This window comes from Castanea sativa, chromosome 9 (genome assembly GCF_040712315.1).
Source record: "Castanea sativa cultivar Marrone di Chiusa Pesio chromosome 9, ASM4071231v1".
Lineage (NCBI taxonomy): Eukaryota > Viridiplantae > Streptophyta > Magnoliopsida > Fagales > Fagaceae > Castanea > Castanea sativa.
This window is the reverse complement of record NC_134021.1, coordinates 12,052,971-12,114,143: the sequence shown is the minus strand read 5'-3', so window position 1 is coordinate 12,114,143 and position 61,173 is coordinate 12,052,971. Positions and strand designations below refer to the sequence as shown.

The 61,173-nt window shown below is 34.9% G+C and overlaps 6 protein-coding genes across 10 annotated transcripts in view; 5 read left to right on the top strand and 1 right to left on the bottom strand.

The window, feature by feature from the left end:
* LOC142611025 (transcription factor E2FA) overlaps positions 1 to 1,206 on the top strand; it is a 5,804-nt gene extending 4,598 nt beyond the window's left edge. Inside the window, exons 12-14 of the mRNA XM_075783030.1 lie at positions 1 to 149; positions 291 to 357; positions 464 to 1,206. The exon at positions 1 to 149 is cut by the window's left edge and continues 86 nt beyond it. Coding sequence (XP_075639145.1) covers positions 1 to 149; positions 291 to 357; positions 464 to 600 — 353 coding nt within the window. The 3' untranslated portion in view covers positions 601 to 1,206. The remainder of the gene's footprint in view (positions 150 to 290; positions 358 to 463) is intronic.
* A 5,269-nt stretch (positions 1,207 to 6,475) lies between these two features.
* LOC142610861 (uncharacterized) lies at positions 6,476 to 12,184 on the top strand. Its single transcript, XM_075782823.1, has 7 exons — positions 6,476 to 6,630; positions 6,762 to 6,793; positions 7,383 to 7,424; positions 7,943 to 8,029; positions 11,368 to 11,456; positions 11,599 to 11,649; positions 11,788 to 12,184. The coding sequence occupies exons 1-7, from the start codon at positions 6,557 to 6,559 to the stop codon at positions 11,821 to 11,823; spliced, it is 411 nt and encodes a 136-aa protein (XP_075638938.1). The 5' UTR covers positions 6,476 to 6,556; the 3' UTR covers positions 11,824 to 12,184.
* A 3,485-nt stretch (positions 12,185 to 15,669) lies between these two features.
* On the bottom strand, positions 15,670 to 18,822 carry LOC142610449 (putative HVA22-like protein g). Of its 2 annotated transcripts, none has more exons than XM_075782259.1 (7): positions 18,702 to 18,822; positions 18,292 to 18,359; positions 18,061 to 18,159; positions 17,259 to 17,315; positions 17,085 to 17,148; positions 16,783 to 16,995; positions 15,670 to 16,101 (listed from the first exon to the last, which is right to left on the bottom strand). In XM_075782259.1, the coding sequence occupies exons 2-7, from the start codon at positions 18,321 to 18,323 to the stop codon at positions 15,820 to 15,822; spliced, it is 747 nt and encodes a 248-aa protein (XP_075638374.1). In that variant the 5' UTR covers positions 18,324 to 18,359; positions 18,702 to 18,822; the 3' UTR covers positions 15,670 to 15,819. The 2 variants fall into 2 exon arrangements, with proteins under 2 accessions (XP_075638374.1, XP_075638375.1); XM_075782260.1 differs by lacking the exon at positions 18,702 to 18,822 and adding an exon at positions 18,496 to 18,590.
* Positions 18,823 to 29,067: 10,245 nt separating this feature from the next.
* Positions 29,068 to 36,723, top strand: LOC142609440 (uncharacterized). 4 transcript variants are annotated; one of them, XM_075781027.1, is made up of 13 exons: positions 29,068 to 29,167; positions 29,315 to 29,416; positions 29,515 to 29,588; positions 29,681 to 29,752; positions 29,853 to 29,881; positions 31,030 to 31,080; positions 31,489 to 31,539; positions 33,114 to 33,173; positions 33,281 to 33,363; positions 33,716 to 33,863; positions 34,350 to 34,400; positions 35,212 to 35,316; positions 36,334 to 36,723. In XM_075781027.1, exons 2-13 carry the CDS (start codon positions 29,349 to 29,351, stop codon positions 36,475 to 36,477), a joined length of 936 nt encoding a protein of 311 aa, XP_075637142.1. In that variant the 5' UTR covers positions 29,068 to 29,167; positions 29,315 to 29,348; the 3' UTR covers positions 36,478 to 36,723. The 4 variants fall into 4 exon arrangements, 3 of the variants coding, with proteins under 3 accessions (XP_075637142.1, XP_075637140.1, XP_075637141.1); XR_012839599.1 differs by lacking the exon at positions 29,068 to 29,167 and having other exon boundaries at positions 29,211 to 29,416; positions 35,219 to 35,316; XM_075781025.1 differs by lacking the exon at positions 29,068 to 29,167 and having other exon boundaries at positions 29,212 to 29,416.
* A 4,413-nt stretch (positions 36,724 to 41,136) lies between these two features.
* LOC142609964 (uncharacterized) lies at positions 41,137 to 49,998 on the top strand. The gene is made up of 13 exons (XM_075781688.1): positions 41,137 to 41,448; positions 41,547 to 41,620; positions 41,727 to 41,798; positions 41,911 to 41,939; positions 43,933 to 43,983; positions 44,388 to 44,438; positions 45,393 to 45,452; positions 45,562 to 45,644; positions 46,254 to 46,401; positions 46,750 to 46,800; positions 47,855 to 47,959; positions 48,841 to 48,985; positions 49,871 to 49,998. Exons 1-12 carry the CDS (start codon positions 41,381 to 41,383, stop codon positions 48,982 to 48,984), a joined length of 936 nt encoding a protein of 311 aa, XP_075637803.1. The 5' UTR covers positions 41,137 to 41,380; the 3' UTR covers position 48,985; positions 49,871 to 49,998.
* Positions 49,871 to 52,878, top strand: LOC142609965 (uncharacterized). The gene is made up of 2 exons (XM_075781689.1): positions 49,871 to 50,001; positions 52,038 to 52,878. Exon 2 carries the CDS (start codon positions 52,047 to 52,049, stop codon positions 52,581 to 52,583), a length of 537 nt encoding a protein of 178 aa, XP_075637804.1. The 5' UTR covers positions 49,871 to 50,001; positions 52,038 to 52,046; the 3' UTR covers positions 52,584 to 52,878.
* Positions 52,879 to 61,173: the final 8,295 nt, after the last annotated feature.

The following is a 61,173-nucleotide window of genomic DNA, read 5'->3' as shown; positions in this document are numbered from 1 at the left end:
ACCCAGCCACTGACGAAGTGGTCAATGCCAATAGCACCATGAAGGATGTTATGCCTCAGGCACAACACAGTCATCAAATGTGCTCTGATCTTAATGCTTCACAGGAGTTTGCTGGGGGCATGATGAAAATTGTTCCCTCAGATGTTGATGTAAGTGTATATATTCTGACTAATTTGTTCCTATAACTAATTTTTACCAAGATATCAAAGATTTCTGAAGAGAGAGTTAACTAAGGTAAGGTATATGAATGATTTGGTTGATAGTTAATTTGTTACTTGTTATTATTGCAGAATGATGCAGATTACTGGCTTCTGTCAGATGCTGAAGTTAGCATAACAGATATGTGGAAAACAGACGGTATATACCAATTTAACGCTTGTTTTTGTCTTTTTTTTTTTCTTGGGTTTTTGAACATAATTTTACATCTAACTGGATGTTCAATATCTTTTGATTCCAACTACAGCGGGTATTGAATGGAGTGGGATGGATATGCTTCACCCTGACTTTGGGATACCTGATGTTAGTACTCCAAGGTCACAAACTCCATTATCTGGAATGGCTGAAGTGCCATCTACAGCTTTTGACTCTACCCGAAGATGAATGGATATTGGTTTTGCTAATGAGCTAAATTGAAAAATGATGTCTGTATGCCAGTAGCCTTTATGTCTTTAAATCATTGCTGAAAGATGCCAAAAGGTTGCCCGGTGAATGAATGCTACGGAAGCTTTTGGATGAAGCTAATGGATGGCAAGCTGGGGGTAATTCTTATACTGTACAGTTTAGGGACTCCTGTGGCATGAATAAAATGCGTACGTCTTGGACTTAGAAAAAAAGGACACTCTTCGAATTAAGGTGGTGGATCTTTAGCATGGACGGTAGAATGGTTATATTTAGTATGGGTGGGTTGGACAAAGTTAGGGCAAATGCAAGAAACAAAGATAGAGTTTACAAGCATAATCTCATTATATGCGTATTTATTTTTTGTATGCAGCACCTTGGTGTCTTTTGCAAAGTTGAGGCAACTCTGTAAATGTTGCGAGTGTAAAAACATGCAGCAAGGCTTGTATACCAGATGTTGTAGGGCAGCAACTAGATCTCCTGCCCCAGATTGATAATTGTATGGTCCTAATCTGTGGTATAAACTATTGTTGTAAGCATTTGACATGCTGCCATCATGATGATAGAGTTGTCTTGTTTTATTCCTCATGCATTTTTGTTTTGCGGGGTGGGAGTAAGTAATTATTTCCTATGTCACTTCCTCCAGTTTATCTTGTCATTTAGATTTGATTTTCAAATATTGACACTGAATCTTACTTAGAAATTTTGATTTTGATAGTATTTTTTTGGATTAGACTTCAGCTATGGTATTCTTTCCATTTTGAGTTTCTGCTCTCCTTTTTTTTATGTTCTCCCTCTATTTTTCAGGTTGGTGGTTCCTACTTGGGTGAGAAATACTTGTATATACTATAAGCTACATTTTATTTTTCTGGTGGATCTATTAGCTGCATATGATAGAGCTAAAAGCCATGGGCTCTGGAGCCTAGTGGCATGTGCGGTTCTTCCCATTGGTAGAGAACTTAGTTTCAAACGTGTGTTTCACTTGCTAAAAAAAAAAAAAAGAAATAGAAGAAAAGAAAAAAGCAAACAACTTGCTTCTGAAATGCAATCAAGCTTTAAAATATTGCGTAAGGAGACTGAATAGTGGACGAACTTTTTTGGGGAGGAGTGATTTGATTCCTTAATATTTTTGTTGGAAATATTAAGAGGTGTTAATAGTTGAGCTAGAGCATCCACAGCAGTGGAGCTAAAAAATTAGCTTTTTAGCTTCACAAAAAGTTACTTTATCTATTTTACTTATACATATTTACATACATGTTGCAGCAGTGGATCTATTTTAGTTTTCAACACAATAAAATAATATAAACATTACAATAAAATAATATATCTCACAACTCAAAAAACATTTACAGCACCAACCACAACCACCTTTACCATCAGCCATAGTCACAACCACCACCACCACCAGTTCACAGCAGCAAAAAAAAAAAAAACCAACCGAAATCTCCAATCTTTTTCCTCAACCCAGACTAAACAAAATCACCAATTATAAAAAATCATCAACTCTCATATTCTTTCGGTGAGGAGGACAATGTCGGCGTGGGTCTGATCGGCGAAAGAGAAGTGGGTCTGAGGCGGAGGTCTGATCGGCGGATCGGCGGTGAGTCGGCGTTGGGTGAGCATTGAGATGGTGGACTGGACAGAGGTGTGGGTTTGATCGGCAGATTGGTCTGATCGACGGAAAACCAAAGTAATGGATCGGTGACTTGGGGCTTGGGTCGACTTGGGCAGGTGACGTTGAGGCCGGCGGAGGCGTGGGTCTGAGACTTTGAGATAGAGAGGTGAGAGTGACTGAGAGAGAGAGAGGAAGAGGCATGGAGTGACTGAGAGAGGGAGATCAGAGAACATTTTTATTATTTTAATCGGGCTGGGAGTAAAATAATATTTTTTTTGTTTAGCTCTCATGAACAGTGCACATCTATCTATAGATGTGCACTGTTCATTAGAGCTAGAAAAAAAAAAAAAAAAATAGCTCTACTGCTGGAGCATGCTTTTTTGGTGTTTGAAGAGCTAAAAAATACCAATATATCAATATACTACTACTGCTGTGAGTGCTCTAAGATGTTACTTGTATAATGGCCAAAAGCCACAAAACTACTTACCATTATTTCTTCAATGGCAAATCGACCTGTAAGTTGAGTACTCTGATGTCAATTGCATCTATTGTTGGTGGCAGCCAGCTATATCATGGTTAAAATAGGCACTTATTATACATCCACATCTTAGGCTAATGTGCGTGCAACTTTTGTGGCTGATGAGAGACTTGAGAGTGAATGACCATATAATGCTTAAAATCCCTTGTCTCAAATGTAGGTTCGGACAAAGGATGGTTGCGCATGCTCAAGAACCACAAAACTAAAAAAGTATAAATGAGACCGCCAAAAGAAAAAGGGCCACAAAATCAAAAGCAGCAATATATAATAAAAAAGTTTCTAGTTTGGAGGAATCTCTTCCACACTAGTGATTGCAAGTTTGCAAAACCTCAGCCATTGGTTGGCTGGGATTTGGTTCTGCTAATTTACTAATGAGAAATCGTTTTCACGAAATATGGGCACTTTTTTGAGACATGCACAAACAAATTCGTTCACCCAATGAGTTGAAAAGTTGGAGCGGGGATTGGGTATTCAAACATTTTGGAGCAAGTAGTGTAATACTACAAACACAGCTTCTTCTTTTTTTTTTTTTTTTTGGTATGAATCATCATTGGCATTGCTTTATTATTTGTTATTCATAACATATAATTTTTGCATTAGTAAAATATTTTGTAAAAATTATTGTGACAACAAACTTATTATTTTGGATTTACTTATAGGATCCAAATGTTTGTCATGTTTATTTATTTCTATTTCAATTTTCAGAGTGATACTAACATCATGATAATGGCTTAAATTATCCTATTTGACAGTTGTTGAGGTCCAAAATATTACAAGTATTGAAATCCAAAGTAAATGGGCCCCCAAAGATAAGAAAGACCCAATCTGTGGGCCAAGGCCCATTTAAATAGCTAAAAAGAAGCCCAAGCTCATGAATGGGTAAGTCCCAAGCCTCATAAAAGGGAGGAAAAGTAAAGGAAGCTCAGTCCAGTTTTTGTAAGAAAAGCTCTCCAAGGAGCCTAAGAAGAGATTGGACCAGGATGCCTTGGAATTGCCAGAACTAGGGAGGGAATCCTTGGGAAGTGCAGGAAAAATTAGTTGGGATTTGGACAGCTCAAGGAAGCATGCTCATGAACACAAAGAACGAAGAAAGACATGTCCCATCAGCTACCCATGACTCAAAAGAAAAGCTTTGGAAAACAGTTAATGACTTAGGAATCAGCACTTGATAAAAGGAGCCTGGTATCTCGGGAAGAACAGGAGAGTGAACAATGAAGGAAGATGGTTGGGGATCTTTTAGCCCGACAGGGAAGAATTTATCTATTTGAAGAAAAAAGATAAAGGGTGAGGCAGCCAAAAAGGGGTTTTTGAAAAAGTCTCTCTAGAAGTATTGGAAAAAAAAAAAAAAAAAGTTAGCCCCTATGACCCCTCAAAAGAGGAAGGTCAATTGGGGACTTTTTGGAGGGAGTCTCAAAAGAAAAATATAATAAGAAAATAAGGAAAGGACCAGCCACCAATGTTGCGTTAATAACATTAGTTCTGGTACTCAGGGCAACAAATGGAAGGAATCAATTGCACACCAAAAACCTTAGGAAGGTACTATAAAAGGGGATCAAGTCATCAGCAAAACCAGCTCAACAACAATTAATTAGAACAAAAATTAGTATTAGAGGGAGTCATTAAACCTAAATAAATAGAGAAAAGAGGGAAACACTATGAGGGATCCTGCGATAAGTGCTTGAGGATGCACTTGGATTCAAGGGGATTCTAACCTTAGAAGTCTCGGAAGCCTACAAAGAACTATCTAAGTTTATGACTTTTGAACTTATTTGAACCTTATGACATACCCTAGTGAGAAATAGGGTCCAATGTACTCAAAACTTAATGCAATGACATATCACTTTATTTTCTGAATTCCCTAACGTCCTTACTTGTTTTTTTTATTTTATTATTTCTTTACTGTTCCTTAGCCATTTATTTTTACAATATGTATATATTTGCACGTATGAATATGTATGTGTTGTAGGGTCCATGTTTTTGTGCACAGCTTGGTTTGTAAGCAGTCCAATATAGCTGCGGTGAACCAAGTCTAATCTGCCAAACAACAGATATAAATTTTTTTCGAGGCCCAGGATCCTTGTCATCACTTGGGTTTGGGTATTGTCGAAAACAATAACCCACAACAGTTTACTAAATTTGAGGGTAATTCTTATATTTTTCATTATGATATTAATTTTTTTGTCATAAATAAAAGTGAATATATATAAAAAATATAAAAAATAAATCTTTTATGGAAAAAAAAAATTGCGGTCCAAATAATAAAAATAAAAAATAATGAAGAAGGTCACAGCATTAGGCGGTGCTAAAATGTTATATAATGCAATTGGAATTGGCTCTGTATCAATGGAATCTCATCATTCATACATAACGAATTAGTGTGGTATATCCATATCATAACATATGAACAATAAGAACTAGCATTCTTATTGAGACTAAAACTCATAGGGAAGAAAATAGATTTATGAATGGAATCAAATATGCAGTATTTACAGGCAAAAGTATTTGGTTATTGGGTAAAAATCAATATACTTCTAATGTCGAATCGAGATCAACTAGGACAAAAATAAAGCATTGGGTCGAACGCTTCTTTTGTGTCAAGGTAACAACTATGAATAGTCATCGACTCCCGGGAAAGGGTAGATATGGTTCATTCTTTGTTTCATTTTTGTTTTGAAATAATAGTGTATTTCTGTGGAGTTTTTTTTTCTTCTTCTTCTTCTTATGAATAGAGTATATTTAGCCATCATTCACAAGAAATTGCATGTCTGGGTTTCTTTGGAAGAAATGATATATTGACAATATTTTTACAACAAATTTTAAGTGGCAGGTTATTACTGATTGTTATTATTGAGGAAAAAAGTAATCTTAGGCTTCGTTTGAGAGTTCATAAGGGAAGTGAATGGAATGATCATAAAGGAATGGAAATGAATGAAATAGAGTGGAGTGGATTAGTAAGGGAAAAGAATGGAATAGAATGGAATTAAGTAACCTTGATTGGATGTTTTAAAATAAAGGAATAGAAATGAATGAAAATGAATGGAATATAAGTAATCTTGTTTGGGAGTAACATGAAGGGAATGTAATAGAATCATTTTATGACAATAGTACTATTAGACCCCTATTTTAAATAAAGAGTTGAATATATAGAGGTATTTTGGGAGTTTTAGTAAAAAATTCATTAAATTTAATTCTATTTCCTCCCAATCCTTTCAATTTCGGAGGAATGAAAATTTAAGGTTTTAAGGGAATAGAGAGGAATGAGTGTTCCCTCCTACCCATTCAATTCCCTCCCACTTAAACTCCCAAATAAGAGAATGGACTTTCCATTTCCTCCATTAAAACTTCCAAACAAGGGAAGGGAAGAATATTTTAAAATTATTCTTTTTATTCCATTTCATTCCATTCCCTCCTCCCAAACGAGGCCTTAGTGTTAGGTTCAAATTTGAACCAATAACAACCAGTCAGTTATGATTTGTTGTGAAAATATTGTGATTATATATATATATATATTAATGATTAAACTTGATTAGACTTGTTTCAGGTGAAAAAAAAAGGGTGTGGCGGTGGGGGGTAAATAAGTAAATAGTGCCTCATTTTTCAGGGAGGGAAAAAAAGAAAAGAGTATAACGTCTTTCTACGCGTGAAATCAAGTAAAACGGTGCGCTTCACAATATATATAATAATAATAAAAAAGAGTGGAAAAAAAAAAAAAAAAAAAAAACAGAGAGAGAACTGATTCAAACCTAGCTGAAGAGAATCGCGGGCGGCACCGTGTGTGTGAAAATATGGGTCCTCGAAAGTGTGAAGTCTGCAATGAAGCCCTTTCAAAGTACAAGTGTCCCTCCTGTCTTGTTCCTTAGTAAGTCTAACTCACAATCAAACCCTCTCTCTCTCTCTCTCTCTAACAAGATTGAAAAAAAACAAAAAAACAAAAAATAGAGTTTTAATGTCATATTGATATCTTATATCTTTTCTTTGTTCCAATTGCAGTTGTTCCCTTCCCTGTTTCAAGAAACACAAAGGTATGCCAATGCCCACTTTTATATTTACTACTTTAGGCACAAACTCAAAGAAAGAAATAAAGAATAGTATAGAATGGATTTTGCTCAATTAAAATTCTCAATTATGTATGCATCTCTTTAGTTTTGACTCCTTTCTGTTAGAACAAAACAAACCCATTTGATAGTTTTGGATTGGATTATTGGTGTTGCCTTTTTGGGATGTCCAAATAAACAGTTAACTCTATGATAGCATTTTTTAACCCGTGCTGTCCGCTACATGATGATTGCTCTTTCTTGTCAAGCCAAAATGTCAATAGTGTAGGAGTGATTTGATTGTAGGTCCCTTATTCAATGACAATAGGCTTTACCCGTTGAGCTGACTGGAACCTATTTTGATACAATGCCCCCACACGCCAATTGTTTGAAGAAATGCTAAATTTATAATGACTTGACACTATACTAACTCGTGTTATCTTATTCTAAAATTATTCTTTAAATTCCTTTTCCTCCTCCTAAACGAGCTGCAAGACTAAACAACCGCTAATTAACAAGGAATATTGCGAATTGTTTTGGTAATGAGAACTAATGTGGGCTTACATGAACGATGCAGAAATCCCTTGTGCTAAGCCAGTATCTTCTGAGGAAAAACCAAGTAAGAATTATACTACTTTAGTTTCATGTTAATTGCTAATGCTTTAGAACTGTTTTAATATGGTACATATCCTTTTGTCTTTGGTTCCTTTAAATTTGATACAGTTTTATAATTTCCTGATGATGGCTATTAGATATAATCATAAGTAAGTGGAAATTATACAGACATGTTGCTGGGAGGCTTTTCACTCCTAATAAAGGAGAGAACGCTATGCCAACGAGCTACAGGGCTCTTGGTTCCTTCGTTGTTAACTTGTTATCCTTTCATGATGTACTACCATGTATTTATCTTTGATTTTTATTTTTCATTAAATCCAAATGCCTTGTTATGAACCTGAAGTTCAAAAAGTTCAGTCAATCTTATACTCACCTTGCATTACAGGGATTTAGGCTTACCTCTAGTGAGCCAAATAACAGGGGATCTCTGTAGGATCAATAACTCAACATCTAGCTGCATCAGATTAACTTTTTTTATTTAAATTTTTTATAACTAACTTTGTTTTTTTTCATGTTCTGCAGCTCCTGTTCCCGAATCACTTGTAGAGAGACCATTGATTGTTGAAAAACCTGGGGATGTGCTGCAAAAGTTGCAACTAGAGGCTATAGGTATGGGTTTTCAAATAGCTTAGGGGAATAAGTATAACCAAAGAATATTCTTTTATACAAATACTTGAGGTGTGCTACTTGGGATAAGTGTTGCATTCTATTGCATACTTATTGTATGCCAGGTTTTGAATCTTATCATGTAGATTACCCCAAGGTAGCGCTTTACGCCTCAAGAAGCCAAGGTCACTAGTTGGAATCTCCCCTTCTCCCTCCCCTTGGGGTCTAAACTTCTTTAAAATATATATACACGTTAGCATGTAGATTTTAACAGACAATATAGAGAACTTGAAATATGACAAATTACGATGGGCAAGCCTAGTTGCTGTACAGATTGTGAGAAGGGCATTGAAGTTGTAATGGTAAATTTGGGGTTAGTGGTCTTATAATTTTGTAAGAGAATCTTGTGGTCGGGCCTTTGGAATAGCAAAAATGAAGGTTGTAACTATTTCAGCATGTATTAAGTTTGAAATTGATGATTGTAGTTGGTTCATTTTCTCTGCATACTGTATGGTTCTGGAGACTAGAGAGGTTGCTTTAAAAACTTGTTCCGTGATGGTTTTTTTTTTTTGCTGAGAATAAGGATGCGTATGTGCTTCATATCTAGGTATTTCAAGTAGACTTGATTCTAGAATCTCAAGTTTGTGAGATAGGTTCAAGTGTTCGACATTGGGAGTTGGAATCAGTTGTGCCCCTTTTTAGTTTATTACAATCAAATTAGGATAGACAGAACTTGCTGGAGGTTAAAGATGAATGGTTTGTCTGGTGTCTGCATAGGTATTGTGTTTGGTTTTTGCTGTATGAAGGAACCTATGTAGGAGAGGATAGAATTTTCTGAAGGTTAACGAGGAATGATATATAATGTTTGCATTTGTATGACATACGTTGGATGGCTCTTTCTTTAGGTATTGTGTTCCGTATTTGTACTAACGCACCTACGAAAACTATGTGTTTGTGGTCTGAGTGAAGTTAGTGATAGGGCAGTTGAACATCATTTGTTTAACTGCTTAGTTGCAAGAGATTTTTTGGTCAGTAGTGTTCTCTCTTTGGGTTCCAGTGGATAATGCCTAAGATAGTTTTGAAGGTTTTAGTGTGTTGTAAATGAATGTTTGATCGGGCATCGAATTAGTATGATTATGGAAACCCTTTCTTGTCTAGTTGGATGATTTGGTGAGAAGGGGAAAACCAGGCTCTGTATGTGGTTGAGTTATCTCAAAATAATCTTAAAATACAAATACAAGTACAAATACAAATAAGAAACCATTCTAATTCCAAAAATCAAGATCTAAGATAAACATCTATGAGAATATATATGAGTGCAGCAAGAAAATACACTAGGCATCTGGTTATGAAATCTCCTAACATGTCTATTCCCTATGCATTAAAACCCACCTAAAATTCCTGCAACAATACAATAAAAAATCTATCTTTCTTTGGTTATGTTTGCGCCCCCCCCCCCCCCCCCCCCCAAAACCCCAACTTATTAAAAAAGGAAAAAAAAATCTAAGTAACCTACTATGACTGTGCGCATGAGATACATATTATCACATAACATCCTTCTTTGAATCAAGTTTAGCAAAGGGCTTCAACTATCTTTCCTTGGAAAGCTATCTGGAGAGTAAAGGCCCCTAGGCGAGTTTCTTTTTTTGTTTGGTGTGTAGCTTGGAATAAGATCCTAACGGGAGACAATTTGAGATTGAGGAGATTGGTTTTTGTGGATTGGTGCATTATGTGCCGTCATTGTGGAGAGACGGTAGATCACCTTCTTCTTCATTGTGAGGTGGCCTATCGGTTATGGAGCTTTGTTTTTATAACTTTTGGCTTGGCTTGGGTTATGCCTAGTTCGATTCCAGACTTACTTTTTGGATGGTGGAATTGGTTGGGGAAGCATTTGTCTCAGATCTGGAATTTAATCCCGTTGTGCATCCTTTGGTGTATTTGGAAGGAGCGGAACCGGAGGACTTTTGAGGACTTGGATAGCTCTAGTGATCAGTTGCTTGCTTCTTTTTGTGGAACTCTATTTGATTGGTCTTGGGCGTGGGGACTCACGTCTAGTGATTCCCTCCCCTCTTTTCTTTGTTCCCTTCTCCTATTGTAATTTCTTTGTTGTTTGGTTTTCTCTCTTGTTTCTCTTTATTTTCTTTTTCTTGTATTTCTGGGTTGCTATGTGTTTTTCAGGCATAGAGTAACCTTCGTATATATATCATTCTTACTTATCAAAAAAAAAAAAAAGTCCGGGACAAAAGAAAACTCTGAGAATGGATTAATATTTATAAAGGTAAATCAATAGAGTCAAATAGTATACTCCAAATCTGACCCAAAATATGTACAGTGTAATTCTAAAAGCAAAACCAGAAAGAGAATAAACAACCTTTTATTTATTTTTATAAAATAAATGGATTTTCACCTTCCTCTTTTTCTTCTTCCTTTTTTCAATGAAAAAAGAGATTATACAACCTATAAGTGGAATCTGCAACAAGAATACACAGTGAGGGGAGAAGCTGCAAAGGTTTCTAGGGGTATGCATTTTTAATGCAGTAGATATATATTTGTCTCATTCCTCTCCCCCATTATGCCTTTTTCTTTTCCCTGTAAATCTTTTTAAATTCAATTGTCTTTGGAGGGTGCTATTCTATTTATGGGTATTTCAGGTACTCGGATTTTTTTTTTTTCCTCAAAATAATCAAATTCCTCAAACAATTTTATTAGTTAGTAAGGTTTTGAAACTACTTAGCAATCTAACAAATCGAGTTTTTTAGACTCGATTTTGCTCTTTGAAATCAGTTGGAAATCGAGTGTCTCACACTCGAGTTTCATACTCGAGAGTGAAACACTCGAGTTCCATAGTCTTCTTGTTCTTTGGTCTGATGAAGTGTGTAGCCTGGCTGGGAAATCGAGTCGTGGAGACTCAAGTTCCATGGAACTCGACCTCTTCACACTCGATTTAGCACAACAAATCGAGTTCTCTGCACTCGATTTGTTAGATTGCTAAATAGTTTCAAAACCTTGCTAACTAATGAAATTGTTTGAGGGATTTGGTTATTTTGAAAAAAAAATCCGGTACTCCTTTATAGTTGTGTAACTTTCCCCATTTATGTTTATGCTAGGTTCAGCTAGTAAAAATCTTGTTAGTGATTTGGATCTCCTGCTACATGGTATATTGACCTATTGTTGAATATTATCTGGCTTAGAAATTTTATTTGAGAAGACTGACCGTTTCCTTATAATGAATCTTTGAATTTGTTGGGATAAAAGAAGTTATTTAGAAAGTTTCAGTCCTGAAATGATGTCTGGTTAGATAGTTCCCATTAGATGTAAATTCTCTGGGTTTCCTTGTGCAGCTTCTTCCAGTGAAATTCGGGATGCTTTGAAGGATGGAAACCTCCAGAAAATCATCGACAATATTGATGGTTCCCCAGATGCAGAGAATGTAAGCAGTTTAATCCTTCCTTAAATCAAGATAAAGTATTTTCTTTCTTAAATACTTGTTTATAGCGATATCATTGATAAATTGAATTGTTGATTGAGCAAGCATGGATGACTGTCAGCTAAATTCTATTGTTACTTGTTAGGAACTTGATAAAGCTATGGGAGTGGAGGTGTTTCGCACATTCACTGAAAAGGTATGTCTTCTGTTTCTGCTGAAGTGTACTGTAAATAGAACATCTATAAGCATTCATGAGAGTGGGTTTTTATGCAAATTTCATGAGGAATTTGAATTTACCAGTGTGTTGAGCATTACTTGGTTTAACTGTTCTCAGATTCTATCTGCTGCAACTGCAAGCAGTCAATTGTAACGTGAGGAAGTAGTAAACATCTGTTGCATGAAGTTCAAAATTTTATTGAAGCAGCAGTTTGTGAAGTCAACATCTACTTTGACTTCAATAGAGCTCTTTCAATCTGGCTGGCACCTCTAACATGTCTTGCATCCTGGTTAAGAAGTACGTTTTAAATGTAAGTGTTTAATGTACAAGTAGTCAGTGAAATAGAGAGCATAATCATGTGTAAAGTAATAGTGTCTATTTTTGGCTCTTCAATGGATAACCGAACTATTGAGTTAGGAAAGCAACTCACAAGTCACAAACATTATCCTAGGTTTCTATGGCTATCAAATTTATCTATTGAAACTATGAAAGGAATACAATCACTTCGAGGCAATCCAACGACCAAAACATAGTACAATTATTATGTGCTCCTATAAAATATAAGTGCTCCTATAAAATATAAGAATATAGTAACGTGATATTCCACGCCAATAATACAATTATTACGTGCTCTTATAAAGTGTAGGAATATAGTAACGTGATACTCTACGTCAATAATACAATTATTATGTGCTTTTATAAAGTATAGGAATATAGTAACGTGATACTCCACACCAATAAAAAAGAAAAAGAAAAAGAAAAAGAAGACAACCAAAAGGCTAAATGCTTCTATTGCACTTGTATGAACAATAAGGGAGCAAAGACCATATAATTTTTGGTGCATCAGTTCTCAACGACTTGTCGGATTTAGTTTAAATTAATGAGATGTGAAATAATGGCTTCTCAAATTAATTTAACAAAAGACAAGACACGTGGCACTTTGAGATTGGTTGAGCATAAAGTTGAGAGTATATATATCGGGAATTGGTATGGCTTAATACAAACAAAGTGAGCAAGTCACCTAGCAGCTAGCAAATTAGATAATGCACCTATTAAATTCAACCAAATGAGCATCAACTCAACTTTAGGCATGTGCTTAAGAGACATGCACTAAGATAGAGCCAAATTATCGAAGTGGGCCAGGATTCCGATAGAGAAACTTGCTTCATACTCACTAAAATAAGTCATAAATATAAAACATATATAATGTTTCAGTCTCATACGTGAAAATGTGTACCCAATAGAGGAAGTATATGACTATTAGGTTTGGTAATGGTCTGTGTGGGCCTCTTTCAAGAAAAGGATAGAAACACTGGCTTTTCTAATGTTTATCACACTTTCAAAGGTTACATTTCTGTCAACCCATTTACCACTGTGGACACAAGTGGTGGAAAATTTGCTGAAAATATTTTCCAAGACACTTTTTTTGATGAGAAGAATTAAACTCATAACCAAGATCACACCACACATGATGCTTAGTAATAAAAATAAAATAGGAAAAAGTTTGGCTATAAATTTTATTGTACTCTAAGATTATAATTTTCACTAAAAAAATAATAATATGACTATATATTTTGAAATTCTAACAATTAAATTGCATGTTTTTAACATACATGTCAAGTTTCGTGTAAATCAAATGTTTATTTACTATTTGATATGTAAACTTATTTTTAATGCATAGTTTTAAACTATAAAAATTTAAAATTTAAATATTTGATTGATAATATAATTATTGATATTTGATTTTCTAGAAATTTTACAAACAAAAAGGATATAAGAAGAAAATATAATTTAATTATGGATTTGTCAAAATTTACATCCAACCTAATTTGTTGCAATTTCACCACTCTCTTATATTCTGTTCTATCTTTCGTTCGAACTGATCCATGTTTCACAAATATTGTAATCGACTCTCATCAATCACTAGTATATGAATAATCAACTTGACATTATTGATAAATAAAGTAAATAGCTTTCATTTATTAAAAAAAGAAAAAGAAAAAAAAAGGTTATAAGTGACGATGTCTTGAACGAAAAATAGTGATCACTCAGTACTTAAAGTGGGTCACCAATTTTTTATATAAAGTAGGCATGAAGTCAATACTCGATAATGCCATTACCAACAGCCCCAGAAATCAGAAAGTGAATACAAACCAACCATTTCTACTTCCTAGTCAATGAAAGACTCAAAAAATCACCCACTCACGAGACAAATTTTTTTCCCATTATGTTGACTAGTCTCAAATATCATTTATTTTGGGCGTTATATATATATATATATATATATATATATATATATATTTTTTTTTTTTTTTTTGGGCGTTATATATATATATATATATATATATATATATATATATATATCTTTTCATCATCCACTTTATAAGTATGAGTATTGTAATCAATGAGTTTATACCTTTAGTTCTAGTCACTCTGATATTAAGCATGACTATGAGATAATCATAACATGTTTAATTTATGAATTGAAAATAATCATCTACAATACTTCATTCAAATGTGTCTTATCACGTAAATAATTGTAATAAGTAGATAAGGTTCCACTTGTGTGAGGTTTGTGAAATTTGGTAAGCAATAGTGTTATGATGTTATCTGATTCCAAACTTTGACCATTAAAAATCATCATTTGGATAAAAAGCACTTGTCATTTCATCAAAATTCAATCCTATAGTTTCTCAAAAAAAAAAAAAAAAAAATTCAATCCTATTTGTTTCTTATCACACAAAAACCATAAATTAAAACCAACGAAATTATATAAAATCTAAAGCATATTACATAAACAATTTGATACTTAGATGAGAGTAAAAAATAATATATATATATATATATATTAACTATAAAATAAAAAGTGGCATTACCCAATTTATAACACCTTAGATCAATACATAAAAATATATTTACAATTTTTTTATATTAATTTAATATTTAAGAATGAAATATTAATCAGATAAGTTTTCATGGATATTTCATACTACCATTTTTTTCTAAACTCATATAGACAGTAGATAAGGATGATCAGAAAAGAGAGATAAGGAATCTAAAGAAAAAGAAAAGAGAGACAAAGGTGCACACTTAACACAGATAAAAACAGCCACTGACATAGCCACAGTCATAGTCATAAGACAATGTACTCCAATTATTGCAAAATAGCAAAATAGGTAGCCGCCGGAGCTCAAAAAATAAAAAAAGCCTGTTTTTTTTTTAATTTTTTTTTTCTCATCATCATCACTACAGTAACCCACAACACCGACCCATTATAAAATATCTCGCCACAACAAAACTCAAACTCTCTCTATGTAGAAATCTCTATACAATTTACTCAAAACCATGGACGACTCTGCCGCCACAAACTCAGACCCACAAACTCAAACTCAATCAAAACCATCATCAACTCTCCGCCACAGAAACTCGATCGCCACCTCCGTAGTCGTCCCCACAAGACTCTCCTTCACCGCCGCCGCCGCTGCAACAACGACGAAACCGCTCCAAAGCTCCAACACCTTCCCCAACCACCAAAACGGCACCGTACCACGTCCGCCGCCATTAGATGACGACGTGCTACTCTCGCTCAAGTGTTGTTGTTCTCCTCCTCATCAGACCTACACTTCCTTGAAAGACATCCTCCCCGTCACGGCCGCCGTGAGCTCCCCCACCCCCGCCGCCTCCGCCGCCGTGTCGTCCGGGTACGAGATCTCAATCCGCAACCGCCTCGTCAAGCAGGCCGCTTGGGCCTACCTCCAGCCCATGTCGTCCTCGCCGGGCTCGTCCGGCCCACACTTACTCCACCGCCTCTGGCTCTCGTTCCTCTCTTTCTTCAACCGACACGTCGTTCCCGCCTTCACCCATCTCCTCCACCAGGTACTCCGCGCCTGTAACTGCAGATAACGGTCCTTTCTTTCTTAACCAAACGCTTTTCTTTTTTTTCTTTTTTCATTGCCAATGACTCAAAACAAAACAAAACAAAACGAAAACTAAACGACATGTCGTAACGTAAGAGGCTTTTTTAGCATAGGAAATATGTATGTCACAATGGTAGAGAAAGAATGAAATGAATAGAATTTGAATTTTTACATGTGTATATATTTTTTATATGTTACAACTTTGTACAATTCTTTTGTCTCTTTCTGTGTCTCAATGGTGTGGTTTTGAGCGCCTAAACTTTAGGCCAGTAGGGGAGGTGGCGCGGCTGGGCTCTGATTGTTGATCTCTTTGCTTTTGTTGGTGGAGGAGGACTTGTACCAGGTTGGGTTTGGGTGGCTCCGCCATGGAGCGGTCGATTGTGGTGGTGCCGGGCAATGGCGGGGCACTTGGGATCGGAGGCCACTTCATGCCATTGCCGTTGGCTGCGCCATTGAATGTTGGCACATTTGGGGGTGGATGTTGTGTGCTTGGATTATTGTTATCATCCTTTTTCTGCAAAAAAAAAAAAAAAAGTTTAAGTACTAACACTTATTGTGGGTGGTGTAATTAAAATGTGTAATGCAAATGGGAATTATGGTAGTTTTTCATCATCAGAGGAGTTCATTGTTGTGTTCAATTTACATTTCTGTATGTAATGTGTAATGTGTGTAAATATATGTGTCAATCTTTTTCACAACATGAGGGTCACATAGCTGTTTTGGACGCTAATTACTAGTTATGTACTGCAACGACATGTTAAAGATTCTAGCTTTGGTTTTTCAAATTCATGGATGACATTTCAAGAGGCATTTGGAATGTTACTTATTGAAGAAAGGGATGTTATCATGTTACTTACCAAAAAAAAAAAAAAAATGATAAGGGATATTAGGCACTGTTTGAATCTTTACAAAGTACAAGGGAAAGGAACAGAGATTTCCTAACATTACTTCTCTCTAATGATAAGTATAATCTGATCATGTTCTCTTCCTCTGCCTCAAATTGTTTGAGATTCAAAAATTTGAAATGGGGGTCTTTGACATGGAATTATTACATTAATCTCTGTACCAATAAATTTGTGTGTTCTGATTTTGATTATGTGGGTGAGAAGCTAATAAAGCTCTAGGGACTCATGAACTAGCCTGGTTAAAATATGCACAGGGGAATGAAGGGACAAGATGAAATAAGAGAACCTACCTCTGTGTGAGGGTGTTTAAACCTTGCAGACTGACCGGCCAAGTACTCAACGACTTGGAAGAATGCTGACTGCCCTAATTGGGAGCAGTTTTGATAATAGAAAATGGCCAAATCCCAGGCCCTTAACCTCCACTCCTGCAACTTCCTGTCAATGTCTGTTTCGTGCTTAGACACATAAGGCCGCAGCACTGCGTCATAGACATAGCCGCTTCCCTACATGATGCACAAAAAATGTTTCATAATTCAGACACAAACATGGTGATATATGAAATTATGATTTCTACTATTGTTTTTTTTTTTACCTTGGTTTTGGGATACCATAGATAGATAAAGAGTGCCAGCTTCAGTTCACCATACATGGGCACCCTTCAAAAAAAGATTAGCATAAATTTATTTCCATTTAAATAAAGACACTGCACATATAAAAATAGTCAAATACTCGTTGTTGTTGTATCTATACAAAGACCTACACATACCATGATATGAATATATCCCCAATCCTCTCAAGAACTGTGAGCATAGCCACAATGATCCTGCAGAATTGATGACAAATTGAGATTTAATTCATGTGCTATAAAACATAATCAAAAATATTAGGTTGGGTTTGGTTTACATCTAATGCATAGAGTACTAGAGGGAAGACTTAAGACTTATCAGATCAATATTTTTAGATAAACATTGATGAATTTTGTACTGAAATGATGAGATGGCCATAAAATTCAAGGGTTTCAGGTATCATTCTTCAATAACATACCACCTGTCATCTAGTACCGACTACCAAACTACACAGCTACGCCATAAATCAAAATTAATTACGTGATCCTGATGCCCAACGAAAAGACTTGCTACAAATAAAATCTCATAAATTCTTTTCCTGTCTTATTTTTATTCCATTTACTATAATTTGCTATCGTTGGACAAATAACCGAAAGCAACAACCAGTAAGGCAGAGACATTAATAGGTTCGATAATATGTTGACCTTAGGACATTGTGGATTATTTCACCTAACCCATTTGCTAATTTGTTTCTAGGCGGCAATACATTCCTATATTTTATTTGTATTTCTCCTATGAAACTGTTGACAGATCAGAATGAACTGGGGAAGGTCCTCTAATATATGACTTCAATTTGAAAAAACAATTACAACCCATCAATTCTATCAATCTCAACTTCAAGGTCATGAATCAGAACACATTTAAGGCCACCAATTAAAACACTCTAAAAATGGTATTATCACAAAGCTTCTATTTTTTTAGAGCGAAGAAAATGCTTGTTACCAATATTGACACCAAAACCGGAGTTCTTCAATCTCGACCCTGTTCTTCTCCACCGTTTTGTAACACTCAAGCGCAGGATATGCATACCCCAGAATCAGTCTGATACCCAAAAAGTAAGAAAGCACAACAAAAAAAAAAAAAAAAAAAAATTAAAAACACAAATAAAAAAATCATTCTAATTCCGAAAATCAAGATCTAAGATAAACATCTATGAGTGCAACAAGAACATACACAAGACATCTGGTTATGAAATCTCCCAACATTTCAATTCCCTATACGTTAACAACCGCCAAAAATTCCTGCAAAACAAGCATTAAAGTTCCATCTTGATTAACCAAATTCACTTGAGACAAAAGAAATTCATCAAAGAACATTATAGAACAACGACAAAAGAATTCATCATAGTAAACCAAGTTTGTGATCAGAACTAATTGCCTTCTATCTAAACCAAAAGAGAAACTGCAAAACTGGACCCTTTTTGTATCTGAAAGATTAAAACCCACCAAAGATCATGTCCATTTGACTGGTTCAAAGTACAAACACTGCTCTCCAATGAAAACTAATATATATATATTAAAAAACAAAGCATTCACAAATATTGAAATGAAACGTTATTCAAACGTGTTAATGGAAGTTCATACCTTTGGATGAAGGATCTCTGATTCTTTGAACCGAATGTCTCTCTCTTGGGGTGAAAGAGAGAGAGAGAGAATTTGAGAAGGAAAACAAAAAAAACTGGCAAGAAAGCTTGAATTAGAGGAAAAAAGAAAGTTCCTGATATTTATAGTAAACTTAGCTTAGGCAGTTATTAAAGGTAAAAAGGGAAAAAATAAGATTCAGAGTATAATTATTATTGAAGATTTCTTGCCACGTACGCTTCTGTGTCATTTTACACGCAACAACGTTTGTGGGATTTCTCGGGATTCTTCAAAAAACGGATTTACCGTCTGGCGGTTGGGTTCTGTGAAGGGTGTTTTCGTCATTTCGAAAATTTTGTTCATTCGGTGTGGGAGTCCTCATTTTGCTTGTGATGAGTGAGCTTTTGCGGCGACTTTTTCCACGTGACTCATTCGCTTTTGGTAGTCCATGTTACATGTACCAGTGTACAGTTAGTTTAGTTCAAGTCTTCAATGCGTGGTCCATGTTGTAGTTTGGTTCCATAAAAATGGTTCTTACTATTCCACAAATAGTTTTTAAATCGAAATCAAATAACCAAGTGAGAGAATTTGGTCCCCATAAACCCAACAATTGGTAACAAAGTGCTACCCCTATAAGAGTATCAGGTGAAGAGATTGGTAATTACATACTAATCCTTACCTTCCTAATAGCCTAACCTTTTGATTTTGGAGATAAATCTTGTTTGTTTTTAGAGATAAATTTTCTTTTGGTTTTATTCTTGCCTAACTAGGCAGTTTCATTCAATTTTAAAAAATGCTATGTCTACAATATTTTCACAACAAATCTTAAGTGGAAGACTGTTATTAATTGTTACGGGTGGGCAAAAAAAGTAATTTAAGTTACAGATTCAAATTAAAATCACTAACAATTTACCACGTAAAGATTTTTTTTTTGTGGTATTTAAATTCAAATTAGTCTCTTCCCAATAAATAAATAAATAAATAAATATAATAAAATTTTTCTTTAAAACTAAAATATTGGGTAGCATTTAAATTCAAATTAGTCTCTTCCCAAAACAAAATTTCTTTTAAAACTAAAACATAATAAAACTCAAGTACAATTCTTTAAGGATTTTTTTTAAGATTCTCCAATTAAATTTAATTATGTGGTTGTATTTGATCAATAAACATATGATTAATTTAATTGTTGTTGATAAAGATGACAACATTATTTGTCACAGTTAAATTAAATTTGGAGAATGTAAAATATACAGTAATATTTAAGAAATTGTACCAAACTAAAAAGTAGTAAATAAATATATAAGCAAAAGATTAAGAGGAATAATTCCTATACAGGATCAATTTTTACTTAAACCAATTTTTTTGATAAAAATTGGGGAATGTAAAATATTAAGTAATATCTAAGAAATTGTACCAATCAAAAAAATAGTAAATAAATATATAAGCAAAAGATTAAGAGGAAATAATTCCTATACAGGATCAATGTTTACTTAAACCTATTTTTTTGATAAAAAGTAGAAATTATATTTTAGCATAATCTAAGTGTATATGTGTGTAAAACTTCTTCCTGGAGATTTGAATTCTAGCCCTTGCCCCCCACACCCCTCAAAGACTTTGTAATGTTTAGTTAAACCCATTAATTATAGTCTTTCAAAAAAAACCTATTAATTATAAGTTCTAGTGATCTTATCCAAGATTCACTCTCTTTAATTTAAAATTAGGAATAAATGTCTACCATTTATATCTCCTAGACCTCATAAAAACATAAGTCTTGAGAACTGAGTAAGTGAGTAAGAACTTTGACCTTGCTAATATGTAAATCTTAAATATTTAACTTATAGGTTTTAGACTTTTAGTATTTATTTTTGTTACTTAATGGATGTTAATGAAATCGTTCTGTAACAACACCCCCCCCCCCCCCAAAAAAAAAAAAAACTTTACTTGGGAAAGAAGGCAAAGTTTAATTTGACTTGGATCTGTGAGGGCTTAGAGCCTTGACTGAATTTGTTTCAATTTTTTGCCTAAAACATCATTGATGCAAAATTTTTATAATCAGAATAATAGTATTACGTAACTTGGTTCATGTCTCCATGACGACATGGCTTAGGCTGTGGTCAATTACTGAGAATTGAGTAGTATGAAAGCATCATGCATGATGACAAAAACATCAATAAATTTATTTATCAGTGACCTAAGGTCTTTGGCCATAAGTTTAATACTGATGCGCTTAATAGACTAATCTAATGATAATGATAATCTTCTCAGAAAAAAAAAAATGATAATGATAAATAAATATAAATACTAAAAAAAATAAAATCAGGTTCAACTTCCTGGTTTTTTCCCCATTTCAAATATGAAATGCGTAAGAAGCTACCTTTTAAAGTTTGAAAAATTCATTGGCATCATTGCATAGGTAAAATATAAATATTAGTAGAAGTTCTAGAATTTTCTCAATTTTAATTTTAAGTCAAAATGCAAAAACAACATGGTATTTAACTTAGTTGCAAAGACACTCATTGGAGTTTCAATTCTTTTGTATAATTTTTGGAGGTTTTCATATTTGTCAAAATTGGCCACGGGAACTAACTTTTGTTAGTCCTTATGGATAGAAAATCATGTAGCTATCACATAACTATATTAAAAAGACTCATTAATTAATTTGCGTCACTGGTTACTTAATGGTTATGTGATTTTTTTGCTTATAAAAGCTAATAAAAGTTAGTTCCATCAGTCAATTTAGCAGATATAAAAGAAACCTTAGGGAGTTATAAGAAAGAACTAAAACAACATGGGGTGTTTTTACACTTAACCCAAACCTTAGGGGGGTGTACTTGCATTTAGGCCTTTATTTGATTGACGGATCTTTTTTTTTTTTTTTTTAATACATATTTCATTTAAATGGTTCCAACATTAAAAAAAAAAATTGTGATCTGACAAAAAGGTAATTAACCATTATTTTAGGGCAATCAAAATACAGAGAACACCGTTGTATTCAATTTCATCAATTTTTCCTTTTCCTTTCCTAATTTTTGCCACCTTTTTTCATCTAAAAATAAGATTAGTCAACAAATTTAAATGACATGGTATTTTATATTTTTTTAAAATTTTATATATAATACTTAATATGAAATAAAAAATAAATCTACTTTAAATAAAGAATCATTTCCAAACCAAAAATAAAGTTGCAAATATGAAGACCCATTAGAAAGTAAGAAGCAAAGGGTTATGGAATGATATTGCCTCTCTTAGCACTTCTAAACAATTTGAGGTCTCTTCCTTTTGTTTCACTCATATTTTACTTGGGACTAAAACGAAGGATAAACCAAGATAAAGGATCACGTTTTCATGCCCTCAACTCAACAAAAGAGGCTCCGTTCTTAGGCAAATTGGTAACTATGACTTGGTCTATTAAACAATGAAGGGTATTGTTTTAAATTGTTGGAAACTTGGACTCCAAGGCTTAGTAGGAGCCACCCATTTGGAAGCATTAGTATTATAAGTTAGAATAGTGGGTTCTAAGTAACTAAATTTATAAAAAAAATTTGTCAAATAAAAGACTTGGCTTTAAATCTTGCTTATACTACTACCGCACACCTTATGTGCGATGGTCACTATACAAGTACAAGTGCTTGTACGGTGTAGGGGGTAACGATTGTGGTTCAAGTCTCCAAGAGTGAGTTTCACATACATATACACTTAGATTAAGTTAGAGCAGAATTTCTATCTTGTATATAAAAAAAAAAATCTTACTTACACTAAAGTCAATTATTATTATCTTAATACAATTATAAAAATTAATTATTATGAAGTGGATATTATATGTTATAATATCCTATTCTATTTATAAACTAAAGGAAACCCAAATGAAGAATATCATCATAGGTGCTCTTAGACAAATAGGAACAACAAATATAGATGAGATTCTACTACAAAACAAAAATATATATATATATCTTCTAAAATTTTGTTTACAAAATTAATATTAGTCATTGTTAATGCACCTCCTGACTCCAAATGTCATTATATGCGATTATAGAGCCTTTAACCTGACTACAAAATTACAAATATAGTGTACAAATTATGCTATGTTTGGATATTGGGGGAAAAGAGGGGGACTAGAGTAGAGGGAGGGAGAGTAATTTAATTACCTTATTTGAATGTTTTTTAAGGAAGGAGTGGGAGAGATTTAGAGGGGTTTGGAGGGGTTTGAACTACTTCCAACCCTTTATTTTTAATTCTCCCAAATTGGAGAGATTTGGAAGGAAAGTGGAGCATAAAAATGCTTGATCAAATGAATTATCAAATTTATCCTTACCATATTAACAAAATTACAAATGAAAAGACTAATTATTCCCCTTCCCCTTACTTTCTTTCTTTAAAATCCAGATAGAGCATTAATTTTAAAAACATCAAAACAAGGTGGAGGATAATCATTCCCCTCTACTCTCCTCTCTCTCAAAACTTCCAAACATAGCATTAAAGTTTTAATAACAAGTCTCTCTCTAGTTACGTGGTTTAATTTCTGGTGAATAATAATTCTGCATCCATCTTGTAAATTCCAATTTCTCCTTTTTATTTTTGTTTAAAATTAAAATTTTCTTCAGGCATTATCGAATATTCAAATCACAAGGCTAAATGCTATTCTATCTTATCTTATCTCTGAAAGAGTTGCATCTGTGTTATTATATTTATTTGCTTATTTTATGATTATGGGATTTAATTCACTGGGGGCGCAAAATGAGAATTAGAGATCATACTGCCAATTGTTCTAATTATTTTCATTTTATTTTAAATATTTGCATCTTCAGCGTAATTTTAGGTAAATTGAAGACCTCATTAACATGTTAGATTATTATTAATATTCTTTTATTTCAAAAATTGCTTATAATAATATAATATACTCTTGATTGAATTTTCTTTGGTAGTCTTCCGGAATATACCTATTGGTTTGTTTTTTTATGTACCCAAAATTATTGTCATGTTAGCCTTTAGGTCAACATTTAACCAAATAATGACCAAATTGTACAAAAATACATTTAAAATATGCCTGGGTTTTGCTTTTTTTTTTTTTTGACAAGGGGTTTTTGCTTTCTGGTGTCTAAACAAACCCTTTGGCAATATTAATATTATTAACTGCTACCAAGTCAAAATAAAAAAGTCAACTTGAGCATATATAATGTCAAGTTTGGTTGGAGTTAGTTTATGCGAATAGGGTTGAGCTGATCCACTTAATTCATGTGAATGAGACCCACTTTCTGAGTCATAAAAAATTAATGCCCATGTCCTGTTGGAACCATTGAACACGTCTAAGCAATTTCCTCGAACTTTCAATTTCGAAGCACAATAAGTTTCTTTGTCCAATTTGTCTAGTTCCATTGATTGCCAATTCCTTCGTGAAAATACTTTCTAGAAGCTAATTAATTTCCAAATTTGTGGGATACTTGTCAAAATTGATAATGCATAATGAGGAAGGATGATAGCAACTCAATTTTTTTTTCCCTTTTTTTTTTATAAATTTTTTGAAATGAAAGGTTTCTTGTAATTGAATAAACGATAGACATTCTAAAAAAAAGAAAAGAATAAGTGATTAGACATCAAAATTATTAATCAGTATTTTGATTTGATAATAATCAAACAATTATCATATTTCCAAGATCTTCCTGTACCAAGGAACCAACCACGGGGCCACAATCTCTTTCTAAAATTTTTAGTCAAACATGTGCTAAACAAAAAGGAAAGTTGGTGGAAATTTGTTTTTGATAACAAACCAACATATAGACAATGAGAGTTGGTCGAATTGATTAGTAATAAGTTGACAATTGTTTGTATTGTTTGCAACTGTTGTGATCCTCTTGACAAGTTTTATTTTGTGATTTTAGTAATTCACATAGTCCATTGAATTGAGCTTTCTCTTTTGACGGTATTGCTAGTTGCAGAATAAACTCAGTCATCGACATGGTTTAGCATGTTAGGTCAACCCTCAAGTGAGTCAAGTCCCAAAAACCACGGCCAATATATAATAATATAAATATACATACTTATTTTTTGAGAACTAAACTGAGTTAATACCTATTAACAATTTGCCATTTTTTGAAAAATTAAATAACTTTTGGCAATATTATTGAACACGATAAATACTAAATAGTTCATGTTAATAGATGTCATATTTGTTAATAAGTTATTTTAGGAAAGTTTTAATATCACTCTCATAAGAAATATAAAAAAAAGTTATAAAAAAATTGAATATAAATCATCTATATCACTTTTTCTGTTCCACTAATTACAGTTATTTTTTTTTCTCTTATCATAAAAAGTTTTTAAATAATTAATATCATTAGGATATCTGTTAATTTTTCCATTGTAAACATACGCTACATTTTTTCTATAGCATCATTTAAAAAAAAGTAATTTCATGAATAATTTTAAGTTTTGTTGGGGTTAGTTTGGCTTGATGGCTTGGGTTTATCCACTTGGCTTTTTCGCCTTATCCACAGTATTGACTATTGAGTAATGCATTTATCATTTGTGGAATTTAAAAGTGGGGTTAGATAATTGGAGTCATTGGACACAAGAAAGCACGTCCAGCAATTCCATGCATTTAATAAGTAATGAATCCAGTGTCCACACTGCACGTCTTTAGTTTTACACCTATTTCTTTGATTTCCAATTCCCCCAAAATCTCAGTGTTACCAAAAGCTTTGTTTATTACCAATTGTTCCCAAGTCACATGCTGTACAAAATTGCTTAGCCGCAGAGTTGCATGTGATTGATTCCACTACAAAACATAGTATTAAGTATCTTTAACATGATTATAAAAAAAAAGTATCTTTAACACAGTATTAAGTGTCTTTCATTGAAGAGGATTAGAGTTGTAATGACTAGTCAGTGTAGTCACTCTCTTTATACTTTTCTATTTAGCTCTTTTTCTTGAGCAACAAATTAGGGGGACCAAAACTGACCAAGAAATTCGATTCAAGCCCACAAAAGTCTTAAAATTAATTAGTTAATGTATACATATCAATCCAGATGAAAGTATGTGATGACTGTCTCTTCCAAAAAGAGTTTGACATATATTCCAAGATTCCCAAAGAAAGAAAAATCCAATAATTTTGGTTCCTCAATCATTATTAGTCTCTTTAATCTAAAACCTTTTATTATATCCCATAGAATAGTAGCCGAGAATTTTCTGAAAATAGAATGGGAAAAATTAATAAAATAAATGGGCTTATTATTATTGGGATTGATTGGGCTAAGTGACCTGCTGTGTAGCTCACAATAAAGCAGGCCCGTTCATTCAAGTGGCCTGCCTCGGCTGAGATTGCATCATTTGAGAAGGATTTGGGTGTGAGAGGCAAAGCCTAAAGCTAAATCCAATGACCAATATATATGGCAAATTAGCAATAGAAGCTGTTTTCACTTTTCAATTTCCCCTATTGCTATTGGGAGTGAAAAGACTTTCCCCTAATGCTAATCCTTTGCCTGTTTTCAAACTCATTCGATTATTTTTTTTTAAGGAGAAAATGGGCCCGTCTTATATAACATTTCTCTCACCAACATATGGGTCTCATATGTCAGTGAAAAATGTTGTATAGAGCAAATGCAGGAGATACTGTCCTATTTTTAAAGGTGTTATAAATTTAAAATGTGTCCGCCTATGTGATATGACAAAAAATAAAAGTTACTTTATGTGAAATAATGAAATATCATAACAACTAATGTTTCTGTTTTTTTCTATTTCAATCTGGTATCTATATGCATTACTTAATCCTTTTTTTCTTTAGTTCTTATCTATTGGCTTGTCTTTGCGCATTTCTATTTTACTATATAACAGATGCAATTCTTTGAAGAACCAATAAAATCTAAACAACTTTTCTTCCATAAAAGAGTCATTTTTTTTTTGTTTTTGTTTTTTGTTTTGTTATTACTTGCTATAATATAAATTTTAATGCATATGAGTTGTATATTGGCATGGTTGTGAACCTTCCAATAATATTCATGATTTTTGTTTATGCCATTCATATTCATTTATCAGCCTACTAATAAGATCTTCTCCATTATATACCTTTATTGTTAGAGATATCTGTTATTGTTCATTGTATTACAATATACTAAGCTTTTAGCCTGAATTGCACCTTCCTCTGCCTCCTTTATATTTCAATTCTCATGTCACGGATCAAAAACTCACCTCCTCCCTCCCCTTTCCAACAGAAGCAGAAAAGAAAAGAAAAGAAAAGAAAAGAAGAGTATTACTTTTATTTTTATATATACACACACACACACTTGTACTACAAACCTAACTTGCATCATATTTTAGGAGTAGTTTAATGTTAGTCCAATGTTAATTTCTCTATATTTATTCTTGATGGGCTCCTTAAAACAAATATAATTCAACGTATCTCATTCACAGCTGATTTGACAACGGAATAAACAACATTCTATTAAACGTTGACCATCACATCAAAAAAAAAAAAAAATTTAAACGTTGACCATAATTGTGAAATTGGACACATATAGGATTGGACAATGGATACCATACATTATATTTAACATAATTAAGTAATAACTTTCCCAATCATCAAGAATTTCAAGATTTAGCAGCATTGCTTGGTCTTTCCATAAAGATAACCTAGAGTTGAATCTCTCAATCCCTATTTGTTGTGAATAAAATAACAAAATCAATTTATAATCAAATGGTAATACAATTTGTATTATATTTAACACAGCTCGCAATTTTAAGCCTAATGATAAACAGGTGTGCTATTTCATAATTTCATTTGTGATGGAAAACCTTAAGAAGTTCCAGAAAATGCAAGTCAATATCACAATTTGATAAAGCAATCAAGCTACAGAATCAATGATCTGCTTGTACAGGACACTGGAGAAGGATCTTCAATTGGACCGAGTGAATTTATCATCTTATGCATTAACACTTGTCAACAAAACATTGACTAAGAGTTAAAATTACAAAACTGTGACATTTCCATATGCAAAAGTACTAGCTATTTACATGTCTCACATGCTTTAATAGAAACAAATACAATACACCATTGACTATTCCAAGTTGAGATTTAGCACCGATAGCATGCTCAAGGTAACACTGGTAACACTACCGCACACCTTTGATGCGATGGTCACTTCATAGGTATACATGCTTGTAGGGTGTAGAGGTAGGAACCGGGGTTCAAGTCTCCATGAGGGAGCTTCACATACATGTACACTTAGATTAGGTTAGAATAGAATTTCTATCTTGTATAAAAAAAGAAAAAAAAAAGGAGTAACATTGGTAACTGTAGCGAAAGAAGAGATACCTCCCAAAACAAACACAAACACAACTGTACACTGGAAAAGAATGAAATTACCACAAGAAACTCTTAAATTAGATCTGGAGACACAGGGAGACAAATACACATTGAGTACAAGCATACTTAAGTGGTGGAGGACATAAGTTGCAAGACCAAGCAACATCAGAGGTGATAGTCCATCTAAGCAAATGCCTAAATTGACAACCTAATTCAGGTAAGCCACAAAGACTAATCCACAAGCAATTAATTCTCACAAGAAATGGGAATCACAACTACTCCTTTGAAGAGTTTTACATGTTTCTTTCAAAAACAACACATGTTCATTGGAAACAACTACACCATTTAGAAAGAAAGTAGTTCTTCCAAGATGACTTTATAAGCATTACATATCTGCACAAAACTCATATTAAATAAATTTTTTAAAGTTTAAATTTATCTATACTATATATGAGAGAATTCCTCATTTTCAATTGGATATTTACGTGTTTAAAAAATGCCCTCATTAATGAATGATAACTTCATTTAGAAATAGGGTTATAAATGTTAGCTAACAAATTTCATTTTGAATTCAAAAAGAGAATTTTTAAAATTTATGATTTTTTTTTCCTTCACGTTCAAAAAAGAAATTACCGTTACTACTTATTTCTAAAGTTTATCATTTTTATTTGTTTGAAAAAAAAAATATATTTATAAATTATAATAAATTCAAATTATTAACCATTACTCAAAAAATAGAAGAGCCTTTGAGTACACACGTGAGCACTTGCTCATAGGTTAGTATTAGATATAGGTAGGTCAGGTTAGGCGGATTTATGAATCTTATAGCCTAAATCCAACCTGACCCGTTGTAAAAAATATCACAGCCCAACCTAACTTACTACCTCTAAAAACCGATCCAACCCGACGGGTTAAATTAGATCAAATCAATTTTGGTGGGTTGGCGGGGATGTCTTTGCACCCTTAATAGACAGGCACTAGCATTTAGCAGGAGGTGGCCCAATTTTACTTAATAAATTGCTTCTGTACAAGTCCCAGGCCCCGCCCAAAGCATCCAATCATATCCAACCACAATACTAAAAACAAAAAACAAAGGAAGAGAAGTGAAGTGCTTCTTCGGCCCAGTGTCCGACCCCTCTGTCTTTCACTTTCCTTCCACTCTAAAGCCAGGTCCTATTCCTATATACGTCTCTATGTCTATAATAATCCATTGCTACATATATTTCGTGTAATTCGAAGTTTCAGTTTGATTGCTCATAGCTTTTAGTATGTAAACAAATTGTGCACTCCACACACTAATTCCTTCTCTTAATTTAGGAGGAGCTATAGACCAAAGTGCTTAAGCAAAGACATGGGTCGGGTCGAATTGGATTCCAAAGCTAAAAGGCAAGCTGATTTTCGATTATGCAATGTGTCCAGGTAAATATTATTGGGTCACTTATGTTTTTGTCTATGCAATCTTATAGTTATCAAAGATTTTAAGGTTGTTTTTTTGTGACGTTGTTTTTTTCGGTTAGTCACATGACTGAGTTGCTGGAGATTCGTGCTGATGATCCTAAAATGCATGTTTTATTAATCCCTGGAAATCCAGGCAAGTTTGGCTTTTTATTCTTTTGTTGTTGGTGTTGTTGGTTTAGTTTTGAGAACTAGGATCATGGGTTTGTTTGTTATTTGTTACTATAGGTGTTGTTCCATTTTATAAAGACTTTGTGGAATCATTGTACGAGTTTCTCGAAGGAAATGCATCTATAACAGGCAAGACTTGGTTGCTTTCTTGTTCTGGTTAATTTTCTACTTTTTGAGCTTTGATCTGTGAGCTAATTTGATTGCACATTTTGTGTGTGTTAATCAACAGCTATCAGTCATTTATCCCACACGAAAAAGGTACTTATGCAGTTATGCTTAGCTATTATGAGATTAAGCAATGGTTGTTTTTGTTCCTTGCATTATTATTGCTGTTTAAGCCTTCATTTTTGGTTTTTTAGAATTATGCTGTTCGGCATATCGGGTCCAAGCCTAGAGAATGGAGGCTCATGTTGTGGAAAAATCTGTAATGAACACAAATTTTTTGATGTGAAACTTTGACTAATGCCTGATTTTGAAAATGTTGTTCCTTAAATCAACTAACAAAGTGTTCTTTCTTTAGTAGCTGAGAATGGTCTTCCTTTGTAAATGTCAAGAATTACATGATTAATGGAAGAAATTTCGTTTGATTGGAAGATTTTTTTTTTTTTTGAAAGAACAACAGGGTGCCAGATGCTATTTTTTATGGTGAGGTTTTTGAACACTACTAGAGTTGTAAATTCAATTATAAGACAATTACACCTGGTCTTGATGTGGCTTGGCCACTGTTCGCACACACAATAGTATTAATAGGCTGGTTTTGTAGTTATGTTTACATTTGTACTGAAAATACCTTCTCTTGAAATCTAAGAAATAGATGGCAGTTGGAGTTTGGGAGTTAAAACCAACTCAAGCTATCTTAGAACTTCTTGCTATGGGTAACAAACATTGGAGCCATGCTGTGACCTAGCTTGTCTTCCTCATGATTGTAAATTAGTGAGCCTTAGCCACCCAAATATGAGTTGTTTGTATGCTTTTGAATGTAAAGGTCCTATAAAGTTTGTAGTACTAAATTCTTTTTGACATTAATTTTCATAGAAAGATTGAAGTGGTTGAAGGAACCAGTTGATCAGTTGACAATGAAATTTTATACTTTAGCCTCTACTTATATTTATTTCATTATATGTGTGGTAAATGATTTTTGAAATTGGGTTTCCATCCTTTCTGTGCAAACATCTTTTTGTTTTTATCTTTTCTCTCTTTCCCTCCAGATAAAATGTTCATTTTTCATCCTTTGGTATTGCTACTTGTGGGCAATGCTTCAGACGATCAATATGTTCACTTTGATCATTTTCATAGCTTTATTTGTTCTGTAAGAGGATCTTTGCAACACGACTTGTTTTCTATCTTTTTCTTTTCATAATTGCTAGAAAAGATATGATTATGGTGTGAAATTCTCTTCTTGCTAGGACTGGGACCATGGAAGGTTGTTCTCATTAGAAGAACAAACAGATCATAAGGTAGCTATCTACTCACTTTCTTTGAGCAAAATTTTGGCCTGGTAAAAGTGACCAGTGTTATGTTGGGATTCGTGAATAAATAAATGAAGTAAAACCTGTACCATACTAATGAAGAATAAGATTTAAGTCTTTGCTTTTGTGAAATTCTTGGAAACCTGTTGATTTATCTGTGTTAGTTTGAACGATGCACTAATTCCGTAGCAGAATTTAGATACATTCCAACTTACTGAATGTTCCCCTGGAAACGATGTCAAATCAAATTGGTCTTTTGTACTATCAATTTTCCTTTTCTTCTAGAAATCCAACTTTGACATTCAGATTCAACCTCTATTTTTCCTTTATTATCTATTAAGAGCACTTAAGCTACTGCATTTGACTATAATTTTCTTAGCCTCATGTTTTTGGCAGATGGATTTCATCAAGCAGGAGCTAGAAAATATTGAAGTTCCTATCATACTGGTAAGTTCATTTTTCATGATTATGCTTCATACTTTCAATATGATACTGGCCTTTTGGAAGTGCCTTGTTATGGAAAGGTTCAATTAGTATCACAATAGAATGATGTATCAAAGTATGGTTTTTATGACATATGAGTTCTATTTGAATGCTTATGAGCAATGCTGTGTGATGACTAACACTTTTTGTTTCTTACTAACTAGACTCTCTTTTATTTTTTATTTTTTTGCATAATTAAATAAAATTTTATTCCAAAAAGAACTATCTTGTACACAGGATCTATATATAAGGTAACCGAAAGAATTACAAAGAATGAGAATTACAATCAAAATAAAAAAGAATGCATATCACTAAGACCCAAAACCTGAGATCAGTCAAACAATGATCTGATAAAAGCTGACTTAGATTTCACCAGAAAGGCTTCCTCATCTTCTAAAGTGAGGAAAAGATCAACTACACACTGTTTAGTGTTTTCTAAACCAATTCATTTGTTCAGATAAAAGATCAACTAAACTCCGTGACATAACATTTTGAACCTCAAATGCCAAGAAGATAAAAGTCCACACTGCGTATGCAAAGTCACATTGTAATACAAATTATCCATTGTCTCACCACAGTCCTACACATGCCAAGAGGGATTAGCGTGTACTAGTTGGTCATCCATTCATGATTCGTTGGTGCATAAGCATGTCTGAGTATTAATGTTTTGCTAATATGGGGGGAGTTTTTGTCTAAAGTTGTCCTTGTTTTAGGTTTTTCTTTTAATTTTATTTTTGACATATACTGTGATCCCAAATATTCTCAACAAAGATGTTAGAATTGTGAATGCCCTTTCTTTCTCTGATTTTCGATTGTGGTGTTCTTCATTCTGTGCTTCAAATGAAGAAGAGTTTTGCACTTTGATAAAAATGCACTTTCCAAGTAACAGTAGTATTGCCCAACTTTGTTGAGTGACTTGGTGATGGAAACTGTCATTGAATTCCAGTCCTTGAACTACAATGATTTATGTAGTTTCATTGCTTTGTGTCCATACGTCATTTTCAGGTAGTGATCTCTATTATCTATACTATATATAAGAAGATTCCCCTCTTTTAACTGGACTTTTATGTGGTTAAAAAATACCCTAATTAATGAATGGTAACTTCATTTAGTAATAGAGTCATAAATGGTCAAATAACAAATTTCATTTTGAATTCAAAAAGAGAATTCCTAAAATTTAGGATTTTTTCCCTTCACGTTAAAAAAAAAAAATTACAATTACTACTTATCTCTAAAGTTTATCATTTTTATTTGTTTGAAAAATAAAAAAATATATTTCTAAGTTATAATAGATACAAATTATTAACTTTTATAATAGATGCAAAAATATATATCAAGTCTCTGAGCACGCGTTCACACATGTGTGCTTAGAGGCTAGTTGCTATAATAAGTCAATTGACTCCTCTAGCTTATAGAAAAACAATTAAATCATTTGCCTTATTTCCTGTGATTCTAGGAAAGCATATAATATTGTGTGACTTGATTTCTTGTTTTTGTCCTGAAATTTGTAGTAGCTGACATGTAGTTTCTTTGTGAAGGTTGGGCACTCTATTGGTTCTTATATATCTATTGATATGTTCAGGAGATCCTCAGAGAAGGTGATGTCAACTTTTGCTAAAAATTAATTTGTTTGCTATGATAATGCTGCCTCATCATGTTCTCACATTAAAGATCCTTTTCGTTGACATTTCTGCTGGGTTTATAGGTGATATATTGCATTGGACTATACCCATTTTTGGCCTTAAACCTGCAATCAACAGAGCAGTCTATTATTGGAAAAATTGCAGCGTAAAATTCTTTCTTTGTTATGCATAATGCCACTCCCCATCCTCTTACTTTATGATATATCTGTGAAGATGCTGGGGTGTCAATGGATTGGGTGGCCTGCTGGTCCAACCCAGTGCTCACTAAAAATAGTTGGACAAGGTCCAAGGGGATATGGTAGATGTATTTCAATTTGTTCTATTATAGTGAAGATGTGTCATGAAACAACAATGGCTAATGATCGTCTAGTCATAACGAGTTTTAATTTTGGCATTCTCACTTGGTTGTAAATGTATATCACGGCATTCTGTTAAACTTTTGACAACTTGCATTAAAGCAATTGTAGGGACTGATGGTATCTGTTTTGGAGTTTCAGGTCACGAGTTGTAAGTGTTGCACTTAGTCTCATGGTGGCATCATTGGGATTTTTACCACGAAGTGCTTTGAGATTGATTGTGACAAACTCTCTTGCAAAGTCATGGTCAGCTGTAGCAGTTGAGGCTACTTGCTCACACTTGGTACAGGTGAAGTTTTATCCCTGGCAAATCTCTTGGGAAGTCATATGTTACCAATGAACTTTCTTGGAAAGTATTAAAAACCAATTTGAATGTTTCATTTTTCTTATGGTTAATCTATATCTGTACTAATGATGTGCTGTTGAATGGTCCGGAAAAAAAAAAAAAAAAAAACCTCCTTCCTTATAAGCAACAATTAGTTTGGATATGATTTTCACATGTGCACTACAGAAGGTGACTCAGTGCCCATTTGGTATAGCTTATTTTTTCAGCCTTTTGAAAATGGGATTTTAGAAAAAGCTGTACCTAGAAAAAATTGAGGTTTGTAAAAATTGTACTTTGAAAAGGTGCATTTTCAACATGGGATGCCAAACAGGTACTCAATTGGTTAAGATTCAAAGTTTGTGAAAGTTAAGTTATTTTTGTGCCTATAGGGTATGTATGTCTTCTGATTTTTAAATCTCTCAGTTAACTTCTGTATTTATTTATCTACAGTACCATACAATGCGGAATGCACTATTCATGGCAATGACAGAATTCAGAAAGGTAAGAGATTTGCTTTTCAAGAACATATATCTTGTGAAAATTTATCATCAGTTCTCCAAAGAGGCCACAATTACAGTAATCAAACATATTAATAGAAGAATTGCATTTCTACCAATACTTGTAGTTGCTATACTTCCTGTCTTAGCCTGGTTGAGCACTTCAGGTTGTGATGATGTGGTTCTTTCAACAGTCATTATTTTTATCCTTTTATATAAGTTATACAGCCTTCTTATTCTCAAGACTGTTCTTCCATTAAATTTGTCATCCTTTCCCCCAAAACCCCTTGCCTCCACACTTTTTTACAATTGTTATGTAAAAGCAGTTTTAACTTCTATTTCAGGTTTGTATATTCAAAATGTGCACCCTATAAGTCGTTAATAACCTCATCTGTACTTGATTTCACATTACATAATTTCATTGGCCATGCATTCCTCTATACATTAGGAAAGATTGGCCTACTATATGCGGATACCTTTAGCTTTGACTCACTATGTGTGATTGTCTGAGTATTTTTTTTGTTCTCTCTCTCTCTCTCTCTCTCTCTCTCTTTGTAAGAGGGGGGGGGTGGGTGGGGGAGGGAGGGGGGATTTTCTTAGCTTATTACTTAAGTTGATCATATTTGCATATGGGTTTTGTGTTAGCAGTGTCCCTACTCCATATGTTATAATTTATTTGTAAATGTTTGTTACAATTAAGTAAATATGCATTGATTGCCTTTTACTCCAACAAAAGATTCAATTGTAGCATTGCTCATATAGGAGTAGTAAACTATATTCACAAACTTGTGCTGACTAAATGCAATTTATGGTAGCTTACAGCAACACCAGATTGGGCGTTTATGAGAGAAAAGAAGGAGAAACTTGCATTTTTGTTTGGTGGTGATGATCACTGGGGTCCACTTCAAATGTTTGAAGAGGTGTGTGATGGATGCTGTATGTTTAAACATGTTTGTTGTCTATTTATGTGTGTAAAGGGGGTTTATGAAAGGCTTCAAACGGATATGTGTTAAGTATGTGCAATATTTGCACGGGACAAGCACATGTTTTAGTTTGTATCTTGGAAGACATGCTGAATCACAACCCTCTAAATATTGCCTATCCCCTGCTCGGATTCTTCTTTCTTCCTCCTACCCCTCAAAACTATCTAGGTAAATCTTCAAGACACTCCATTTTTCTGAATTCATGTTTAAATTACCCCTAACATTTGAAACAATACTTGACCCCCTCAATTTTCAAAGCGGCATAGGTATCCTATAGTTTAATTATTCAGAAATTTTTACAACCATCTAATGTTAGAGAGAGCGGGTATAAGATAATTAAACAAGTGGGGACTAGTTAGTTTTGTAATTTAAGGGATAAAGCATTTGTACTCTGTTTGGTGGTTATGATTATCTCAACAATACATGTTCATGAGATTAATGGCAATAAGCTGTAAATTACAATCACTTTCATTTGAGAGTGGTGATGGTTATTTGTCTGAGACAAATGGTTGCCAGAGATGGCATATGTCTTAACTGAGGGTGCTCTCAAGTAGGCATGCAATAAGATGGAAATCCTTGCCTTGGCCAATAAGATGGAAATTTTTAATAAACTGAGATGGTGGATCATGGTTAATGTGGCTGAGTGCCAATGAGCTGTAGCTCAAATGGCTCCTCCTCCCCTTACCAATGAGCTCTAGTTCAAAACCCACCGGGCGTGTGTATAACTTACCAATTAAAATTTTTTAAATGTGGCCGAGTGAAATGATGTTGATGAAGAATGCTGCAACAATATTTATAGTAATGGTGATAACTGCTACAGTGAAAACTTCTATCCTTGTGAATCTGCTTCATGATGTTGAGGTTGTCTAGAAATTATATTCTCTATTTTCACCCATAACTTTGGCATTCTTTTGTCTGACTGTCCGCACTTACACCTATATTTTGCATTCACAGATTTCCAAGCAGGTCCCAGGCATTGCTCTATCAATTGAAAGGGGCCATAAACATGCTTTCTCATGCACTGAGGCTGGTGCATCATGTGTTGCAAAGTACGTAGCAAGCTTGATCAAGAATCAATTATTGCATTCAAGGCAGTAACTTTGGACTCATTCCTTGCTACCATTTCAGATTGTAGTAGTTCTATTTCGTATAGAACTATTTAGTGATGATTGGAGAATAGATGGTATTGATAATCCCATTATGTTTAGATGACATTTGGAATGATTTAAATCTCATTTTTATGGTATTGTGACAACTAGTAGTATATGCTTAATTAATACATTAAACAGGAAAATCTAAACCTGCTAGTAGAACTACTGGATCATTTGACAGAAGATTGGTTTCCTTTGGCTTGTATCACCCCCTTCCCCTTAGTTTAAAATCTCCATTTATATACAAACACGTATAAGTTATATAAGACGACGAAGTGTTTAAATGGAATATTGAAGACGTGAACAAATTAATATGATTTTCAGAAATACAGAAAAGAAAAAGAAATATTACTATTGATATGTTTACGTGGGATGAACTCGATAGTTGCTACTTGCTACTAGGTTGATCACGTAACTTTGTAGTGATATAATCATATATAGGAGTTACTATTAGATGATTCTCAAAAAAAGAAAAAGTTACCATTAGATTAGTCTGTATTTTCGGAAAAATTCAATGCAAATGCTAAATTACCATTGCAACACAAGCAAATTTTGGAAAAATAAAGAGGTGAAGTTTGCGTTTGGCTCTAGCTTAAAAAACTCGCTTATTTTAGCTATTATTTATGGGTTTCATTGCACTTTTTGATACTATTTATTAGGGGTGAGCAAATCATTATCGAAGCTGACCCAACGGAACGGCATCTACAACACTGTCCTGACACAAGCGCCAACCGAATGAGCCGAGGCCGGTGTTCGGAGGGCGAAGCCTGTTTTGATGCCGGTGCGGTGTAGTCACCGGATCAAAGAATCCGAAACTGATCTACACCAAACCGAATCGATACTAGTATTTGTTTCTCCCCCAGTTTGGATACAGCGTTGTTTCACAGGTTTTGATTTTAATTTTTTTTTTAATAAAACGACGTCGTATGGGTGTTGTTAAAAAAAAAAAAAACAAAAACAAAAGCAAAACGGTGCGTTTTATGCTAGGTTTTCAGATTCTCAAGGGGTATAAATTCATTCTTTTGTCCTGATATCCTTCAACTCTCTCTCTCTCTCTCTCTCTCTCTCTCTCTCTCTCCTGAAACAGCGATGCTTGCTTGAGCTCTAGCCGTCACCTAATGTAGTGACGCCTTGCTTGAACTCTTGCCGTCGCTCACCAATCACGGCAAACCAACGGTAAGCCTCTGTAGAATCCTTTAACTCCCTCTTTCGTGTTTTGTCTTCATGATTTCATTGATTTGTCTTCGTGTTTTTTCCTTTTCATTTGTTTGGGAAAGCATGAATGATTAAGTTGGTTTGATTAAGTTTGGGAAGCATGAATGTCTTCATGTGTGTGTGTGTGTGTTTTTATTTTTTATTTTTATGAAGTTTGGGTTTGTTGGGTTCAACTTGCTTGAGATGACTTTTTTTGAGTTTGAGATTTTTTTGTTTGGATTGGTTATGTTGTATTTTTGGATTAATTTGGTACTTTGGAATTTGATGATTTTGTTGGGTTTGAGAAAATGGTGATTTTGAGATTTTTAATTTTTGGATTTTAATTTCTGGGTTTTTGTTCTTAGATCTGGGTTTGTGTTCTTGTTTAAGACACACTTAAATCTCAATTCATGTGATTTTTGGTTTTTCTTTCTGTTTTTAATTTTTTTATTTAGTAAAAATTAATAAATTAATTTTTTTAATTTAGATGTTGATGTGGCATTTTTTAATGCCAAAATAAAAATTTTTATTATTATTTTAATAGTTGCGTTTGCCACATGTGCAATTTCTGTCTCTGATGTAACAGTAGGGACAAAAACGAGACACGTTTTCCAGGATAGAGACTAAAAGTGGTGGAAAAAAAAGTTAGGGACCAAAGTGGGAATCGCGTGAAAATGTAGGGACGAAAATGAGTTTTTCGCCTAATATATATGCCTATGTTCTTAACTCACTCACTTACAATTTGTATACACATTATTTACACTATTTTGATTCTTTGTGAGAATTCAGAATATTGATAAAATGAATGTAATGGCAAGTGGATGATTTGTATATGGACACATTAATAAATTTGTATGGTGGACTAGACATGGGTGGAATCAAGGCCACATTATTGTTTAACAATTTGTTCTTTGATGGAAATTAGTATAAGTGAGGGTCTATTAAATTTGATAATTTTGCTTAAATAAGGTTTGGTAAGGCTACGTCTGACCACAATATTATATGAATGTACATGGTCAGGTTAGTAAGAAATAATATATATGCTTATGTTCTTAACTCGCTTACTTACAATTTGTATACACACTATTTACACTATTTTCTCTGTAGAAATTCAGAATATTGATAAAATGAATGTAATGTCAAGTGGGTGATTTGTATATGGACACATTAATAAATGTGTGTGGTGGATTGGACATGGGTGAAATCAAGGGCAATTTATTGTTTAACAATTTGGTCTTTGATGGAAATTGGTACAAGTGAGGGTCTATTAAATTTGATTATTTTGCTTAAATAAGGTTTGGTAAGGCTAATTCTAACCACAATATTATATGAATGTATATGGTCAGGTTTATAAGATATAATATATATGCATATGTTCTTAACTCATTTACTTACAATTTGTATATACATTATTTACACTATTTTGATGCTTTGTGGGAATTCAGAATATTGATAAAATGAATGTGCAAGTGGGTGATTTGTATATGGACACATTAATAAATGTTTGTGGTAGACTGGACATGGGTGGAATCAATGACACATTATTGTTTAATAATTTGTTCTTTGATGGAAATTGGTATAAGTGAGGGTCTATTAAATTTGATTATTTTGCTTAAATAAGGTTTGGTAAGGCTATGTCTGACCACAATATTATATGGACGTACACAGTCAGGTTAGTAAGATAATATATATATATATATATATATTCTTAACTCATTTACTTACAATTTGTATACATACTATTTACACTATTTTGATTCTTTGTGGGAATTCAAAATATTGATAAAATAGATGTAATGGCAAGTGAGTGATTTATATATGGACACATTAATAAATGTGTGTGGTGGATTGGACATGGGTGGAATCAAATGTACATTATTGTTTAACAATTGGCATTTGATAGAAATTGATATAAGTGAGGGTCTATTAAATTTGATCATTTTGCTTAAATAAAGTTAGTTTAAAACATTTTTTTTATTTACTTTATTGTAAATAAAGTTTTGTATATGATGATTCTAACATGTTAAACCTCACTTCAGGTTTGTTTGTTTTTGTATTTTTAAGATGCACAGTTTATCTTCAATTAATAGATTATGGATTATATTATATTACAAAATAATTATATATTTTCACCTATCGCGTGAATTTGCGACTAATTTTTTTATAATAGGCAAAAATACCATTTTGATCATTATATTTTAAAGTCACAATTAATTTGGTCTTTACATTTTAGTAGCGGTCAATTTAGTCTATATTATTTTCAATTTACAATTAATTTAATCCTACTATTTACTCGCTAAGAAAACCACATCAGCAATCGCAGAGAAACAAAAACAAAAAAAATTTGAAAAGATGAGTTTTTAAAAAAAATCCCCCAGATTATTTTCTTAATGTTTCAGGTTAGCTCAACAGGCATTTTCTATTCTTGTTTTGACAATGAGGAGTTGCAGTTGCAGGGAATGAATTGAAGAAGTAGAAGGAGGATGTCATGGTCATTGTGTTTTGGATTGAAGCCTGAACTTGGGAGTGGAGGTGTTTATTGAGGTGGTATTTGGAAAGTGATACTAGCAAGCAACGTGGCTTATGCTGTTTGAATTTTTCTGAAAACCAATTAGTTTATGCAAATTCCATTCTTCGGTACCTCAACTAAAGCGTTCTCTCTCTTTTAGATATGGGTTTGTACTTGCCCAGATCTGGGTTCAAGCTCCACCACCCAGATTGACATGCACTCGCTGGATTTGATGGTGTTGTTGCCTGCTGGAGTTTGCGGAGAATTTTATTTTGTTTGTGCGTGGGTTGCTATGTTTGGCTACCAAGAAACTCTAAGAAAATCCGGGAATATTATTTTTTATTTTTTAACTCTTCCTTTTAAATTTTTTGTTTTGTTTTTCTAATATGAATTTTTTTATTCTTCAAATTGTTAATGTGGTTTGTAGATATAAATTAAGTATTTTTTTTATTATTTTATTAGCTACGTGTGTGTCAATTCTTTACCTAAATTGCCACCTAAATTGCCACATAAATATTTTTCGTTAATTAGTCAATAAAAAGGACTAAATTGGCAATAAATTAAAATGGACTGTCACCCCAAAATATAAAAACTAAAATAGTATTTTTACCTTTATAATATCATCATCATCACAAAAAATATCATCATCAAAACAAAAAAAAGACTGCCAACAAGTGTACATCAATGACTATTTATTGAGGCATGCTCCATGAGCAATACTCTCTTCTTACACGAGGGATGGTGGGCTCTATGACGAGACCCATGCATGAGGCCCACCCAAGGGAAGGAGCATTGCTGCCGGAGCATGCAAGTTTTTTCCCATTTATTGAGAGAACAATCTACACAAGACAAAGTAATACTCCACCTTGCATATTTTTTCTACATTCTACAGTCTACTACGGCCCCTCGGTCTCACCGCCATGTGCCAGTGCCAAGTCTACCACCGTGGTCTATCATATATATTAATATAATTCTATATAAAACGCAGACTCTGTTCTTTCTTGAATTTGTTGTGGCCATTTTTTGTTGACTTGACCTGTTCTCTTTATTATATATTAACGCTTGGGATTTGTACTTTTGTATAATGCCTCAGAAGTCAGAACTCAGTAGGAGCTAAGCTATACACCAAAAGTGTTCAAGCAACGAAATGGGTCGAAACCAATTCGATTTCAAAGCTAAAAGGACTGCTCATTTTCGATCATGCAACGTGTCCAGGTATATATTATAGGGTCACATATGATATATTGTTGTCCGTGCAGTTTTAATAGTTATTATTTATATTAATGTCTTTTTCTTTTTTTTGGTTTGGTTAGTTACACCACTGAATTGCTGGAGATTCATGCTGATGATCCTAAAATGCATGTTTTGTTTATCCCTGGAAATCCAGGCAAGTTTGGTTTTATACTTTGTTGTATGTATATGTATGTGTGTGTTTTGTTGATTTAGTTTTGAGAACTAGGAATTAGGGGCTGTTTGTTTATTTGTTACTGCAGGTGTTGTTGCATTTTATAAGGACTTTGTGGAATCACTGTACGAGTTTCTCGAAGGCCATGTATCTGTAACAGGCAAGACTTGGTTGCTTCCTTGTTCTTGTTAATTTAATTTTCTACTGTTAAGCTATATTTTGTGAGCTAACTGATTGCACTTTTTTTTTTTGGTGGGTGTGTTAATCACCAGCTATTGGGCACACTTCTCACACGAAAAAGGTACTTGCACTTGGCTAATATATAAAATTAAGCAATGGCGGTTTTTAATTTTTTGCATTATCATTTGCTTCTGGACCCTTCATTTGCTGATATGCTATATTCAGTATTCAGTTGACCTCTTAGTTCTTATACTTGTTTGTTACTCAACATAGGCTTTGAACTAAATATATAATCATGGATTCCGAGCCTTACTGTTTTCAGAAAGTGTGACAATACAATAATATGTTAAAATTCTTAATTTCTCCTATAAATATGCAAAACTTCAACTTCTTATGCTCATCTCCTTATGTTTTATATTGATTCTTCTGCTTTCTCTTACTGATATGACTCATGCCTTTGCTAATACAGTGAAGTATTACTATATTCTGTAGATAGTAAAGAATCATTCACACCTATCTTGACTTAAGATATCCTAACGCTAATAAAAGATACAGTAATTGGTGATATGCATAGAGTTAGAAATTAGACAATGCCCAAGGTAGTGGTCCATGTTCTTTCTTAAATTTCTGAATTACAGTTTTTTTTTAAAATTTTTTTTCCCTTAAAGCAATTCTGGAAGTTTAGTAGTATGTAATTGTAAATAGTCACATGATTGAGTAAAAATGCCTCTATGACTGGACCATCAGCACTCCTTTGTCCCATGGAATGCATAGGAAGTCATGACATGAGAATACAAATTTTGTATAATTATTTAATCTTGAAATAAATTCTCTCTCTCTCTCTCTCTCTCTCTCTCTCACACACACACACACACACACACACACACACACACACGGTGGCAAAGCCTAACATTTTAGTTGTGGCTGTTTTGCAATACTTCTTAGATGATAGATATCATAAAATTGTGTAATGCATATGTTAATGAAAATTAAAATAGGGACCAAATGTTATCTTTAGAAAAGATATGTTTATTTCAATTTGTTTTGATGTATTCATATAGAATATGATGAGACAAAAAAGTATTGAAGGCGATACTTGATAGCAATAATTAAATATGAAGAAATAATTCTGTTAATTTTTTTTCGTAGTGTACCTAATTGCTGGTTAGATACTTCTATATGTGCAGTAGTTAAAGGAAAGACTATTATCTGTTCATTTAGTTTAAGAGTATATGAAGAGATGCATAAAACACATTGAAACCCATTATGAAATATTTTATTGAAAATATTATATATATGACATTGTATCCACTTAATTGTGGACTTCAGCCCTTTGTAATACATGTGGAGAATGAAGGGAATAATAGAATAAAATTAGTTTGGATTGGAGGACTGTACCGTTATTTATTTTGACACAACAACTGGGGAATGGAGGTATGCCAGGATGGCCCCCCAGTCTCCACATGGCTTTGCCACTGAACATACACAATAATACTATGATACTGGTTTGTATGGTTATGTTTACATTTATACTAAATACCCTTCTCATGAAATCTAAAGCAATGGATGGCAGTCAGAGTTTGTGTGTTAAAACTTAAAAGTTAAAACCAACTCAAGCTATCTTAGAACTTCTGGCTATGTGTAAGTCATGCTGAGTTGTGAATTAGTGAGCCAAGCCACCCAAATGAGTTTGTATATGCTTTTGATGTGAAGTCCTATAAAATTTTTACTACAAAATGTTCTTTGGCATTAACTTTCTTTGGAAGATTTAATGGGTCCAAGGAACCACTTGATCATGGAAATTTATCCTTTGGCCTCTACTTATATCACATGTGTGGTAGATGATACTTAGAAATGATGCCCATCCTTTCTGTGCCTTTTTTATTTTATCTTTCTTTTCTTTCCCTCCAGATATTAATGATTATTTTTTATGTCCTTGCATTTTCTAGCCACCCTTTGGCAATGCTTTTGATGATCTATATGTTCACTTCAATAATTTTTATAGCTTTATTTGTTTTGTTAGAGGATCTTTGCAACACAAATTGTTTATATCTGTTTCTTTTCATTAATTGCTACAATTTGTACGATTATGATAAAAGTTCTTTCCTTGCTAGAACTGGGACCATGGACGGTTGTTCTCATTAGAAGAACAAATAGACCATAAGGTAACTTTCTGCTCAATTTGTTTAGGAAAGTTGTTGGCCCGGTAAAAGTGACAGGTGTTCTGTTAGGATTTGTGAATTTATAAGCAAATGTACATTTTGTACCATACAGATGAAGAATCATATTGAAATCATAGCATTTATGAAATTCTTGGAAACTTGTTGATTTATCTATGTGAGTGTGAACAATGCACATAATTGGTGACAGAATTTAGGCACATTCCAGTTACTGAAATTTCCCCTGGAAATGTAATTAAGTCAGGTCTGTTGTACCATCAAGATTCTTTTCTTCTAGAAACCCAACTTTGACATCCAGATTGAACTTTATGTTTTCCCTCTATTGTCTGTTAAGAACACTTCAGCTACTGCATTAGCTATAATTTGCTCACAGTCTCATGTTTTTGCAGATGGATTTCATCAAGCAGGAGCTAGAAAACATTGAAGTTCCTATAATACTGGTAAGTTCATTTTTTTCTAATTATGTTTTATACTTTCAATATGATGCTGGCCTTTTGAAAGTGCCTTTTATGGAAAGGGCTTCAAAATGAATGTTCATTCAATATCTCATTAGAATCATAAATTGAATGCTTATGAGTGACACTGTATGACTTACACTTCTTGTTTTTTACTAACTAGACAGACTTACTTTAGCCCATCAATGACATAATTTCCATTTATGTCTTTGTTAGTAAGAGGTAGGGCCTTGGGTGGAAAAAAAAATTGAAAAAAGAAAAAAGAAAATTTAATATACAGATTTTGGATGCTTACATCTGAAGGTGTTTCAGAAAACTGTAAGTTTGACTCTTGTTAAAACTAGTATCTAGCCTCTAGCCACTTTTGTGTATGCATGCCTGTCTGCCATTTTTGTGCACTTGTTGCTCTTCCATTCATTAAGTTTGAGGCTAGGAATGATTTTCTTTTCAACATATGCTGTGTTCCCAAATATTCTCAACAAACATGTTAGAAATGTGGTGGAAAGCCCTTTATTTCTATGATTTGCAATTATGGGGTTCTTCATATTGTGTTTTTCCCAGACTTAAAAATAGAAAATAAAAAATTAAAGTGTTTCTCCTGTCAGAAGAGTCTGGACATTGATAAAAATTCACTTTCCAAGTATTGTATTATTGCCTTCCTTTGTTGGATGATTGGGTAGTGGAAACAGTCAACCAATTCCAGTTCTGGACTATCTTTACATAATGTTTTTGCTTTGTGTCCCTTTCATTTTCATGCAGTGATCTCTTTTATTGCTGAGATCAGTCAATCTCCTTTGACCTGGAGAAAATTATTAAATCATTTGGGTTATTTGATGTGATCCTAGATGTGATCCCAATAAAGCACATAATATTCTGGAAGTTGATTTCTGGTTTTGTCCCTGAAATTCTTAGTAGCTGACATGTAATTTCTCTGTGAAGGTTGGGCATTCTATTGGTTCATATATGGCTATTGATATATTTAGGAGATCCTTGGAGAAGGTGATGACAACTTTCCCCAAAATTAAATTTGTTCAGTAGCATCATGCTACCTTCTCATGTTCTTCTCACTTTAAAGATCCTTTTCATTTACATTTCTGTTGGTTTATAGGTGACATATTGCATTGGACTATATCCCTTTTTGGAAATAAACTCAGAATCAACAATGCAACCTATTATTCGGAAGATCGCAGCGTAAAATTCTTTGTTTTGAGTAACATTATAAGGTGTCTTGTATTTGCCTTTTTACTTGAGGACTTATGGACCTCAGTTATATGTTTGGAGAAGTGTTGGGCCTAGATGAGCTTGATTGCATTTTGATTTGGAGTTGGCAGGTGGGAAGGGAAATGAAATTGATAGGTTGAGCATTCTAATCGTTATTGAGTTTGATCTTTCTCACTGAGGACATAGGAAACTTGTAGAACTGCATAAATTCTTATGCTGTGTGTGCGCGCACGCGCCTGTTGATTTATTTTTCTTTACTGTTTTCTGGTTAAAATCCACGAGTTATCACACAATATTATTCCCTATTCTCTTTATATGTGCATAGATGCTAGGGGTGTCAACGGACCAGGTGTACTTGCTGTACTAACCTGGTGCTGCCTAAACATAATTGGACTAGAGCCAAGGGCGAATGGTAGATGTATTTCAATTGGTTCTTTTGTAATGAGAATGGATCATTAAAACAGCACTTGCAAATGAGCCTTTAGTCATATAAATTTGATTTAATTGGTTCTGTTACACTTTTGACAATCTTACATTAAAGCACTTGTAGGTGCTAATGGTACTTGTTTTTGAGTTCAGGTCACAAGTTTTAAGTGTTGCAATTAGTCTTGTAATAGCATCGTTGAAATTTTTACCAAGCTGGGCTTTGAGGTTGATTGTGACAAACTCTCTGGGGAAGTCATGGTCAGCTGCTGCACTTGAGGCTACTTGCTCACACTTGGTTCAGGTGAAGTTTTATCCATGAATCCGACACGGATTTGGCTTCATAAGTTGTAAATAAACTTTCAAGAAAGCAGTAAAAGCCAATTTGAGTGTTTAATTTTTCCTTTCTGCCTTATCTATTTCTGTATTATGATGTATTGTCAAATGGACATTCTTCTACTATTTCCGGAAAACTTTAGCTTCTTTATAAACAATAATCAGTCTGCATATGTTGTTCATGTGTGCACTACATTGGTGACTCAATTAGTTGAGATTAAATCTTAAGTCAGTTTCAGTTTATTTTGAGTCCGTGGGTAGTTATGTGTTTTGATTTTTGAATTTCCCAACTAACTTCTAGCTTATTTATGTACAGTACCATACTATCCGGAATTCACTCTTTATGACAATGACAGAGTTCCAAAAGGTAAAATTTTTTTTTTAAAAGAAAAAATATACTGTCAGAATTTGTCACCAATTCTTCTGAGATCCCGTAGTTACAAATTTACAACAATCAAACATAATGTATTTCTTCCAATATTTGTAATTGATATGCTACCCTGCCATAGCCTAGCTGAGCACTTCAAGTCATCACATGTGGTTCTTTAAATATATCATTATTTTTAACCTGCTATATAAAGCTATACCCACCTTCTAATTCTTAAATCTCTTCTTCCATTAGTAGTCCTCCTTTTCCCCAAAAACTGCTAATAACTTCACATGCTTTTACAGTAATTGTGTAAAAGCAGTTCTAACTTCTATTTCAGGATTGCATGCTTCAAAATCTGGTTGCCCCAGCAACCAGCATATACAGTTTGAGAATTATGTTTTTACATGTAGCAAGTGCACCCTTAAAGTAGTTAATAACCTCTTGTGTGATTGCCTCACATTATGTTACATTCAATTGGATGCATTCCTCTATACATTGAATAGGGAATTTGGACCTAGTGTATGCTGATAGGTAATAACTACTAACCTTGACTCCACGTGATCATTTGAGTAATATATTTTTTGTTTCCCTTTTATTTGGGGCCCTGTGCGCCCTGAGAGGGGGATTTTGTGTAAAAACTGCATGCAACTTTCTTCTCACATGAGGACCCCACAAGTGTGGGACCCACTTATGTGAGAGATATGTTGCATACAACTATTACACATAATATCACCTCCTGCAAAGGGGGGAAAGAGGGGGGGGGGGGTGGGTTAGTAGAAAGTTACACTCTAGGACTCAAACCTAGGAAGAATATGAATTTTCTTACATATTGCTTAAATTGGTCATGTGTGCATGTGAGACTTTATATTTCCCTGAAAGTGATGGAACATATTCCTTACATTATAATTTATTTTTAATCTGCTTGTTAAAACTAAGTTAATGTGCATACATTGCTCTTACTTCAACAAAAGATTAGATTGCTGCATTGCTCATATAGGAGTACTAAACTATATTCACAAACTTGTGCTGACTGAATGCATTTTATGGTTAGCTTACAGAAACACCAGACTGGACATTTATGAGAGAAAATCGGGAGAAACTTGCATTTTTGTTTGGTGTTAATGATCACTGGGCTCCACTTCAAATGTTTGAAGAGGTGTGTATTGGATTTCAAGTGTTACATATAAACATGTATATGAAAGGGTTTATTGTTTTCTTGAATAGAGTCAAAGGAATATTGTGCTAAGTATGTGCAATGTTTGTATGGGAAACGCATTTGTTTGAATTCGTATCTTGGAATACATGCTCAACCATGACCCTTGAAATATTGCCTATCCCCCCCCCCTCCTCTTCTTTTCTTTCTCCTTCCCCACAAGACCTTTGGGTAAATCCTCAGGCACTCCTCATTGCTTCAAATTCATGCTTAAATTGTCCCTAATATTTGAGACAATACTTGACCCCTCAAATTTCAAAGGTGGCTTAAACATTCTATAGTTTAATTATTCATAAAGCATATAATGTTGGAAAGAGGGGTTTTATAATATATATAAGATAATTAAACATGTCGGCATAGTAGTTACTTTTGAAACTTAAGGAGTAAAACATTTATTCTCTTTGTTTGGTGTTTATTTTTACTTCAATGATACATGTCCATGATGCTAATGGCAATAATCTATAAATGAAAATCACTTTTATTTGAGAATAGAGTTGGTTATTTGTGTCAGACAAATAGGTGCTTGATAAGTTATGTGGCTTAACTGAGGCCGCTCTCAAGTAGGCCTGCAATTCAACAAGAATCCTTAATAACATATGATGGTATATCATTATTAATGTTGCTAATATTAACATATTTAAAGAGTGAAATGATTTTGGTGAAGAATTCCACTGCAATACTTATGGTAATGATGACAACTACAATCATTTTGAATATGCTTCATGATGCCGAACTTGTCTGGAGTTTTATATTTTTTCCCATAGCTTTGGAATTCTTCATCTTGACTCTATGTGCTTATTTTATACCCATCTTTTCACTCGCAGATTTCCAATCAGGTCCCAGGCATTGCTTTATCAACTGAAAGCAACCATGCTCATATATTCTCATGCACTGAGGCTGGTTCATCATTTGTTGCAAAGTTTGTAGCAAGCTTGATCAAGAATCAATTATTGTGTTCAGGGCACTGAGGTCAGACTCCTTTCTTGCTACCTTTTTGGATTTTAATAGTTTTTTGTATATACTATTGATCATCCCATTATGTTTAAATGTCAATTGGAATGATTTAAATTTTATTTTGTAGCATTATACCAACTCTGTTTTCTTTACCATATTTAAAAGATCCTTCATTTTACTTTTGATTAGTTTGCAATGCAGTGATATTACTGAACACAAATAGTTAATCTGCAACTGCCATTAATTACTGAACACAAATAAGTCCTTTGAAATATTGGTATCTAAATACTCTACTAGCATGCTTATCATAAAAGCTGGAATAAACTTTAAATGGTAACCATGATTTTATTATCTTACACCAAAACCAAGACCTTTCCCAACCCAGCCATCATTTTCTATGTCAAGACACACAGTAGAATTAATGATTGTGGGGGAAGTTTATGATTTAATCAAAAGACTTCAGTAAGATTTTCTATTTGTAATAGAAGCAACAAATGTAATTGAGCTGTTCTTTTGCAAAATCATTTTACTGCCCCTGGAACAGAAAATCACCGCCCAAATGCCATTGAGTGTCTCATGGAGAGTCAAACATGATGAGATGTGCACAACATCACACTGGTGATGGCGTATTGATCTTGTTTCATGCCTATGTAACTCCTTTTTCAATATGCATTACTTCATGAAGTCATAGCTTGTCATTTTTCCTAGTGTAGAGAAGGCAATTTGTCTGTTTGGTTAGGAAAGTCAAATAGATAGTTTGGTGTTGATTTCATTGTTATGGTGGACAATCAGATCCATCATTATTGAAATTAAATACTATTATTGTTCTCATTGTTGGTGATAATGTTGCTGTCTAATACAGAGCCATTCCACTAATAGTATCCTTAATTCTTTACACAGGAAAATCAAAACCTGCTAGTAGAACTACAGTATCATTGACAGAAGATTGGCTTCCTCTGGCTTGTATCGACCCTTTTGACTCTTTGATCTCTGGACCAGCACCTTGACCGCATATAATTATACTTATAGGTGTAAGTTCCCTGCTACAAGACCAACAATTAAAGACATAGAACATAATTGATGTAATGTGCTTACTTGGAATGTGGATGCTACCGATGTCATCATGTAACTTTAGGCAAAGTTTAATGTAAATAGTAAATAACCATTGGATCACTTGCAAATTCTTGTTCTCCTATTGCAGGAAGATGAAAATTGTGTTGGTCAAACCGAAAGGTATGTGTGCATGTGTTGTAGAGAGAGAGAGAGAGAGAGATTATTAGAAAATGCACATAAGCATGCATGATAAGTCTATTGTTTAACCCCATCATTCACAGCTACAAAATTTAACTAGCCGCTAAATAGATAAAGATAAGAATAGGACTTTTCTTTTTTAGGGGGAAAGTTAGGACTCAAAATGTTCCATGGATTAGTTGCCCCAGAGCTCACACGAAGGTGATCTGAATTTCTTTCTTTGTTGGAGATTCATGTCATGAAATTATTTCTAAATTGACCACACTCCTCAGCCACCACAGTTAAAAGATAGAGATTAGATAAGCTACGTTTACTAGCATTAAATTTTGGGAAAGGAAAAGGAGTTGTGTAGGATAAAATCTCTTCATATAAAACCCTGTTCTTCTTGTAACAAAATTTTGAGCACAAATTAATATTAGCTACTGTTGTCATTGCATTGGCACATATTGTGTAAGGTCTATTAGTTGCATGTTCTGGTTATGCAAGTGGCATTTGCACATGACTTGTGTAATTCCTCTTTCTGGATGGATTTTCAAGTTACTGTCTTACTGAGCAGCCTGCTAACAACTACTATTTCTTAGTGATGAAGTTAGAGAAAGGATCCCCTTCAATTGAACCCTCTAATTTTCTTCCATTTTTGGCCGGATGTGCAACACGTGACATTTATTTGAATTTTAAATGCCGCATGTCTTGCATCATCTAAATTGGAGAGAATTGGAGGATCCAATGAGAGTTGACCTTATCTTATGAAGCTATCTAGGCCGTCCACTTATTACTTTTAGCGAAGGTAAGTTAACTTGTTGCATTTATAATAAATACAATCAAATATGAATGTGTTTATTTTACCATGTAAGTTGTAGCAAGCCTTACCATGACCAGAAGAGGGGACCAAAACAAAAATAAAACCCAAGATTGGCAAGACATGCAATGGCTCAGATAGACTTGCAATCATATTGCCTAACAACCAATGTCCAAAAAAAGGTCTATATTAGAAGCATTAAAACAAAAAACATTTCCAAACAGGTCCTCAGGATAGGCACAACAATCTCCCATTTTGTTTGCTCCTTTCACATTTTTTTCAAGTCCTTGAGTTAACTAAGGAGACTAGTGCTTCGACTCTCTTTTTTTTTACGATAACGACAAGCGCTTAAGCTAACCCAAGGATCATTTAAGAGGTATTGATTAGAGTTTGTCAGTATGTATTGTAGGATATACTTATATGGGCTGGTCACATAGGCTTTTGCAATCTAGGTAGCCCCAATGAAATCGATCTGGACCGTTGGCATCAAATAACAAAGTGGCTTAATTTTTTTCCCTTTTTTCTTTTTTGGATCCCTAGATCATTCTCACTGTCAAGCCAGTTTCCTAATTCTACATTCTAAAAAATTCCTAGGTTTTCTTAATCATGTTTCACATACAAGTGGATTATCTTATAAGTTATAATCTATGAACTTTGTCCACACTGAAACCATATTCTATTATATTAATTCCTAGATATTCATCAAAAAATATTCCTAGATAGACTCTGAATCTCATACCAAGATATGACAGTCAAACAAGGATAAATCTTTAAAAAAAAACAAATTTTCTCGTCAAAACATGCGGTTATGATCATGTTGTCATTAGCTGAAAAATAACAGACCAGTCACTATATCATACGAGGGACCCCACCTGAGCTCACATGTAGAATTTATAGAGCACTAAATCAAATGCCTCATCTCACAAGTCACTCACTCACTTCCTTAAGTCACACTTTACAGAGAAACTCTCGCTCTCTCTCTCTCAGACTCTCACTTGCTCTATCCTTTCTCTCTAGATAGCTGCAATGCCTACCAGCAAAAGAAAGATCCTCATCAACAAAGTTTCAGTCAACATAGGGTGTAGCTGCAGAAAATCAAAGCTATGTCACATATTCAATCCAAAGCCAAAACCCAAAACCCCCACATACCAAAAGCACAAAAACTACCCCTCTTCTTCTTCTTCAAGCTCATGGGACAAAGATAACACAAACACAAACACAAACACAGTGTCTCCAAGCGTTGACTACTCAGAGAATGATGATATAAAGGGCTCAAGGACAGTCAGAGGGTTTGGCAAAATAGATGGCGAGAGTGTTGCGGTTGAGAAAGAATCAGATGACCCATATTTGGATTTTCGACAGTCAATGCTCCAAATGATATTGGAGAATGAAATATACTCCAAAGAAGACCTTAGGGAGCTTCTGACTTGTTTTTTGCAGCTGAACTCGCCGTACCACCATGGAATTATTGTTAGAGCTTTCACTGAGATATGGAATGGAGTGTTTTCTGTGAGGTCTAGCTCTCCTAAGCTTTACTTTGGATGCAAGTCACGTGAGATTTAGGTGATGATGATGACGATGATGATGATGATCACTTGGACATTGATGGTGTTTCATGCATATGCGCGTGGCTTTGTGTCAACTTTGTATTTAATGCTGCACTCTTGTAATGTCCAATTGTCCATGTATCATGTATCATTATAATTATCATGTATCTTTGCAAGATGTGCAAAAACTAGGATATGAATCAAATAAATAGAAAAAAAAAAATGTAGAACTAAGTTCTAAGTTCTAACATCTCTTTTTCTTGTTCTTTTGGTTGGTGTTTATGTATGTCTTTCTAAGTGGAATTTGTTTATTGATGTTCTTTTGTTGGTGTTCTAAATTTCTATTGTCCTTAAAAGACACATTACCTTTTTTTTATGTCAATGGACCATGTTGAAAAGCATGCAGAGTGAGAAGAAGCGTTGTATGTAATAAGCGTAAAAGTGTATTTGATGTCTTTAATTTCTTAAGTTAATGAGTGGCAATTTCTTTCACAATTTTTTGTTACTAAAGCAACAAATTATGTCAGGAGTCTTAGAGTCTTATATTTTTGAATTGATATATTTCCAGAAAGTTCTTGAAAGTTAGGTCTAGAAAAAAATAGTTAACAGTATATTATAATTAGGATCATACTAACGGGTGTCTTAATAATCTATTTAAAAAAAGTTTGTCTTAATAATTTATTTAAAAAAAGTTTTGACACTATTTCTATGGGAAAAGAAAAAAACTGTTAAAACATTAATTGGTTTTTTTTTTCTTTTAAAATTTTTCTTTAATTGGATTATTAACTATTGTGTTAACTCATTTATTAGCATTTTTCTTATAATTATTCTCAAAAAAAGTTATAAATTATAATTAATGCAATATTATTTTTATATAAGAAATGTTAACTGATGTTCTTAGGATAATGATTAATAATCTATTTAATAAAAAAAATTATTAAAAAAAAAATAATATTTTGATAATTTTTTTTATTTTTTATAAAGTTAATGTAAGGACACAATTCAAGTTCCCAAACTACGACTGGGAGAAAAATGGGCTTGAAAGACCTTTCTTTACAATGAATTTGTAGAGGATGGGCTTGTAATTTAGATTTCAAGGATGGTTTAGACAATTACAAAAAGAACGGGCTTTGGGCCCAATAGAACTAGACAAAAAATGTTAATCGTTTGCAAAGAGTAAGATCGAGAAATCGTCCCTGGATTGTGTCCGAGGATGGTTTCGAATGATATTTCTCAAGTTTGGATACAAGTGTTGATTATCATTTACTATTGGCTCTATCTCTTTTACTCGAAAAGTCCCCCTTCTTCGTATGCCTTTCCTCCTATTTATATCCTTTCCTTTCCCTTCATCACCTTCCACTTTTCATTGCAGATCCCCCTTTTTGGATACTTGTCCCATCCATTCTTCCCTAAAGCCCGCCGGGATTAGGGACCAAGTTCCAAGCTCGATGTTCGTGTCCCATCCTTCCATCTATACACAGTGTATCAATTTACGAGCTTTTAATGTATGGGCGGTGGTAGCAGCTTTATTTTTAGACATTCCACCGTTCTTTCTCTCGCCCTCCACGTATACCGTGCATCCCCATAATTGTAGGACTCATTATAATATAACCCAGGGATACCAAACTTCTCTTTCTATGTCCTCGGCCTTGAAATCCGAGGACAAATCTACTCCTGGACGTGTTTGGATATGTAAATAGTCCACGACCATTTTGATGTCTTCGTGATTTTGGGTTTCCAAACCAAAATACTTCGTTGGGCCATCCTTCATATGCTATCGGGCCCAATACCCCTACAATAGCCCCTCGAGTTTCTTTATTTTTTCACCTCGGGAGAAAAATAGAATCTCGACTTAAAAAGACCTGTTACCCCGTACTTTTGGCAACATTGTTGACAAGAGATAACTTCGAATCACCCATCGCGTGTTCCCAATGCTTCGGTATGCGAAACGCCCCCGAATTGATTGTTGGCGCTTCTATGTCCCCCACGTTTCATTAATATGACACATATCCAACGGTCGAGAGCGATTCTTGGGTTGAGGCGGGAATTCGCCCGCTTTAAAACATCTTCTCGACATATAAATACTAATTTTCTTCAAAATTCTTCACACTACGTAAACCTCATAACGTACCTGCCACACTTTTCATCTCCCCGTACTCTCTTGTCTATCAAGTACCCCGTCCGAGGTGACCGTGCTTTCTTCCTTTTTAAAAGCAAGTTCTTCAATACTCGCCCTCCTTATCGCCTTTTTTGTTTCTTTTGTTTCTTTTCTTTCCCATCTTCTCTTTTTCACCGTGTCTTTCATCCTTCGCATAGTTATTTTTTCTCCACACCCCGCCTTTTTTCAAAAAGAATGGGTAGATTTGCGTCCTCGGTGGATTCAAACGAAAAAATAGAACAAGCTTTAAGGTTAAGTACAAAATTCCCTCGGATGTATCCATTAGGTACCGTAACGAGGAAGAGTTTTATACAAAAAGAAAAACTAGGGAAGTTGTAATCCCGATGATTGCGTTCATCGAAGGGAATGAAAATCCCCATGGAACTCGTGACTAGGGATTATCTTAGGGCTTTTAGGTTGGCTCCCACCCAAAGGTGCCCCAAATGTCTTTAGGATCTTAGGTTCCATACGCTTTAAATGAGAAGATGAACCTAGGGCTCACTCACCACGACGTGAACTCGGGTTTATAACCTCCATCACCTAAGCAAAAAAGATGAATATTACCTAAAGTCTAGACACCCGAAGTCGCTAATTCAATGTCTGCTCGAATCAAATAAGGCCTAAAAATGACTTCCCGATCATATCGTCAGAAATTGGCACGACGGCCTCCCCGTCCGACAAGGGAAGGGACTCCAGTGAAGTTTCTTTTACATACTTTTATCTTTCGTCTTTTTACTTACTCTTACCCACTTTTACTTGGACAACTCGCGTATCCACACGCAATGATCGTCATCCTAACCTTGTGGATTTCGGCGATTGGATAGGATCCTACAAGCCGAGATCTTCGTGCACACCGACGGTCAACTCCGTGCGCTCATCCGATCCTCGGCTACACTCCAATATCAAAAGCCTTCGTGCGCCGAAGTTGCGTGATTAAAGCCCGCGATCCTCGTCTTCCTCGGATTAGCGTTGCCGTGGAGGGTTTTTTGCTACACGGGGGACTACCATTCCTCAAGGTACCTTGGTCACCCAACCAATCCAACCGCCACCATTTGTTCCGGTTGGGATTCCCACGTTCCTTTCTCCACAATTTTAACCTCTCGGTGAAGCTGCATCTTCCTACCTTACCGTAAAGGAAGAAGAAGAAGAAGAAGAAGTTGACGTACCAGATTCCGAGGACGAGTTCGAGGTTTTTAATCAACTCTACTCTCCCGAAGACTCAACTTCCATCCTCTAACTTCTACCCAAATCTCAAAGGTTACTACCGAAGAACTCGACGTTACGGGCATTCAACGAAAGATTAAACCCAACCTCGAAAGATGTCCTTGAGGCGCCCGACAAGGACCCTAGAGTCCAAGAACCTCCAAAAGAGGTGCGCCTGACTCAAGAAAAGGGTGCCGACAAACGCCCGAAGCTAGGCTTCCTCCTCCTCCTCCATCCTCCCAAACTCAACGTGCCAACATAGCTGATCTCAAAAGAAAAAGGGATCAGCCGAAAGGGAAGGAAGTTGTGGAGGTAGGAAAGGGTTCTCGTATCCAAGGAGCCCGAGGTTGAAAAGGGTGCAAAGCAAGCCCGCACCATACGTACTAGGTCGGAAAGAAGAACCGACCAACAGGCGGTCGTACGCGCCCCTGTATGGCTTCCTGACCTTTCTATGGACGATGAGGTCATTACCGTGGATGCGTCCATTAGAAATTCCGATGAAGGGACAGCGGCATGCGTCGCAGATGCTTTGGAGCAAGCACTCGTTACTCCCCGAGGATATGATCGAGCTGAGAAAGAAAAGGGACCACACCGTCTTCATGACTTTGAAGAAGGAGCTTGCAATGGTGAGTTTTCTCTAAAACCTTGACTTTTGTTTTTATTTCCTATATATATCTATACGTCTAAGGTTTATATGTTTTGTTTGTAGGCCGTTCAATTCGCCCATAGGCGGAAGAGATTGCCATTAATTCCTATAAGTCTCGAGTGGCCGAGGAGTCCAGGCGTGAAATCGCTCAAAAGATCTCGACCTTCATAAGAAGAAACTCAGGAGGTCACAAGAAAATTGGCTAAGGCCGAGAGTGCCAAGGCGGGCTTAGAGGCTGATCCCCGAAAACGACGACTAAACAGCCGAGGATCGGTGCTCTAATGCTTCGCCAAGCCGAGGATAACCTCTTAAGAGCACGAAGGCTCGGAGAGGATCTTAAGAAAGATCCGCACGAGTCTCGGAAGGCCAAAGAAGAAGCCATCAAGGGCAAAGAAGAAGCCATTGAGGAGAAGAAAAAGGCCGAGAAAGCAAAGGAAGAGGCCGAGAACTCGAGGGACCAAGCCGAACAAGACGGCTTATGATATAGGCGTGAAGGAGGTCACCGAAACCTTCAAGGCTCGGGTTCCCGAGGTATGTAGGCACTACTCGCTCCAAGTGTGGAATGAGGCACTTTCCCAAGCTGGGGTTGATGCCTCTTCCACTCTTGGAAAGCAGAAAGTGTCTACTATCCTCCCGCAATTCGCGCTTCTTCCATTCCCGACACCGCACAAGAAGCCGTCGGGATCATCCGAGGATAAGGGGTGATTTGGCCGAAGACTCAACTCTTCCCGAAGATGCCCCCGAACAACTTGACCCCCGCACAAGAAAAGGCAATTGAAGACGCATACCTTCAAGTGATCTTCGGAATCTTCAAAGGATGAGTCGGGTGATCAAGCTAACCCAATAACCTTGATAGATGATCCCAAAGGCAAAGGAATTGCCGTCGAGTCCTCAACTCGCCGCCTTCCATCTCCTCAAGACTCCAAAGGCCCTCTGAAGATTAAGCTGAAACAGTGACTTGCTTGTTGTCTTTCCTTTCTTTATTTTTATTTTGTCTCCAAGTGTAATACCTAAGTATAGGTGCAAAAGTACTTTTTTGGAATTTAATACAAGAATGAATGTTTGTTTTTAGATGATTCTTATACATATATTTTTTTTGTTTTTATGCTGATCATATCATTCCATAAATATCATCTTCTTGTCTTTTACCAAAGTTACTAGCAACAACTTGAATTGAAATTTGATACTCCAGGAGGGTTTAATTATGCCGGGAACTGCATTTAAGTGATGTTTTTTTTTTTTTTTTTTTTTTTTTTTTTTTTTTTTTTTTTTTTTGAGTATTTGATTCTTCATTTTGGATCTCTAGTTTGAACTATGTAAAGATAAGGCATATGGTCTATGCAAATATCTGATGTTTATGTCAAAAAAAAAAAAAAAGAACAGAAGTATTAATTTTTCCCAAGTAATTGATCCGAGGATCGAGGCATACCAAGTTTCAGCTTGACACTTAGATGAATAAATTTAAAAATGTTAATTTTCCCAAAGTAGATGATCCGAGGACCAGACGTAACTTAGGTTCTGTTTAACACTTAGTAAAGAATATCAATTTAGACGAGGTATGTGGTCCGAGGATCCGTGCATACCAAGTTTCAGGCTTGACACTTAGATGAATAAATTTAAAAATGTTAATTTTCCCAAAGTAGATGATCCGAGGACCGGACGTAACTTAGGTCTCGTTTAACACTTAGTAAAGAATATCAATTTAGACGAGGTATGTGGTCCGAGGATCCGTGCATACCAAGTTTCGCTTGATACTTAGATGAATAAATTTAAAGTGTTAATTTTCCCGAAGTAGATGATCCGAGGACCGGACGTAACTTAGGTTCGTTTTAACACTTAGTAAAGAATATCAATTTAGACGAGGTACGTGGTCCGAGGATCCAGTGCATACCAAGTTTCAGCTTGACACTTAGATGAATAAATTTAAAAATGTTAATTTTCCCAAAGTAGATGATCCAGGACCGTACGTAACTTAGGTCTCCGTTTAACACTTAGTAAAGAATATCAATTTAGACGAGGTATGTGGTCCGAGGATCCGTGCATACCAAGTTTCGCTTGATACTTAGATGAATAAATTTAAAGTGTTAATTTTCCCAAAGTAGATGATCCGAGGACCGGACGTAACTTAGGTTCTGTTTAACACTTAGTAAAGAATATCAATTTAGACGAGGTATGTGGTCCGAGGATCCGTGCATACCAAGTTTCACTTGATACTTAGACGAATGAAGATAACGAATATAATGTAGTTTACAACAAAGAACGGCCGAAGTGCCCTTTATTTAGTAATAGTACCTTCGTAGATTATTTACATTCCGGGACGTTGTACAACATTCTCGTCCAAATCTTCCGCATTGTAGGCCCCTATTCCCCGCGACCGAAGTAATACGATAAGGTCCTTCCCAGTTGGGCCCCCAATTTTCCCCACGCAGGATTCTTCATCGTGCCCAAAACTTTCCTTAATACTAAGTCACCTCGGTCCAAGAGGTCGAAGTTTCACATGAGAATCATATCCCCGCTTTCGAGCTTATGTTGATAATAAGCTAGTTGAACCATGGCGCTTTCTCGCCGTTCCTCAACTAAGTCTAAGTTTCTCATTAATAGATCATCATTGCTATCCGAAATAAAGGAGCTTTTCTTCGCAGTTGGGAACCCGCTTTCTAAGGGGATTATCGCCTCGGCTCCATAAGTCATGGCGAAGGGTGTTTCACCTGTGGATCTTCGTGGTGTAGTTCTATACGTCCACAAGACATGTGGCGCTTCTTCCACCCACCTCCCTCGGGGCGTCACCCAACCTCTTTTTGAGTCCGCTCACTATTACTTTGCTGACGGCCTTCGCTTGCCCATTTCCTTGGGGATAAGCCGGAGTGGAATATCTATTCGTAATGCCCGCATCACGAAAGATTTCCGAAAGGCTTTGCTATCAAATTGTAAACCGTTATCCGAAATGAGAGTACGAGGATGCCGAACCTCGGTAACGATATTCTTCCATACAAACTTTTTTGCTTCCGTGTCTCCGATGTTTGATAATGGCTCACTTCAACCCATTTGGTAAAGTAACTGTTCCCACGAGAAGCCACCGCTGGCTTTCCGTTGCTTGGGGAAGTGGTCCAACAATGTCCAAGCCCCATCGGGGCAAAAGGCCATGGGCTAGATAGAGGATTTAGGACTCCACCCGGTTGATGTATGTTTGGAGCGAACCTTTGACATTGGTCACATTTCTTTGCATAATCTTGCGCTTCTCTCTCGCATATTTGGCCACCAATAGCCCCGAGTAAGCGGCCCCGTGAGCTAAAGACCTTCCTCCCGTGTGTGACTTCCGCAAATCCCTTCGTGTAGCTCTTCCAAAAGTAGCTCCGTTGCCTCAGGGTGTATGCATAGCAAATATGGTCCCGAAAAGGAACGTTTGTACAATTTTTGGTCCTCGGATAACCGTAAACGAGTGGCTTTTCTCGCGAACCTTATCCGCTTCAGCCTTTTTCTCCAGGTAGGATGTCATTTCGAGAAATGTTACTATTTGATCCATCCAACTAGGTCCCGTCCTAATTTGAAGAATTTGAGTGGAGTTACCATCCGTCCTGGGCTTCAGATCTTCAACGAGGATAACTCGTGGTAGACTTTGTGCCGAGGACGTCGCGAGCGTGGCTAACGAGTCGCATGGGTATTGCCACATCCGGATACATGCAATAGTAGAAAAGACTCAAATTTAGATTGCATAAACTCCGACCTGGGTTAGGTATTCTCGCATTCTCGGAATCCCTTGCTTCTAGCTTCCCTTCTACTTGGCCTACCACCAATAGTGAGTCCGAGAACATTTGCACCGCCTTTCCTCCCATTTTATGAACCATGTTCATCCCCGCGAGGACCGCTTCATACTCGCTTCGTTGTTGGTGGCCGAGAATCCTAATCTCGGGATTTCTCAAAAGTAATACCTTTTCCGGGGATATCAAAACTAATCCGATACCGATCCCCTCTCGATTTGCCGCTCCATCAACATGGACTTTCCATAACGGAGGCCTCTTCACACGAAATCATGCTCATCGTTTTTTTTACCCATGCCTTTCGATAGTCTTCTAACGAAGGCTCGGCAAACTCGCTACAAGGTCCGCGATGACCTGCCGCCTTTATGAGGTGCGAGGCATATACTTGATATCGAAGGCTCCTAGGACAGCTTCCCCATTTGGCAATTCTTCCCATATAATCTCGCACTTCGCAAAATTGATTCGAGCAGGAGCTCGTGTAAGAACAACAACCGTATGAGACCGGAAGTAATGGGGAAGTCTTCGTGTAGCATGTACCACGCCCAAGATAGCTTTTTTCCAAAGGGCAAATAACTCAGCTCGGCCTCATGCAGATTTGCTTACATAGTACACCGGTCTCTCGGATGTTATTGTCATCTCGTATAAGAACCGAGACTAATCCGCATGTTTAGCCACCGCAATATATGCAAACAATCTCATCAACCTCTCGGTCGAGACATAACCGGTGGTCGCGAGAGATATTCTTTTAGTCATGGAAAGTCGTTGCACACTCCTCGGTCCATTCAAAACCCTTCCATTTATTTAATAACCGAAAGAAAGGCTCGCATCCGTCCGCGGACCG

Excerpts from the sequence above, each read along its gene's own strand:
- LOC142610861 (XM_075782823.1), top strand. The coding sequence starts at position 6,557 with ATGGGTCCTCGAAAGTGTGAAGTCTGCAATGAAGCCCTTTCAAAGTAC. Across the intron at positions 6,794-7,382 it reads CTGTTTCAAGAAACACAAAG|AAATCCCTTGTGCTAAGCCA; the intron begins GTATGCCAATGC and ends TGAACGATGCAG. Across the intron at positions 8,030-11,367 it reads GTTGCAACTAGAGGCTATAG|CTTCTTCCAGTGAAATTCGG; the intron begins GTATGGGTTTTC and ends TTCCTTGTGCAG.
- LOC142610449 (XM_075782259.1), bottom strand. The coding sequence starts at position 18,323 with ATGTTGGGAGATTTCATAACCAGATGTCTTGT. Across the intron at positions 17,149-17,258 it reads GGGGATATATTCATATCATG|GGTGCCCATGTATGGTGAAC; the intron begins GTATGTGTAGGT and ends CTTTTTTTGAAG. Across the intron at positions 16,996-17,084 it reads TATGGTATCCCAAAACCAAG|GGAAGCGGCTATGTCTATGA; the intron begins GTAAAAAAAAAA and ends TGCATCATGTAG.
- LOC142609440 (XM_075781027.1), top strand. The coding sequence starts at position 29,349 with ATGGGTCGGGTCGAATTGGATTCCAAAGCTAAAAGGCAAGCTGATTTT. Across the intron at positions 29,417-29,514 it reads CGATTATGCAATGTGTCCAG|TCACATGACTGAGTTGCTGG; the intron begins GTAAATATTATT and ends TTTTTCGGTTAG. Across the intron at positions 31,081-31,488 it reads AAGAACAAACAGATCATAAG|ATGGATTTCATCAAGCAGGA; the intron begins GTAGCTATCTAC and ends TGTTTTTGGCAG.
- LOC142609964 (XM_075781688.1), top strand. The coding sequence starts at position 41,381 with ATGGGTCGAAACCAATTCGATTTCAAAGCTAAAAGGACTGCTCATTTT. Across the intron at positions 43,984-44,387 it reads AAGAACAAATAGACCATAAG|ATGGATTTCATCAAGCAGGA; the intron begins GTAACTTTCTGC and ends ATGTTTTTGCAG. Across the intron at positions 46,402-46,749 it reads CTTGCTCACACTTGGTTCAG|TACCATACTATCCGGAATTC; the intron begins GTGAAGTTTTAT and ends ATTTATGTACAG.
- LOC142609965 (XM_075781689.1), top strand. The coding sequence starts at position 52,047 with ATGCCTACCAGCAAAAGAAAGATCCTCATCAACAAAGTTTCAGTCAAC.